The sequence below is a fragment of the Chinchilla lanigera genome, unplaced genomic scaffold (genome assembly GCF_000276665.1).
Source record: "Chinchilla lanigera isolate Chin_1 unplaced genomic scaffold, ChiLan1.0 scaffold00066, whole genome shotgun sequence".
NCBI lineage: Eukaryota > Metazoa > Chordata > Mammalia > Rodentia > Chinchillidae > Chinchilla > Chinchilla lanigera.
In genome coordinates, this window is record NW_004955467.1 from 8666113 (window position 1) to 8732749 (window position 66637).

General features: G+C 46.4%; 3 protein-coding genes and 7 non-coding genes across 16 annotated transcripts in view; 9 read left to right on the top strand and 1 right to left on the bottom strand.

Annotated features, from left to right (window-relative positions):
• Positions 1–6956: 6956 nt before the first annotated feature.
• Positions 6957–34618, top strand: Ctc1 (CTS telomere maintenance complex component 1). Of its 3 annotated transcripts, none has more exons than XM_005399422.2 (23): positions 6961–7180; positions 12474–12637; positions 16604–16838; positions 16971–17182; positions 18302–18458; positions 23283–23567; positions 23667–23795; positions 24589–24821; positions 24946–25123; positions 25203–25403; positions 26975–27101; positions 27707–27821; positions 27927–28257; positions 28346–28432; positions 28658–28851; positions 31682–31770; positions 31860–32034; positions 32539–32616; positions 33038–33194; positions 33285–33349; positions 33561–33726; positions 33823–33949; positions 34100–34618. In XM_005399422.2, the coding sequence occupies exons 1-23, from the start codon at positions 7016–7018 to the stop codon at positions 34237–34239; spliced, it is 3810 nt and encodes a 1269-aa protein (XP_005399479.1). In that variant the 5' UTR covers positions 6961–7015; the 3' UTR covers positions 34240–34618. The 3 variants fall into 3 exon arrangements, with proteins under 3 accessions (XP_005399482.1, XP_005399479.1, XP_005399480.1); XM_005399423.2 differs by having other exon boundaries at positions 27930–28257; XM_005399425.2 differs by lacking the exons at positions 33285–33349; positions 33823–33949; positions 34100–34618 and having other exon boundaries at positions 6957–7180; positions 33561–33687.
• A 675-nt stretch (positions 34619–35293) lies between these two features.
• Trnai-aau lies at positions 35294–35367 on the top strand. The gene has a single exon. It is a non-coding gene; the product is annotated as a tRNA-Ile (tRNA).
• A 328-nt stretch (positions 35368–35695) lies between these two features.
• On the top strand, positions 35696–35777 carry Trnas-aga. Its single transcript has one exon. It is a non-coding gene; the product is annotated as a tRNA-Ser (tRNA).
• A 284-nt stretch (positions 35778–36061) lies between these two features.
• On the top strand, positions 36062–36135 carry Trnat-agu. Its single transcript has one exon. It is a non-coding gene; the product is annotated as a tRNA-Thr (tRNA).
• Positions 36136–41723: 5588 nt separating this feature from the next.
• On the top strand, positions 41724–41795 carry Trnap-cgg. The gene has a single exon. It is a non-coding gene; the product is annotated as a tRNA-Pro (tRNA).
• Positions 41796–42374: 579 nt separating this feature from the next.
• Trnad-guc lies at positions 42375–42446 on the top strand. The gene has a single exon. It is a non-coding gene; the product is annotated as a tRNA-Asp (tRNA).
• Positions 42447–43126: 680 nt separating this feature from the next.
• On the bottom strand, positions 43127–43198 carry Trnag-ucc. Its single transcript has one exon. It is a non-coding gene; the product is annotated as a tRNA-Gly (tRNA).
• A 619-nt stretch (positions 43199–43817) lies between these two features.
• On the top strand, positions 43818–43889 carry Trnaw-cca. Its single transcript has one exon. It is a non-coding gene; the product is annotated as a tRNA-Trp (tRNA).
• Positions 43890–49274: 5385 nt separating this feature from the next.
• Aurkb (aurora kinase B) lies at positions 49275–54777 on the top strand. 5 transcript variants are annotated; one of them, XM_005399427.2, is made up of 9 exons: positions 49275–49437; positions 49792–49863; positions 52000–52102; positions 52177–52228; positions 52382–52573; positions 52835–52973; positions 53073–53221; positions 54154–54328; positions 54476–54777. In XM_005399427.2, exons 1-9 carry the CDS (start codon positions 49348–49350, stop codon positions 54647–54649), a joined length of 1146 nt encoding a protein of 381 aa, XP_005399484.1. In that variant the 5' UTR covers positions 49275–49347; the 3' UTR covers positions 54650–54777. The 5 variants fall into 5 exon arrangements, with proteins under 5 accessions (XP_005399484.1, XP_005399483.2, XP_013377474.1 ...); XM_005399426.2 differs by having other exon boundaries at positions 49383–49477; positions 51938–52102; XM_013522020.1 differs by having other exon boundaries at positions 49401–49477.
• Positions 54778–64724: 9947 nt separating this feature from the next.
• Positions 64725–66637, top strand: part of LOC102007642 (skin secretory protein xP2-like) — a 3727-nt gene continuing 1814 nt past the window's right edge. Inside the window, exons 1-2 of the mRNA XM_005399752.1 lie at positions 64725–65048; positions 66402–66589. Coding sequence (XP_005399809.1) covers positions 64767–65048; positions 66402–66589 — 470 coding nt within the window. The 5' untranslated portion in view covers positions 64725–64766. The remainder of the gene's footprint in view (positions 65049–66401; positions 66590–66637) is intronic.

A 66637-nucleotide genomic window follows, 5' to 3' on the forward strand; every position in this document is an offset into this window, starting at 1 on the left:
CCTTCTTGGGGCGTGGAGCCTGAAACCCAGTGGTCACTGTTGCACACAGGGTATGGTTCGAGGGGCCTGTTGTTGTGACAGTTCTTATCACAATCCCGCCAAAAAGGGCCTGGTTTCCCAAAGCCATGGCCAATGGACTTAGTCACTGAGCTCTTCTTGCAGTCCTGGGAACCAGACTCAGAATTTCCTCCTCATAAGGCCAAAACCAAGGCAGCTGCTTTCTCCTGGTCTGATTTCTCCCTTCCGCCTCTTCCCAGTCTCAATTCTAAAATACCAAGGCAACTCTCGTGAGGGCAGCAAGTGAGCTATCTGGAGCAAAAGCCATCTTTTGTAGCTTTCTCCTAATGTTAAGGCAGATTGGGTAGTAAATTTGTCTTGAAGAATAATCTGCACATGCCCATAATCCCAGCACTTGGGAGGCTGAGGCAGGAGGGTTGCTGCAAGTTTGAGGCCAGTCTGGGTTGCAAAGGGAGTTTAGGGCCAGCCTGAACTTAGGCTGCTAGCTAGACCCTGCCTAAAAAAGAAAAAAAAAGAAGCAAAATCTGCCCTTCTACTGAATCAGAAGCCAGAGATGTATACTTTACCAAGGCCTCTTGTAAATGATTTAAGAAGGCAAAGGATTTCTTATCATTTTCCTGGCTAACAGTTGACAATTTAGAATAACCCAAAGAGTTAGTTCACATCCTTCTTAGGTCTTCAAGGATACAACTGTGAAAATGTTTCCTGTTCTAATCTCCTGCTTGGCTGGTGGGGCAGTAGAGATCTCACATAGGGACTGCCTGGGCTCCAGCAGTAGTTGGTTATTCCCTTTGTTGTCTCTCTTCTGGCCTTTTAAAATGAACAAAATGCTGGGCGTGGTGGTGCACACCTATAATTCCAGTACTCAGGAGGTTGACGCAGGAGGATCATTTTGAGTTCAAGGCCAGCCGGGGCTACACAGTGGTTCAAGGTGAGCCTGAACTACACAGTGAGACCCTGTCTCAAAAAATAAAAATAAAATGAACAAAATGATATTTATCTCCAAATGTAATCCTAGCCTGTAATGCTGCTATTTCTCACCAGAAGTAAAGTTTAAGAGCAACATTACAACTTTCCAAAAACAAACACCAAAAAAATTTTTTTTTAAAAAACACCCCACCAAAAAAAACCCAAACCAAAACAAACAAGGTGAGGCATGGTGGCATAGGCCTATAATCCCAGTACTAGGGAGGCTGAGGCAGGAGGATTGCCTTGAGTTTGAGGCCAGCCTGAGCTACAAAGTAAGTTCAAGGCCAGCCTGAACTGCATAGTGAAACGCTGTCTCAAAAAGACAAAAAACAAAACAGAGCAAAACAAAATTACTTATTTCCAGTCCAGTTCATAAATCTGAGTACATCCCCTAAAAAGTCAATGTACTTATCAGGATTATTTGAAAACTTTCCAGATCTTGTTTGATCTGTTTGAGGTAAGTGAGAGCAAAAGACACTTGGACGTGGACAGAGCCAAATCCTCCACCTGCCTGGGGTGAGGGATATTGCCCTCGAGGAGCTTCAGCAAAATCAGATAGAGGTGGATGTAGAGGTTTCAGTTAGAGTTGTCTTAAAACCTCACCCTCAGTACGAAGGACAGCATCAGATTGCTCCTTAAACACTAGAGGCGTCTGGTTTCCAGTGGCTTTCATCTACGCTTTCAACACAAGTCAGGATTAGCTCCTAATGCAAAGAAAGTCTGAACATAAATTACTCCTGACCATTTTCCCTCTCTCTTACAACTCCAGCTGTAAAATAGTACTATAATCAATACTTGCCTCCATATTCCACTTTTCCTCCATGGGAGGCAGGCCATGTGCAGGCGCAGAAAAAGATTAAACAGAGCTTCCTTAGAATCTGAGGGTCAAACAATTTCCAGGGTTTAAGAATACACTCCAAGCCAGGTGTGGTGGCACATGCCTGTAACCCCAGCACTAGGGAGGCTGAGGCAGGAGGATCGTTTCAAGTTCGAGACCAGCCTGGGCTACAAAGTGAGCCTAAGTTCAGCCTGAACTGCACAGCAAGACCCTGTCTCAAAAAGACAACTGCCCCCCTCCCACATACCAAAACCTGACCCATACACCAGAGACTGCAAGCTACAAACCAACTAGAAGTTTAAAGAAAAAATCCCAAAGAGCTATCTATAAGAAAACAAAACATCTGTAACTGCCAAATAAGTCAAGAAAGGAATATAATATTGTGCTTACAAAAATCAAAATGTTCCATCAAAGAAACTCAAATACAAAGACATGACAATCTTTCCATGCTCTCAATTTAAATCCATTATTATTTTAACCAAAAAAAAAGACAAAGCATTGCCAATCGACAAACAAAGTTTGATAATTGCTGATTACCTAAATGAGTCACAATCCAGAATCCCATCAAAATATTTCAGGGGTGCCATGAAGCAAAAGCAAACTCTTACTGCTTTCCAAAGATCTCAGTGGACCATCTAGTTGGTTTTGGTTTTTTTTTGTCTTTTTTTTGGTTTGTTTGCTTGTTTGTTTTGAGACAGGGTCTCACTGTGCTGTTTAGGCTGGCCTTGAGTTCACTTTGTAGCCCAGGCTGGTCTCGAACTTGAAACGATCCTCCTGCCTCAGCCTCCCGAGTGCTGGGATTACAAGCGTGTGCCACCAGGGCTGGCACACGTTCTAGTCTGTAATGGGGAAAAAATAACTCTCAATCTGCTAGAGTTAGATATGCTGAATGAATTCCAATGGACAAAGGAGGTTAAGATTAGGAAAGGTTTGCTAAGAGAAAGCTCCTAAGAGACAGGAGTCCTAATGGGGTTACCACAGAGGCTACATCTACCAGAATGTTTTACAGAGCAAAATCACAAGGCAAGTACAATATGGGTCAAACTACAATCAACCAATAGAATTACAAGACTATCCATTAGCTAATGTGGATCCAATAGGGAAGTAAAGGTATATGGCTAGCAACATAAACTTTAGCTTATCTATAACTTTCAACCTACAAAGAACAAAAGCATTTTTGAAAAGAACCAGGGCCAGGGAGATACCTCAGTAGCATAAGCACCTGCTTGGCAAGTGCAAGGTCCTGAGTTCAATTTCTGGTACCAAAAATAAAAAGAGAGAGAGAGAGAGAGAAGCGGCAGGCAGACAGGAAGAGCTGGGAGGATGGGTCCAGATGTTCTGGTCACCCACTTAGGTGTCTGATGGTTATTGGACTCACTGGAAGGTATTGTTAATTACAGTATAATCTCAAGTTACCCTATACCTCTTAGGGAGGCATGTAGCCCTGGCCATTGCAGCTCCATTTTTTTTGTTGTTTGTTTTTTTGAGACAGAGTCTCACTATGCTATGTAGCCCAAGCTGGCTTTGAATTCATGGCAATACTCCTGCTTCAACCTCCCGAGTGCTGGGATTTCAGGAATGTGCCACCATGCCCAGTGACATTCCCATTTTGAGGCCTGGGCTTCTTTGGATGTGTCCCCAAGTACACTTTTGATGCGATCTTATCTTCTGCACTGACTCCCTCCATCCCTGTCTGACTGTCCATTAATTTCTAATTTAGCTGCCTATAATAATAATCCATGAACATATAGTTGTATTAAGACCTATCAGAGGGGGCTTAGGATATAGCTCAGTGGCACAAGCAACTGCCCGGCAAGCACAGGGTCCTGAGTTTGATTCTCAGTACCAAAAAAAAGACCTATCAGAAAACAGAAAAATGTACAGTGCTGGAGGTCTAGGGCCTGTGTGCGCAACTTCTTGTTGGCTTGAAGGGACAAAAGGAGGAAATGGTGTTAGCAGCCCGGAAAGCAGGGAAAGTCATCCTACACGACAAATGGAGCCACTGTCACAAGTACAGTGTTGATAGAAGGGAAATAATTCTTGGGTTCTTTTTTTTCCTTCTCCTCTCTTGTCCCAGGGCAAGCCTTTCCCCTTTTCGTTTCAAGGTACAAATTGTCTTTGTCTCCTTTTTTTTTGGTTTTAGTTTTTCTCCGGTACTGGGAACCGAACTCACGACCTTGCGCTTGCCAGGCAGGCGCTTTGCCGCTGAGCTAAATCCCCAGCCCTGTCTTTGTCTCCTTTGTTTGCGTAGCCTGAACCTGGAAGGCAAGGAACCTAGAGTAAAGCACAGAGCAAGCACACAATACCCAGGCCAACAAATCTGTGCTGTTTTTTTGTTTTTGTTTTTGTTTTTGGTACTAGGAATCGAACTCACAACCTTGTGCTTGCTAGGCAGGTGCTGTGCAGCTGAGCTATATCCCCAGCCCCAAATCTGTGGGGTTTTTTTGTGTGACTTTTGGGACTGAGCACATTGGGCAGGTGTTTTAGCACTGAGTAATATACCCAGCCCCTAGTGGTCTTTCAAAAAACAAGAGTAGGTATCACAAATTTTTACACTAAAAAAGTCCTTATCCTATTCCTCCCTCCATTTTATTTTCATTTCCTTCCCAAGGATCTGTTGGGTTCTTGCTGTACCTTGGGAAGGAATGGCGGCGAGAATGAGGAAAAAATAGACAAGAGACAAAAAGCTCGGATCGGGTGGAGGTTCTCTTTCTCCTGAGCTAAGGGGAACTGCCCAAGGACAGGAGAGTGTTTATTTTATACGTGAAGAGGCTGATTAATTTCAGCCTTGCTGCCTAGCAACCAGTTAACAAGCTACAAAGTCTTATTTACATGCTTCCAGGAGCTCCCGTGTTCTCTAGCTGGCTTCCTCCTGCACATGTAATTACTGTCCAGCTTCAGCCACTCCCAACACCCAGGACAGGGCTAAGCCTGCTACAGTAAGGCAGATGAGGCTCCTAGGGGGCAAAATTTAAGGGCCTCCTTAAGTTTGTGCCCAAATGCCCCACTTGCCTCACTCTAATTTTAAACCTGGCCCAGACATAATGGTTTTTTAGGGGGGCATTGATTGATCTTTTGATTGATCTTAGTTTGACTTGAAGTGGTCTGAGCTCTAGTTATTGATATAAAAACTAGACAGAGTCTCCTTGGCAACCCACTTTCTGGTCTCCCCTCAGTTGATAGCTATTTCTCTCTTAATAAACATTGCTTCTGCCACCAGACATGATGGTGCACAACTGTAATCCCCACAGGATCGCGGAGATTTCGAGGACATCCTGGAGTACAAAGTGAGTTTAAGGGCAGCCTGAACTGCATATTAAACCTTGTCTCAGAAAAGGACAAAAATGGAAGCAAAAACTCCTCCCATCTTCTTCCTTTTGTTTTCTCTTTGTTTTTTGTTTTGTTTTGTTTTTGTACTGGGAATCTAACTCACGAGCTGGTACTTGCCAAGCAGGTACTGAACTACATCCCCACCCCTGTTTTTTGTTTTTTTGAGACAGGTTTGCACCATGCGGTTCAGGCTGGCCCAGAACTCACTATGTAGCCCAGGCTGGCCTGTAACTCACAGAGATCCTCCTGCCGCAGCCTCCAGAGTGCTAGGATTACAGGTGTGCACCCCCACACCCTGATTCGTCTACCTCCTTTGTCCTTAAATTCATTCGTTGACTTCAGGAGACATAGACCAAGAGTATGTCATTACTTCAGGAGAGCACAGGATTACATTAATTGATTCCCAAGTTTCTATCAAGTTACTCAACAATAAGCACTATTCTAGGCATCAGAATACAAAAACAAATAATAGAACAAGATTCTGACTTCTAGGAGCTCTTGACTTCATAGTGGAGTGGGAGAAGAGTTAAATAATGACATCAGTGAGTTAAGTACATAACACAAGTATGAAAGAGGTGTTCTGGCTGCATTTAGGAGGAAGCACTTCTTTGGTTGGCAAATTCAGGGAGATTAAAAGATGCTTAGGGGTTATCAACCAGGCGGGCTTTTTGAACTTATAGCTCTCCCATCCCTTCCTCGTTAATCTCAACATCGCTTAAGGAGGAGACTGGCTTCCTCTCCTGAACTGCCGCCTAAGGAGGAAGGCATGTGGACTGCTGGCAGCCATGCTGTATCGCTGGCCTCTTTGAAGTACAACTGAGTCTATGCATTTTGAAGATATTTGAAGGTCATTGAACAAATGTTTTACAAAAACTTGTCAGAAGATGACTGAAGAAAATGGATATGACCACCATTCCATGAAACAAGCCTACAGGTAGCTTGAGATGACTGTTTGGGTCCTTGGCTGTAGTGTTTAAAGATACTTCATTGCCTCCTGTGGTGAGCAACGTTTTAGAAAGAAAAATGAACTGCTCAGGAAAACATTAACAGACAGGTGCCGGGGAGGAGGGCCCCCGGTGCCTGGCACGCGCCAGCCCTCAGGCCAGCCACCGCCCGTGCAATTGAGAACTATCATGGCACAGAGAAGCAATGACACAATTGGCTCACCGCACACGGGCTGCGGAGGCCCGCCCGCGGACGTGCGTGAATCATTGCGACATGCAGAAACCCCTGGGAATATATGCCACACAACGGGTCACTCTTGCCCCTGCCATTGAGAAACAGAAAGGTCCAGAGTCAGCGGAGGAGCAGCTGCTGAACAAGGACTCAAAGAACATGAGAATACAGCCTAAGCCGGAAGAGTCAAAGATCTAGTGGACCAGGGTCATGAGAACCATACGCAAGCTGTAAACCAGGAGGACCTTGTGCAATACCTGGGGAGATATGATTATTCAATTGGTCATTAACGTATAGATCTATTTATTTTCTTTAGAAGCCACTTTGAAGATACCAAAATATAGTACAACAATTATTGATAATCTACCTCTTTTGTCTGTAACTCACTATTATTTGTCTGTTTGTTTCCGGAGAAACTATCTTGTAGATAACAATATGTAAAACAGTAACCATTTATAATTTCCTACCACTTTGTCTGTAATTTGGTAAGCCCCCCTAATATTATGTTATCCTTCTTTTACTCTTTAAAATAAAAAATTAAAAAAAAAATGAACAGAAGCAAATGATGAAAGTTACTATTTTATTTGATGTTGAACAAAATCACAAATTATATAGAAAAATATAGACTGATATATTAATTGTTGAAAATAGTTTTCTTAAAAGAAAAAAAAAAGAAAGACAGACATGTTTCGGAAATCCGTTGCCGTGCAAACGCTGCGCAGAACAGCGACGCGCCCTGATGACGTCACTGACAGTCCCTCCCGTGAGCACTCGCGGCGTCCGTTCGCGCGGTTCCCGGGGGCGGGGCTTTGGCTCATCATGACGGATTGCCGGGTTCAGACTCTCCCTGTGAGTGCTGATCTCCGTCCCTTAGGCACGGTGTTTGTCCAAAACTTTCTTTCTTCTCGCGTTTCTTTCACCTGTCTCTGGCCTTTGGACCTCGTTGGGCGCGGCCGGGAGAGGGGGAGATGAGACGGTTTGCTCCTTCCTCTGTTAGTGGTTCTGCGAATATTTTATTACTTTATTTGCGTAGCGCCCGCTTGTGAGTCTTAAACATCTCTCCTTACACTGTCTAGGATTCAGACCCTGTGGGTCCTGGAGAAGACTCCGGACGCAGCTGTGGTGGAAAAAGAAAAATTTCAGAGTTCTGAAATGCGTGTAGGAGTTAGCAAAGCAGAAAAGCACTAAAAAAAAAGTTTACAAGGTGGAAGCAGATACAAATTGAAAAGAGTGGAGCAAGGGTTTGGGAAAACTCAGGAAGTTAAATTGGATGGTGGTGGAGGCGCCAGAGCCGAGTCTTCTAAGATTTGTTGAGCAGCAACTTTATTGGGAGCTGTTGGTGGGTGTTGGTGATGGATGAGATTTGGGTTTTAGTTTAGTCAAGTAGCAGTGTGAAGATTTGGAAAACTATTGATTAAAATGCAGTGAGACCGGTTCTGGCCTTGGCAACAGTTTTGCGATTCCAGAGGTGAAAATAGAATAAAAATACAGTGTTACAGAATCTGAAGGTCTGGATATTGTGCAAGAAAAGGAAGGAGCTGAAGAGTATAACTAGGTTCAATGTAAAACAACTATTTGAGAGTGTTGTGTGCTAAGTTAAAGAGGGTTAGAAGAAGAGATGATGTGACAAGGTCATTGTTAGGCTTGTGCTGCCTATAGACTGGCCAGGTGGAGACTCTGGTAGGTAGATGGACAGGACCAAAGCTCAGGAGGGAGGACTCAAATTTAGTTTAAAGATGTGGGAACAATCATCAGTTGGTGGCTGTTTAAAGCCAGGCCGTGTCTGGGCTGATCATTCACTTGTAATCCCAAACTACTGGGGAGGCTGAGGCAGGAGAATCACAAGTTCAAGGCCAACCTGGACATTTTAGCACTGTCTCAGACCAGAGTAAAAAGGGGTGGGGATGTAGTTTAGTGATACAGCACTTGCCCAATATGGACAAGGCCCTGGTTGAATTCCCAGTACTTGCAAAACTCAAGAAGTTAAATTAGATGGTGAAAAAGAAAAAAAGCCACCCAACAGATGAAGTATTTGAGGGAAAGGTGTATAGTTTTTTATTTTTTTAATCTAGACTGGCCTTGAACTCTCAGCAGTCTTCCTGCCTCAACTTGCACCACCATGCCTGGCTAATGTGTAGTGTTACACTGGTAATGGAACTCAGGACCTCACATTTGCCAAGCAGGCGCTGCACTGCTGAACTATATCCCGAGCCCCAGTGTGTATTTTATTCTTAAACTTCAGCTTACACTGTTCATAATCAATCTAGAGATCTTATTAAAATGCAGACCTGCTTCATTCCAATTCAGCAGATGAAATCCATAGTTTACTTCATTTGTTTGGATTTGGTTTTCTTTTTGTTTGTGTATTTATTGATTTATTTATTGTCTTTTTGAGACAGGGTTTCACTATGCATTTTAGGCTGGCCTTAAATTCACTTTGTAGCCAAAGGTGGCTTCTTGAACTTACAGTGATCTTCCTGCTTCAGCCTCCTGAGTGCTGGGGTTACAGGCATGAGCTACCACATCTGTCTGGTTTTCTGTCTGTTTGTGTTTTGTTTTTTTGGGAGTACTGGGAATTGAACCCAGGGCCTTTACACTGAGCTATATCCTTAGTTGTTTTTAAAAATAATTTAGAGACAGGGTCTCTCTAAACTGCCCTAACTGGGGTTGAACTTGCCATCTACCTGCTTTAGCCTCCCAGAGAGCTGTGATTACAGGGATACATGTGTTACCAGGCCTGGCTTGGATTTGTCTTTTTAAAAAACTTAATTTCACCGGGCATGATGATGCACGCCTGTAATCCCAACACTCAGGAGGCTGAGGCAGGAGGATTGTTGCGAGTTTGAGACCAGCCTGGGCTACAAAGTAAGGTCAAAGCCAGCCTGAACTGCATAGCAAGACCCTGTCTCAAAAAGACAAAAATAAAATAAAATTAAAAACTTAATTTCATTTTGAAACAGTGGTATTTGAGAAGCCATGGTATTTGGTGTGCTAAACAACAGACAAGTCATCAGAGGTATATGAACCACTAAAAAAGAAGAATGAGGCTGGGCATAGGGGCACATATCTTTTATCCCAGCTGCTTGTGAGGCTGAGGCTAGAGAATCATAAGTTCAAGCCCAGACTGGGGAATTTAGCAAGACTTTATCTCAACATAAAAAAAAAAAAAAATAGAAAGGGCTAGGCCTATAGAGTGACTCAGGTTCAATCTCTAGTACTGGAAAAAAAAATTGAGAAGACAAAAAGTAAAAGTCTAGGCTTTGAGTATGTTGGTAGCGCAGCTTGAAGTGATGACCTGGTCTGGGGGCCAAAACTGAATGAAAGAAGAATATTTGACAGAGGTAGGGTGAAGGTGTACATCAGTGATAAGACTGCACAAGGATCCTGAAGTCATCTAGAATTTGAACACTCTTTTCTGAGACAGGATCTTGCCATGTTGTTCAGGCTGACCTCGAACTCACTGTGAGCCAAGGCTGACCTCAAACTTGTGGCCATTCTTCTGCCTCAGCCTCCTTTGTGGTGGGATTATAGGTGAGCACCACCATGCCCAGCTTTGAAGATAGATTTTTCATGCTGTTTTCTTCTCTTTCTTTTTGTCTTTTTGAGACAGGGTCTCGCTATGCAGTTCTGGCTGGTCTTGAGCTCATTTTGTAGCCCAAGCTGGTCTCGAATTTGCAACAATTCTCCTACCTCAGCCTCCCAAGAGTGTTGAGATTACAGGAGTGCCCTGCCTCAGCTCCCAATTGCTGAAATTACAGGTGTTTGCTACCACACCCTGCTCATGCTGTTTTCAAGCTGCTAAAGATTTGCTGAGCGTGAAAGATTGACCAGAGGGACAAAGCTGCATTCCTAATGATTTAGAAATACCATTGAGTAGGATAAAGGTCTCGCTCCTAAACTCTTTTGAGATGTTATTTATTTATTTTTGTTTTGGTACTGGGAATTGAACTCAGGATCTTGGCACTTGCCAGGCCTGCTCTTGTGCCACTGAGCTATATTCCTGCCCTCTCTTGAGATTTTTATTTTTATTTTTATTTTTGGTACTAGGAATTGAACTCAGGACCTTGCACTTGCCAGGCAGGCTCTTGTGCCACTGAGCTATATTCCTGCCCTCTCTTGAGATTTTTATTTTTATTTTTATTTTTGGTACTAGGAATTGAACTCAGGACCTTGCACTTGCCAGGCAGGTGAGAGCTTTAAAGTAAAGCTGCCTACATTGGGAAGATGCCAAGCTGATCCTCTTCCCTAAAGCTGTATATAATGGCAACCAGAATCTGTGTCAAACATGCAAAAGTAGTTCATTCCCTTCTCAGAAAGCACACATTTTAGGCCAGGTATGGCGGTGCACGTCTGTAGTCCCAGCCCTCAGGCTGAGGCAGAAAGATTGCTGTGAGTTTGAGGCCAGCCTGGGCTACATAGTAAGTTCAAGACCAGTTTGAACTACACAGCGAGACCCTGTATAAAAAAATAAAAACAAAAACAACTCACATCTTAATCTGAGTGGTGACATAAGCCTGTAATTCCAGCTACTTGAGAGACTGAGATAGGATTGCAAGTTTGAGCCCAGCCCAGGCAATTTAGCAAGAACCTATCTCGAAAAGAATTGGGAATGTAGCTCACTGGGATTTATATCTTGCATATGTTTAGTTTGTGGAAACTCAAATGTATATACCTGAAAAAAGGGAAGTGATTTAAAATCATATGTCTATGTCCTTTTTATGTCCTATTAGGCACACTTATTTAAATAAGCATATTACAGAACAATACTATGACCTATTTTTTATGAGCAAGATAAAGTACAGTGCTGGGTGTGGTGGCGCAAGCCCGTAATCCCAGCACTTGGTGTGAGTTTGAGACCATCTTGGATTACAAAGTGAGGTCAAGGCCAGCCTGAACTGCGTAGTGAGACTCTGTCTCAAAAAGACAAAAAAAAAGAGATAAAGTACAGTATTTTTCAAAGGGTGGGGCTGGGGATATAGCTCTGGGCCAGGGATATAGCTCAGTGGCACAAGCGCCTGCCTGCAAGTGCAAGGTCCTAAATTCGATTGCTGGTACCAAAAAAAAAGAGGAAAGGGTGATCTTACCTCTTCTTGCTTTTCAACTTGCTGTTTGTAGACGCAGACCTCATGTAAGATGGTATGGCACTAAACATGGTGATAGTCGTTCTTTTTTGTTTGTTTGTTCTGAACAAAGGTCTCCCCTTGTAGTCCAGTCTGGCCTCAAACTTGAGAGCCTCCTGAGGGCTGGGGTTACAGGTGTGTGATGCTGTACCTGGCTGTAGTCATTACTCCTAATAGAGGAGAGTGCAGGGTGCTGTGGGAACACCTGGCGGTCTGCCTGAGATGGTCAGAACAGGGTCCAGAGAGGAATGTGTGTTCCAGGTGAGCACTTCAAGGGTTACTATAGGTTTCTTAGAAAAGGAAGGAAGACCAAAGCTGGATTGCCACTTCAAGTAACTGTGGCTAGACTAAGACTTATTTTTGTTGTGCTGTATCTAAGTAGTAGAAACAGTATCTAAGGTAATGTAAGGATAGTATCTAAGGTAATGTTCATGCCAGGCAAGTGCTCTTTTACAGAGCTACATCCTTGCTCTAAACTAAGGACTTCTGAAGGAAGATATATCATGTACAGGTACAAATTCCCTGTGAGCGGGGCTGGGGATTTAGCTCAGCGGCAAAAGCGCCTGCCTGGCAAGCGCAAGGTTGTGAGTTCGGTTCCCGGTACTAGAGAAAAACCAAAAACCAAAAAAAAAAAAAAAATTCCCTGTGAGCAATGTTATCACTACATGTATCTAAAATGTAACAATAAAATAAAAATTAAAAAAAATAAACTAAGGATTTCTGCTGTACGTGGTGGATAGGCCTGCAATCTAAGCACTTGAGAGCTGAGGCAGGAGGATCATTGCAAGTTTGAGGCCAGCCTGGGCTACATGATGAGGCCCTGTCTTTAAAAAAAAAAAAAACCACATTTAAAAAAAATCAACTAAGGACTTTGAAGGCTTCTTCAAATTCTAAACACTTTTGCTCTTGATCTTTATTTTATATGCTCTCTGGATTTTTTTTTTCCTATTTTTTATTCCCAAAAGTTTCTTTGGTGGACAGGATAGTCCTGAAGATGTTTTCACTAGATTTACTTTCCTTAGGAACAAGCCTGGCTTGAGGCTGCCCACACCTTCATCCAAGAGGCCATTTGTCCAACTGACCAGGAGCCTAATGTTCATCTGACTCAGCTGGTGATTGACTGTGTGAAGAGGATTTGGTGTTCCCAGGAGACGAACCACGGTTTTACACTTCCCATCAGCTACAGGTAAGGAAGGTGAGGGTTGGCAGGGAGATTGAATTTCAGATTGAGAAGGAAGAATCTGTACTTTAAAAATGGAAGGGATTCCCACCCGCTGGTGAGTGTTAAAGCTACATGGTAAGACCTGATGACACACTAGAACTGCCTGGGCCTTGTACTGTACTGTATTCCTCTTGAAATCAGTGAAACAGCCCAACACTGGGGAGAAATTGCTACAAGTAGAATCCAAATTGCATAGCACAGGTACAGTAGGGCAAAAGAAAGAAAGAAATTGTCAGGGTAAATGTTAGGAAGAAAGGCCGACAGACACATAAGTGTGGACCTGCATAATCACAGAAATCACTGTGAAAAAGAAAAGGTAGCTCGAGATCCATGAAACTAGAAGAGACAGTATCTGGAGACACTGTTTGAGATATCCCTTGATGCTAAAAGCACAGAAAAATCCATCTTCACTTTTTTAAAGAATGAGCTGGATTGTAGTCAACTCTCATTCAGAATAAGTATCAGAAGAAAATAAGTAGCTCAGCATGCCTATAGACAAAGTACTGGAGAGACATGACTACAAGACAGAAGAAAACAATACATTTTTTTTTTTTGGTACTGGGAATTGAACTCAGGACCTTGCGCTTACCAGGCAGGCGCTTGAAAACAATACTTCAAAACACAGTTACGATAAGAAATTAATAGTAATTTATTGTGCTATCAAGAACCTTAAAAACTAGAGTGTGGAACAATAACAAAAAACAGAACTGAAAAGAACAGTTAATGCGTAAATTTTTTTGATCAATTTTGCATGGTTATCTCTGGTAATCTGAGCAACTTATTTGAAGACAACAATATGCAATATAACAACCGCTGATGAATTCCTACCATCTTGTTTAGGGAAGTCCTGTATCGTTTCTAATTTTTTTTTATTAGTATTATTATTTTTTATTCTCTTTGTTTGATCAGTCTTGCATTTTTACATCTGGTAATCTCAGCAACTTTGTTGAAGATAACAATATGTAATGTAACAACCATTGTTAACTTCCTGTCTTGTTCTGAAATTCTGTATCGTTTTTACTGTTTTTATGTTGTTTTGCTTTTGTCTTTGTTGTTGTTTTTTTCTCTTTAAAAAAAAAAAAAAAACAAGCAAAAGGAAAAAAAAACAGAAAACAGGGAAGTGAGAAGAGTGAGTGGAGGACGAAGTGGTCTAAACACATCCCCTTCTGCCAAATTTTCCCTGCAGCTCTTCTTTTCCTAGACTGGATTAAGTCAAGTGTAAAGGAAAGGAGAGGAAGAAAGGAAGTAGGGAAGAAAGAAAATTTGGAAAAAGAGTTCTCAAGGTGGGGGAAGAATCTAGTATTATCTTCATTTTGTATATTAGGAACGTAAGATTCAGAGAGATTGGGTGGGTGTTTTGGCACATGCCTATAATGCCAACATTCAGGAAGCTGAGGCAGGAGGATTGCTGTGAATTTGAGGTCAGCCTGAGCCACACAGGGAGTCCAAGGCCAGCCTGAACTATATAGTGAGACTGTATCTCACGAAAACAAAACAAAAGATTCAGAAAGATTCAAGACTTTACCAAGTGTAGATTGTTTTTTTGTTTCCTTTTGTTTTTTCAGTACTGGGAATTGAACCTGGACCTTGTATATGCTATGGAAGCACTCTAGTGCTGAGCTACATCCCTAAGTCTGTCTGTATTTATTAATTTTATTTTGTTTTAATTTTTATTTATTGTTATCATTTTTATTATTTTTATTTTTTGAGACAAGTTCTCACTATAGTTCAGCAAGGCCTTGAATTCACTTTATAGCATATGTATAGCATATGTTGGCCTCAAATTCCTGGTGATTTTCCTGTCTCAGCCTCCTGTGTGCTGGCATTATAGATGTGCACTACTACACTTGGCTTTTTTTTTTTTTTTTAGTTTTGAGATGGTCTTGCTAAGTTACCCAGGTTACCTCAAACTTATGATCCTTCTGAGTAGGTAAGATTTCAGGTGTCTTCCACTGCAGCCCAGCTGGATTATTGTTTTTAAGACCTTAAGTGAGCTCAAGACCAGTCTGAACTGCATAGCAAGACCCTGTCTCAAAAAGACCAAAAAAAAAAAAAAAAAAAAAAAAGACCTCAAGCTGGCATAGTGGTACATGCCTATAATCATAGTGGTCTGGTAGGTTGAGGCAGGAGGGTCACAAGTTCAAGCCCAGCCTAGGCATCTTATCAGACCCTGTTTTAAAAAGAAAAAAATAAAGACCTGGAGATGTAGCTCAATGTGAAGGCCCTGGGTTTGATCTCAGGTACCTCAAAATTTAAAAAGAAAACAAAGACCAGACTTTAAGGTTTTCTGAGTGTATTTTTGGAGGATTCTTAGCACATTATCATTTCATATACTATACCATACTAGGCAATGTTAGTGAAGCACCAGAAGAACAGAGTTTGCTTCATGGCCAAATAAGTTTGAGAGACTTTCAATATAACCTCTAGGAGATTTAGAGGATTCATTAACTTATTCAAGGCTCAGAAAATTTATACCAAAGGAAACCTATTTCTTCTTTATAGCAGTAACCACTGTCTTTAAGTATGGGATATATTATTCCCACAATATCTATATCTTACTATGGATCCATCTATCCTTCAGCAGTCTGCAATAGATTATCTTATATAAATGATACATTATCTTATATATCCTCTGTAATTTGCTTGCCTGTATTTAACATTTTTTTTTGTTGTTTGTTTGTTTTGTCTTTTTGAGACAGGGTCTTGCTATGCAGTTCAGGCTGACCTTGAGCTCACTTTGTAGCCCAGGCTGATCTCGAACTTGCAATAATTCTCCACCTGCCTCAGCCTCCTGAATGCTGGGATTATAGGTGTGAGCCACCACGCCCGGCTTCTTTTGGGTTTTTTTGTTAGTGTTTTTTTGTGTGTGTGTGCTTAACATTATACTTCATATTGAAGTACGTAGTTCTAGCTTATTTTTTAAACTGCTTTATTTTATATATGTATATATATATATATATACATATATAAAATAAAAAGTTACTTTTTGCTTATGCTTTTTTTTTTTTGGTACTGGGAATCAAACTCAAGACCACATGCTTGCCATGCAGGCGCTGTGCCTCTGAGCTATATCCCCAGCCCTGTTTATGCTTTTTAAGACAAAAGGTAAAAATCTGTTTACGTTTGCTTAATTCGTCATTGCCCAAACTAACTTCTGCTAGGATGTTTTTTCCCTGGCACCCTTAACCTGTTCATAGGATTTGGAAACACATTCTACAGGCTGACTCCCTGTGTCAGTCAGTAGAGGCAAAGGAATCTTGGTGAGAGGACATTACTTGTACTCTGTTATTCAAAACATTATTTTCATTATTCTGTATAATTTTATCATTCATGAGGTTAAACCAGTGGTTCTTCAAACACTGGTTTGCCAGAATGCAAATCAACACACTGCTTCCTCTATTGAGAGAGGCTGTGTTGTATTGTAGGGTCACATTGAAAAAGTCTTGTGTTTGAAAATGATTTAGTTTAGAGCCAGGCGTGGTTGTGCATGCCTCAGGAGGCTGAGGCAGGAAGATCGCTGCAAATTTGAGGCCAGCCTTACACAGTGAGTCCAAGGCCAACCAGAACTGCATAATGAGACCCTGTCTCAAAAGAAAGAAAGAAAGAAAGAAAGAAAGAAAGAAAGAAAGAAAGAAAAGAAAGAAAGTAAGTGCAAAGGACAGAGGATGGCTCAGTGTTAGAGTGCCCCTGGGTTTGATCCCTATTACCCGCCCTGCCCCCCACTATCATTTGGCAGGGACTTTTTGCTTTTCCCTCAGTAATATGCGGCCTCTAGACCCAGACCTCATGCTCATTGTTAGGCCCTCCCCTGCAGCTCTTTTCTCTTCATCACGCACATCTCTTAGGTCATGTTCCCCTTCATGAACTGTGGGACCGTGTCCTCCTAGGCTTGGACTGGCTTTGTAAACCTCTGTTCTCCCCACTCTCCAGCTTTGTCTCAGTCCAGAAACTCAGGAGCCGCCATCATCCATGCTGTAGCCACCTGTCCTGGAGCGGTAGTGCTTATGAGACTTGGGCCCAAGAGGCTGGGCGCAATGGGAACCCTCTGCCTCAGGAGCAGCTGTTACTTTTAGGGACACTAACAGACCTGTCACAGGACTTGGAACAAGAGAGCAGGGATGGAAGCCTCTTTGTGAGAGATAACACTGGAGTCCTGGGCTGTGAGGTAAGTAGGGAGGACCAAGTCAGATGCTTCAGATTCTAACAGGAGTGGTGTCTAAAGAGCAAGGCAGCTAGGATTCTAGGGGGCAGGTGGGATTCAAGGACTCAGTTAACCCATCTTCTTGGTTTTTTCCAGCTCTTAGGTTTGGACCTTTCTTGGCTGGGCCATCTCTTCTTGTTCCCCAGCTGGAGTTACCTTCCTCCTGCTAAGTGGAATTCCTCAGGGGAAGGGCACTTGGAGCTCTGGGATGCCCCTGTGCCAGTGTTTCCTTTGACCATCAGTCCCAACCCTCTCACACCTATCCCTGTCCTGTACCCAGAGATTGCATCCCGGGTGCTCAGACACAGGTAACTGCTGCCTCTCTCAGGGAGGTGGGTGCACCATGAAACATGGAGATGATGTGGTTCAGTGGAGGGAAGAAAGTTTTTGTTTTTGTTTTTGTCTTCTTGTCTCGCTATGCAGTTCAGGCTGGCCTTGAGCTCACTTTGTAGCCCAGACTGGCCTTCAACTCTCAATGATCCTCCTGCCTCAGCCTCCCGAGTGCTGGGATTTCAGGCGTGGGCCACCACCACCATGCCCAGTTTTTAAGGTTTTGATAGTAATATAGATGGAATATTCTAAATTCCAGAGGGTTGCTAGGTATGGTGGCGCACACCCGTAATCCCAGCACTCGAGAGGCTGAGGCAGGAGGATTTCCTGGGCTACCCAGTGAGTTCAAGGCCAGCCTAAACTGCATAGTAAAACCCTGTCTCAAAAAAAAAAAAAAAAAAAAAAAAAGACAAATTCCAAAGGGTCCGTGGGACTTTGAACATCAAGAATGGTAAAAAGAGCTGGGCATAGAGGTGCACGCCTGTAATCACAGCACTCTGGGATGCTGAAGTACGAGGATCCCTGGGAGTTTGAAGCCAGCCTGGGCAACTTAGCATCTTAGAGAGATCCTGTCTCAAAATAAAAACTTAAAAAAGGCTAGAGCTGTGAGGATATAGCTCAATGTGTAGGTGTTAGGTTCAATCCCCAGTACCACATAAAAAGATTACTAAGAAGGGTTATGTTTTTTGGTTTTTTGAGACATGGTCTCCCTATACAGTTTCAGGCTGGCGTAGAACTCACAATGTAGCCCAGGCTGCCTTCACACTCGCAGGGATCCTCCTGCCTCAGCCTCATGAGTGCTGGGATTATATGCACCATTATATCCTGTGTAAGGGAAGTGTTCTTCAAAGGAAATGTTTTGTATCTAAGGGCAAAGAAGAGTTTGAAGGTTTTTAAAATGGTATCTGTGGGGGTCAAATATGGACACTTTCTATCACTACCACATTTATGTAAGGAAAGAAGAGTTGGAAGGGTTTTGGAACAACTTTGCCCTATGAACATTTTACCTATCAGGTTCTTCACATTGGAAGGGAAGACAGTTGTAGAGACAAAGGAAAGAAATAGAAATGACTTCTTCTCCTTCTCTCCCTTCTTAGAAGCAAGCTCAGAGTTGCGCAGTCAAATCTAGCCGGGAAGCTGGTCCGGTTGAGTCCTCTGGTTAGAAGTCAGCAGAAGACATACTTCGTCCTGTCTCTTGGTGAATCACCTGCCACTGTGGGCCAGGCTGTCAGCCAGGTGCCCATTATTGTTCAGGTAAGGGGCAAGGTCAGTTCAAGGGCATGCGGGTGTGGAAGCGGTGCTGAACTCCTGATGGGAAAGAGAACTTCTTAAGGAACTGCATAGGGAAAGAGGGCAGCTGAGAGCTATTTTCTGGAACAGTGCTGTGCAGAGGAAATTCCAGCAGTGTTGCTGTCTGTGTATGGAGTAGGGAATAGGCTTTTCTGCCATGCAGTTCATACAGTAGCATAGATAACCTTTGTATCCACTGTGACATTTTTGAAAACTGTCCGGATGACTTATTTTTCCTCTATGTTAGAAGGATGGGCAAACAAATTGTCTTAGTTCAAATAAGGCATTGAGTAAATGCATTAAAAACACAAATTTGGCACTTATTGTTGATTCTTTTTAGATCAGCTAGTTTTTTTTTTTTTTTTTTTTTTTTTTTTTTTTTCTCGGGTACCGGGAACCGAACTCACGACCTTGCGCTTGCCAGGCAGGCGCTTTTGCTGCTGAGCTAAATCCCCAGGCTCCTAGATCAGCTAGTACTTTTTGTTTTTTGAGACAGGTCTGGCCATGTAGCTCAGACTGGCCTTGAACTTACTATGTAGCTGAGGATGCCTTAACTTGGAGCAATCCTCCTACCTCATCCTCCTGGGTTTTGAGATTATAGGCATGCACCACCATGCCTGGCTCTAGGTACAATTTTTAAAGCATTAATTTTTTTGTTTTGTTTTGTTTTTTTCTGGTACTGGGAATCGAACTCTCAACCTCACACTTGGCAGGCAGGCGCTGTGCCGCTGAGCTAAATCCCCAGCCCCTAAAGCATTAATATTTGTACTAGGGCAAATCATTGCTTCATGACATACATAATCATCTAAATAATATTTCAAAAGCATACAGAAAATTGCATGAAAGGTTCTTTAACATGTTTCTCAGAAAAGGAAACAGGACAAGGTGTTTAGCTTAGTTAACAAACTGCTTGCCTACAGCTGGGTGTGGTGTTGCATGCCAGTAATCCTAGCACTCAGGAGGCTGAGGCAGCAGGATTGCCCTGAGTTCTAGACCAGCCTGGCCTCCATAGTGAGTTTGAGGCCAGCCTGAATTACATAGTGAATCCCTGTCTCAAAAAACAAAAAGCGCTTGCCTAGCTTGTGTGAAGTTAGGGGTTCAATCTCTAGAATCACCAAGAAAGATAGAGACAAAAAGGAAGGAAGGAAGGAAGGAAGGAAGGAAGGAAGGAAGGAAGGAAGGAAGGAAGGAAGGAGAAAAAAAAAGGAAGGAGACTTAGATTTAGTAGCAAAGTTAGAATTCTTACATATGTGAATGTGATGAGCTTAAGTATCAGTGAATAGAGTGTAAAGAAATTAAACATGCTTTTTAAAAAGAAGCTGCCTAAATTTCTGACCTTGACTTTTTCTCCTGGGTCAAGGAGGATCTTGGTGAGGAAGGTATTGGGTATTAAACTCAGGGCCCTTACCCTGAAGTATATCACCAAGCCTTTTTTTATTTTTTATTTTGAGACAGAGTCTTGCTAAGTCACTGAATTGTGTACGCTGGACTTGAATTTATAATACTCCTGCCTCAACCTCCCAGATGCTGAGATAATAGGCATGAGGACCAAGCCAGGGTTACATTAGAATATTTTAAATCTCTCTTTTTTTTTTTAAGAATATATAAATCTCTTAAGGATCATTAGAAAATTTCATGAAGGACAGAATTGGCTCTTTCTTGCTATATATCAAGATAGACATCTCTGAAGTATACCTGCATTTTTATAGATGATGCCTTTGGATAGTTTGTAAGCTTAGTGTATGTAGATCCTAGCTGGGTGTGGTGGCGCATGCTTATAATCCCAGCACGTGGGAGGCTGAGGCAGCCTGAACTGCATGTGAGACCCTGTCTCAAAAAGACCAAAAAAAAAAAAAGTATGTAGATCCTATATGGCGTGGATTAATGAAACAACTAAAGAATAATACAAGGCAGTATGTAAGTTCTAAGATGGGTGGTGTAATTTGTAATTGCTATAGCAGGCCAGTTAGAGTTTATGGTGTTGGGGGAGGCTGTATAAGGTGCTGTAAACTTGGTTTGGGTCTTGAAGGATAGGTAGGCTTCAAATTGCTAGAAGAGAGGAGAGGATGTTCTGGACCGAGATTCAGCCTTTATTGATTGAATATGTGCTATGGACTGGGCACCTTGGTCAGTTAGAAGTTGAATAAGATGATGGCTCTTGTCCTTTGGCAGCTCGCTCTTGGTGGTTTTTTTGAGACAGGGTCTCACTATGCAGTCCAGGTTGGCCTTGAACTCACTTATGTAGCTTAGGCTGATCTCGACCTCACAATGATCCTCCTGCCTCAGCCTCCCTAGTGCTGGGATTACAGGCATGTGCCGCCACGCCCGGCCTTTGGCAGCTCTTAATCGATGAGTATAGCAACGGTGGCTGCATAGGATTGTAAGTTATAAGTACAGTGGCAGATAGGTACACATGCATAAGGCTGTCTGAGGGGCAGAGGTGGCCTCTGGAATAAACTGAGGGTTCAGGGTGAGGGTGCTTTTGGTTTTTTTTGTGGATTTTTTGGGGGTTGGTATTGAACCCAGTGCCTTACGTGTGCATGTTTTATCGCTGAGCTACACCCACAGCAGCAAAGCACCCCCATGCTCTTGGTATGTATACGGGCTGCTGAAGAGGCATGTTGGAGACTTTTTGTTGCTCTAGATAACCCTGTGAATCTTTTCTATAGCCTAAGAGCTGAGGTGATCTCTCCAGTGAAGGACTGGAGGTTGAAAAGGAGAGGGAAGGTTCAGGGTAGCCACTGTACCAGTCAGTAGGGGATAAGAGATTGCCAGGTAGCAACAGAGGCCTGTGTTTGGCTCTGGGATGGCATGGATCTGTCTTCCTGGAGTGCGGTTTCTACCTTAGAGAGGAATGGAGACAGATGTATAATGTGGTACTGGGACACTCAAGGGTGAAGGGTAGAGAGGGCTGGATTGAGGGGCTAAGCATTCAGATCCTGGTGTCAGACAGGGAAAGGGAAGGACCTCAGCATGTGAAGAAAGGCGAAGGGGCTGAGATACTGGGGGTCCTCCTGAGAGCTGAAGGAGCACAGAGGGGGAGCTGGGGAGTGGAACCTCCCACAATCCTTCATTTGTTTGCTCAGTCAGACCATTGTTAATGACTTGTTTTGACCTGTACGGTAAGTTTTAAGTAAGGGCTCAGCAATACCTTATGATGACTTGTGCTATCCAAGGGCTAACTGGTGGGACTTAGCTGGTTTCAGAGTAGAAACAGAGGTCTGGAAAGTTGAGCACAGATAACTGAAGTTTGAGTTTCTTGAGCTGTAGTGTGGGTATTTTGTTGTTGTTATTCTGGGGCTTAAACCCAGGGCCTGGTTCATACCAGGACCCTTTCCATTACTAAGCAATACTCCGGCTCCTGTCAGGTGCTTTCGAAGCCCCTGAGAGAGGCAGCCGTGCATCTTATGCCTGTGGGAGGAGCATGCTTTAGAAGATTGTTGTGTTTATGAACCGTCTTACCCATGAACATTTTTCTTCAGGCTTAATTTCTTCAGCGATTGTCCTACTGTCTCCTCCCAGTCCAGGTGATGCCTTCTTGGCCCTTCTGGGCTTCTTCCCTTGTCTTGGTTCTGCCATTTCGTTTCCTGAAACTTCCAGCAACACCCCTCCTCTCCATCATTGCAGGTTTTCTCCTGGTCCCCAAACCATGCCTGGCTTAGTCTGAATTCCGAGGACTATTATGTTGTTGCCTTCTCCTTGAATTGTCCTTCCTGTCCTCCCTCTTGGACAAACCAGATACAGGTTGAGCAACCCTAATCAGAAATTCAAAGTGCTCCAAAATCTGAAAGTGTTCAAGGGCTCTCATGATGTCACAATGGAAAATTCCACAGCTGACCTTGTGTAATGGGTCAAAGTTAAAATGCAGGCGCACTAAAAATAAAATTACCTTCATAGCCACATTGTGGTAGTGCATGCCTGTGATTGTGATCCCCCATAATCCCAGTGCACGTGCATGCATTTGTACCCCAGCATATTGATGACATAGGTGAATGTTGTTTGTATGCTGTGGAGTAGGAGATGGGAAATGTTTTTTTTTTTTTGTCCTTTTGAGACAGGGTCTTGCTTTGCAGTTCAGGCTGGCCTGAAAGTCATTTTGTAGCCTAGGCTGGTCTCGACTGGCAATGATCCTCCTGCCTCAGCCTCCCAAGTGCTGGGATTACAGGCATGTGGGAAATGTTAAAAAAGGCATAATTTGGGGCTGGGGATTTAGCTCAGTGGCAAAAGCGCCTGCCTGAAAGCGCAAGGTCGTGAGTTCGGTTCCTGGTACCAGAAAAAAAAAAAAAAAAACCAAAAAAAAAAAAAGGCATAATTTTCTCAATGGAATAATTGTGTGTATGTATATATGTGTATTTTGTTATTTTTATTTTGTTTTGTTTCTTTTTGAGACATGGTCTCGCTATATAGTTCAGGCTGTCTTTAAACTCACTGTGTAGCCCAGGCTGGCCTCAAATTTGTGGCGATCCTCCTGCTTCAAACTTCCAGTGCTGGGATTATAGGCGTGCACCACCACGTCCGGCAGAATATTAGTATATTTTAAAGGAAATTTTAGGAATGATTTATATCTTGAGGAAGGGATTAAGAAGTATTTGACATCTCCAGTGAGAAAGGAGAAATCCTGAAAATGTGTGGTTTACGATTTCATTGGGAAGCATAGAGATGAGGAGACAGGGAAAACTCATGAGGTGCAGGTCTTGAGGTCACACTGTGACGAGAAGGAGCTCTGGCAGAGGGCAGCGTTGTAGGGCGCATCTCATGCATTGTATTGTCTGCCTCCATGTATGGTAGATCCCTGCCCAGCTGGTGTGGCACCGAGCCCTTCAGCCTGGTGAGGACTATGTGCTGACAGAACTTCGAGTATCCAGGGTCTATGGTCACCGTTACCGTGTTTGGACGACCACTCCCTCCTCCCATCTGATGCTGCTAAACGCAGAATGCGTGCAGGAGCTAGAGCTGGAGTTAGAAGGACCCATTTTGGAGGATGAACCCAAACCAGCCCCCATGCCCAGCAGCTCTCAAGAGAGGAAGGGGCAAAAAGGTCCTTTCCGGAATTCCAGACTCTTACATTATAAGGTGAGCCTTAGGAAGAGATCCTAGAGCTTGTGGGGCAGGAAGTGGGGATCTCCAAGAAGGAAAGAGGTGGGTGACACACTGGACCTCTGGCCTCTGCAGGGAACAGTCACTGGCGTGTTGAATGAGCCCGCTGGCCTCTATGAGTTGGACGGGCAGCTGGAACTCTGCCTTGCGTACCAGCAGTTCCATGGCCTCAGGCGGGTGGTGCGACCTGGGGTCTCTCTGGAGGTATGTAAGAAGTCAGGCCGGTGACCAGGGATCCCCTCAGCGGTTCGCTTACTTCATTGGCTGCTCTTTCGTTATGCTAGGTGGGAACCTCCTCGGAGAAATACAAAATAATAAGTGATATGTTGGACAGAATGCTTTTCTTTTCTTTTCTTTTTCTTTTGATGGTATTGGGAATTACACTCAGGACTTTTGTCCTGCGATACATCCCCAGCTGTTTTTTATTTTGAGACAGGTCTCACTAAATCACTAAGTTTCCCACACTGGGCTTGAACTTGAAATCCTGCCTTAGCTTCCCAGAGTGCCAGGATTACAGGCATGTGCCGCACCCCCGGCTCGGAGTGCTCTTCATGCAGATGGTTTGGACAAGAGCTTGCAAAGGAGAACAGCAGTCTTGCTGATGCCCTGGAGGACACCTGGGCACAGGGGACACAGTGTGTGAGGAGGGGTTGAGGATAAAGCGTCTTCACAGAAGGCCCTCCTGAGTTGGGGAGGAGTCGGCTGAAGCTCTGATGTAGGCCAAGAGGATCTGAGGCAGCCTGCTGAGAGGGCAGAGGGCCCCTATCCAGCCAGGAGCCACCAGGTCCTCAGAAAGACCGACTGGCGAGAGTGGGAGATGACACTGATCCCAGGGAGTGGGTTGTGTTGGAGTGAGGCGTGAAGTCTGGAAGGGAGCAGCAGCCAGCGCAGGGAAAGCTGTGTGCCTTTGTCCTGGGACGTGAGCAGTGGGAACAGTCTGGGGTCACTGAAGTGGGGCTTTATCTCTGTTTTCATCCTTTTTGTCATCTTCCTGCAGCTCCTGGATGTTCACCTTCTCCAGTCAGTGGGTGGAGGGACAACAAGGCCAGTGCTGGCGCCCTGCCTCCGTGGTGCCGTTCTGCTTCGGGCCTTTTCTTGTCAGAAGCCTGGGACTCAGTTGTCCCACCAAGTTTATGGGGCCTCCTTGTATGAACAGCTGATATGGAAACGTCAGTTAGGACTTCCCCTCTACCTGTGGGCCAGCAGGGCCCTGGTGGAGTTGGCCTGCAAGTGAGGAGCATGGGGGTCTGGGCTAGGGAGGTGGTGTGTGTAGAACGGTTTCTGTGTACGGGAAGCAAGATCTTGGAAGGGACAGGACTTAGGGGAAGTAACTGTGCTGTTTGTCTTGGCCAAGGCTATGTCCCCATGTGCTGAGACACCACCAGTTCCTGCAGCATTCCTCTCCTGAGAGCCCCAGCCTGGGACTGCAGCTCCTGGCTTCTGCCCTGGATGACCTTGCTCCACCAAGCAGCACGGTTCGGAATATACACAGTGAGATCCTGGAAGAGCCGCATCACTGTCCCCTCCAGAAAGTACGAGATGCAAGGGAAGGTGGGTGGCAGAACTGATGTATTAGAGGACACAACCTCATTCCTTCTCTTTCCTAGACAGTTTGCTCGGCTGCAGACTCCCTGCTCTTTCTCCACTCTGGCCACGCTGGCAGCAGAAGGGAAGCAGAAGGCTTGGGCCTCCTTTGACCCAAAGGCCCTTCTGCCCCTCCCAGAGGCTGCCTACCTGCCCAGCAGCCAGCTCAACCGGCGCCTGGCCTGGTCCTGGTTCTGTTTGCAACCCTCTGCTTTCCGCCCGGCCCAGGTAAGCGGCTCTGGGAGGCTGGGGGCTTCCTTTTCTTGCCAGCCTCATTTCATTACTCTAGTCCAGGTAACTGTCATTTTTTTTTTGGTCATTTTAACTATACCAACTGCCTTCTATTTTTTTTTTTTTCTGGTACCAGGAATTGAACTCATAACCTTGCACTTGCCAGGCAGGCACTTTGCCTCTGAGCTAAATCCCCAGCCCTTTTTAAATTTTTTGAGACAGGGTCTCACTATGTAGTGCACCCTGGCCTCAAACTCATGGTGATCCTCCTGCCTCAGTCTCCTGAGCTGGGATTACAGGCGTGCACCACCATGCCCAGCTATACCAGCATTCTGACTAGAGTGCCCCATCTATTTTTGGTCCCCACCACTTCATTTTCCCTGCAGCAACTAGAAAGAGTGCAGTAAAAATGTAACTTGGATTATAGAATTCTCTTATTTAAACTTTTTCATTGTTCAAACACTTCTGTCTCAGTGCCTACATAATAAAACCAAATTCCTCATTATAGCCTATGAGCTCCTGCGTGCTCTCTTACCTCTAGCTCCAATCTTGCACTGTATTTCTTGCTACTAAATGTGCAAATGTTTTTGTATTTTTCCCGTCCGTCTAAGAGCAGGCGCTCTGTAGTCAGAGCCACATCTTTTTTGTTCGCTTTGTGTGCTCACATTTGACACAGTGCCTGGCACTGATGCTCATTATTAATATTTGGAGCATTATTAATATTTTGGAGCTATACTTTCAGGGATCTTTGTTTTTACTTTACAGAGATAAAAAATTTCAAAAAAACCCATTAAAAATGATAGAGAATTTCGCAACAAGATGATAGGAAGTCAATGATTGTTATATTACATGTTGTTATCTTCAAAGTAATTGCTCAGATTACCAGATACAGGCATGCAAAATTGATCAAAAAAAGAGGAGGGATCATTTCTATAGCATGTTACTGGCGAAGCTTCTCTGATAGTGGAGAGTACTGGACACCGCGAGGAGGAGGCACAGGGCTCCTTCCTGAGCGCGGAGCTGGCTCCTGGTACTGCTTCGCTGCAGCTGCCACCTGCCACTCATGATCGTTCTTGCTTTCTCCTTAGGGGGAGCAAGAGAGGGGGAATGCAGTCTGCGTGGCTTCTGTTTAAAAAAAAAACAAAAAAAAAAAATTGAAGCTGGATGTGGTGGTGCTCGTCTGTAATCCTGGCACTCTGGAAGCCTGAGGCAGGATTGTATGTTCAAGCCTAGACTGGGCAATTTAACAACTTAGTGAGACCCTGTTCAAAATAGAAAAAAAAAAAAAACAAAAAACTGGGGCTGTAGCTTTGTGTGAAAGTCCTGAGTTCAATCCCCAGTACCAGGAAACTAAGTAAATATTGTATGCTGGTCTTCTTCTTATAAGATTTGTGTTTTGTTTTGTTTTGTTTTGTTTTGTTTTGTTTTGTTTTGTTTTGTTTTGTGACGGCCTTGCTTTGTAGTTCAGAGTGGCCTTGCACTCATTATGTAACACAGGGTATCCTTGAATGTGTGGTCTTCCTACTTGAATTATAGGCGTGTGCCACCATGCCTGATTCTTCCTACAGGTTTTACTTGGGGTCCTGGTGGCTTCGTCTCGTAAAGGTTATCTGCAACTTAGGGACCAAAGTGCTTCTCTGCCCTGCCTGCTCCTGGCCAAGGACTCTCAGCCTGTCACTGACCCAAGGCTCATAGGTATGGAGTTCAGAGGCAGAAAGGTGGTGCTTGTAGGGTAGAGATTTTACAATTGGGTGTGAGGCAATGACCAGCAAGAAACATCTGCTGAGGTTTACTAGAGATGGTAAAGTGACACATGTTGATGAACGAGTTTAAGGAGAAGTTTGGGAAACTGGTGTGTCAGGTAGAGAGAAAGAGCCAGGTGACCCTTAACCAGAGCTACAGTTCCTAACAGCACCCGCCCCCCGACTCCTAACATGCATACCAGGATGACAACTCCATTTCTCACATTCTGCATTTGGAAGGACAGTTGTCGTATTTGGTTTACTAGGATTTGTAGACAGGAAAACCCTAGAGAGGGGAATTACTGAGAATTAGGAAGAGGCATTTTAAGGATTTGTGAAAAAGCACAATCCAATCCTTTTAGCCTCGGAGGCCAGGGCCAGAATTGTACATGGAGGTGGAATGGTTCCTCCGTGGCAGTATTGCCCCCTGGGAGGTTAATGGTCAAGTGTGGAGGGAATCAGCTCTGGCCTTGGATGGGCAGTGAAACCTGCAGGGTATTGTGCCTTACTGCTTACTCTGTAGTTTTCTTGCCAAAACAGAGAACTTTCTTCCTCTAGGCTGCCTGGTTCGGGTGGAGAGGTTCCAGTTGGTCATAGAGAGGAATGTCAAGAGCAGCTTTCCTTCCTGGAAGGAGCTGGGCATGGGAGACTTCATCCAGAAGCAGCAAGCTAGGTCAGCTTCTTAGGGTGGTACTGTCCTCCTGAATTCAAGTGGGAGAGTGCTGGGACCCAAAACACAATGCTTGCATCACCAAGAGATCTGTTCCTGTCTTCCCAGCAGAGTTTATGTCCAGTTCTTTCTTGCTGACGCCTTGATCCTGCCTGTGCCCAGATCTGCACTTCTTTCAGCCAGTGCCTCAGCATCTCCTCAGACAGAGCTTACCTCCTTGGAGGGGCCCCGTGTAGGACAGAGCCGGCTGTTCTTGCTGTCCCACAAGGAGACCCTCATGAAGCTGAATTTTTGTGCCTCCCCAAGGGCCAGCATAGAGGTGCTCAAACCCACCTTCAGTTTCCAGGTGTCAGGGATCTGGCTTGGGGGCACCCAGAGGAAGGAGGGGACTGAATGGGGCCCACCCGAGCCCCTGAAAGATGTGAACAAGGATCAGAAGGTAAAGCCGGGCTCCTGGCACCTAGGGCCTGGCCTCCCATGCCCAAGCTCTGAGCTGGGACCCAGCTCCCTGCTGTCCTTCCTTACAGGTTCTCCTCCTCTTCCTTGGCTCTTCCGTCCGCTGGTTTGCATTCCTGCACCCAGGGCAAGTGTACCGACTTGTCGCCCCTCCCTCTGTGAGTGCCGCAGCTCATCCTCCCCTTTCCCTGAAAGCTGTGTTGGGTTGGAGTCTGGGAAGGCATGCCAGTGCTGGTCCCTCCAGGTCTCCTACAGAGGCTGGGTCTGTCTGTGTTGTGATCTCTTTCTTCACCAGGCTGTAGAAAGAGCAATAGTGGAGGATTTTGTGATGCTTCCTCTGGCCCGGCATACTCAGAGGCCGTTGTCTTCCCATTTTCTGGTAGACACCAACATTGTTTGAAGCAGAGGGTTCATCCTGCACGTCTCAGCGTCCTCTGGAGTTGGCTGCCTGTGGGTCCTGCCTCGCTGTCCAGGATGAGTGGACCCTGGAACTTGAGAGCTCCCAGGATGTGCCAGAAGTGCCCGGCCTACACAGGGCACTGCCTGAGTCTTCCCTGCCCAACCTGCTCAGTGGAAAGTAAGTGTCTACCAGCCCCTCCAGTTCATTTGGCCACACTGTCTCTTCTGTACAGGTTGGATTTGGTGAGTAGTCCGTGCTGCTACGGTGTGTGTGCCCCTGACCGCCCTTTCTGTGTTGCCCAGGCTGACCTCAAATTCCTGGGCTGAGACAGTGCTTCTGCCTCATTCTCTCTAGGGGCTGGTGCTGTGGGCTCGTACCATTGCACCTGAGCAAGATGTTTCTTTAACGTCATCCAGCTGTAGAGGAATGCAGTGATCCCTCACCTATCACGGGAGTTACGTTCCCAAGACCCCCAAGATAGGTGAAAACCTGCAAAGTAGAGGCATTGTATCTAATTATTCATATAAATTTTAAGGCTTTATAAGCCCTTCCCACAGTCCTATAAATATTTCCCACTCTCTTATTAACCTTTCCCACACTCTTACACATATTTCATACGCTCTTTTTTTTTTGTCTTTTTGAGACAGGGTCTTGCTCTGCGGTTCAGGCTGGCCTTGAGCTCACTTTGTAGCCCAGGCTGGTCTCGAACTCACAAGGATCATCCTACCTCAGCCTCCCGAGTGCTGGGATTACAGGCGTGCACCACCACGCCTGGACTGACATTTCATATGCTCTTAAACACTTTCTACACTCTTAAACCTATGTAATTTTATTTACTTATTTATTTATTTGTCTTTTTGAGACAGGGTCTTGCTATGCAATTCAGGCTGGCCTTGAGCTCACTTTGTAGCCTATGCTGGACTCGAACTTGCAATGATCCTCCTGCCTCAGCCTCCTGAGTTCTGGGCTTACAGGCATGTGCCACCATGTCCAGCTAAACCTATGTAGTTTTAACAACATGTAAAATTCCATGTGGGTACTCGATGTGAAGTGGACAAGGAGAGACGCTGAATGTATGGGCACAGTGTGGGAGAGCAAACACAGATGTTATAGTCGTCCTTTCTGAGCCAGTCAGCACCCAGGATACAGAACGCAATGCTGGGGTTGGTTGCCTTCCATTCCATCAACCAATAATGTGCTGTGTACAATCTCACATTGGCAAACTTGCACAAGTGGTAGTGGCATACTGCATTTCCATTGTGTACAGTACAGTATTCTAATGAATACATACTGTATTTTACTTCAATTTAATATCCTTTTAATATGTTTGAATTAACATTTTTATGTTTTTTATATTGTTTTAAATTTTTTAGGCAAAAATAATTAAAATCATAAATATTATATAAATACCTATATACCACAGAATCACACAATATAGCAAAAACTCTGTGATACAGAATTAGATTTTTTTTTTAAGAAAACCTGTGATACAGTGAAGCCACAATAAGTGAACCTCAATATAGTGAGGGATGACTGTAATGTTAGTGTAAAAAGGAAGCTGTGATTCATATTATTCCCCTAGCCCATGACTGTTTGCAAATGGCTACAAGGGAGCATTCTCACACTTGAGGAAAAGCTTTAACAATGAAAGAAAATAGGAAAAACAAGAAAATATAGGGAAAAAAGCTGAGAATATAGAGAAGGGCCTTGGTTTAGTACAAGTGGCTGGATGATGGCTGTAGGAGCAATATTCCCACACGTAAGCTTTTTGAGCTGGATGCAGTGGCACATGCCTGTAATCCCAGCACTTGGGAAGCTGAGGCAGGAAGATCACTGCAAGTTTGAGGACAGCCTGGGCTACATAGTGAGTTCAAGGCCATCCTGAAGTATGTAGTGAGACCTTGTCTCAAGTAAAAGAGGGGCTGGGGATTTAACTTAGCAGCACAGCGCCTGCCTGTCAAGCACGAGGTCGATTCCCAGTACCGGAAAAAAACAAAAAAACAAAAAAACAAAAAAAAAAAAAGTGGGGGGAAGAGCTGAGGATATAGTTAAGTGGCATAAGCGCTTGCCTGGCAAGCCTGAGGTCATAAGTTCAATTCCCAGTACCATAAAAAAAAAATCAAAATCGCTTCTAGGCCTTTTGGCTAAGATCAAGTGTAGTATCTGTTCTTATCAAAGAAAAGAAAAGAAGCAAATGTTTCTGCTGTACTTATAATCCTAGCATTCAGGAGGCTGAGGCAGGAGGATTGGGAGTTCCAGGTAAGTCTGAGCTACATAGTGGGACACTATCCAAAAAACAATATTTCCGAAGACCTGTATCTTGAGTGGATGAGGGGCTGAGCTCAAGTCATAAACTAAGTCTCTTGATAGAGACTGTAGGTACAAATGCAAGTATAGACTGAAGGGAAATACTCTGGTAAGGCCTCTGCTTCCAAAGTGGCATAGATTTCATTATTTTTTGTTTTCAAATTGTACAGGTTTTGAATATTCTGCTTCAGGCGTGAAATTCATGTTCTGTTACTCTTAGTGAGCAGTTTGGCGGAACCCAAGGTTTTCCAGGATTTTTTTTGTTGTTTCTTTTTTCGTTTTTGTTTTTGTCTTTTTGAGACAGGGTTTCACTATGCAGTTCAGGCTGTCCTTGAACTCACTTTGTAGCCCAGGCTGGTCTTGAACTCAGAGCTATCCTCCTGCCTCAGCCTCCCAAGTACTAGGATTACAGGTGTGCGCCACAATGCCTAGCTTCTTGTTTTTTGAGACAGGGTCTTGCTGTGTAGTTCAGGTTGGTCTTAAATTCACTATGTACCCCAGGCTGGCCTCAAACTCTTGGTCAGTCCTCCTGCCTCAGCCTCCCAAGTGCTAGGATTACAGGTGTGCACCACCATGTCCAGTTTCAAGACCTTACATGTGTCATTGTAGCAGATACTATAGCTCCTGTTTCCATCCTCAGCCTTATCCTCACCATTCTTATGTTCTTATGCCCGGTTTCCCTGTGTATTCCACTTTTCAGTTTCACCGATTCCTTAGTGTCTTTCTCAGCTGAGATTTTGTCACGGACAGTGTGTGAGCCACTTCTGGGCCGTTCCTGGACAAAGCCTGGTAATGACCTCTCCTTTGGGGTGGGTGTGATATAAGGGATGGGACTGTGTGGTCTTGACAGATCCCACTGGCCACCTCCCCTCCTACAGGGAACACTCGGGCCCCGAGAAGGTGTGTGAAGCTAACTGTAGCGCTAGAGCCTGCTAAATGTGAATTCCCCCCGCACTTGGACATATATATGGAAGAACCACACTTGCCGGCCCCACTAGGGCTCCTTCCAGGAGCCCAAGTCCACTTCAGCCAACTGGAGAAGAGGGTTTCCAGGTGAAGATCCATGTCACGTGGCCGTGCCGCCTTTCCCTGCTGACAGGCCGCTCTCGAGTGCTCACCCTCCCCCGACTGTGCTGCAGTGGCACCTCTTCGCTTGCTCTCTTCTTTTTCTTTTCTTTTTTTTTTTTTTTTTTGCACCATTGAGTGAAGCAGGGGCCTTCACACTGAGCTACCTACCCAGCCCTTTTTTATTTTGAGACAGGATCTCACTAAATTGCTAAATTGCCCAGGCTGAGCTCACACTTGCAGTCCTCCTATTTCAGCCTCCGAGAATATTGGGATTACATCACACCTGCTTCTTTGCTTGCTTTTAATATGTTAACTTCCACATGTGCCCTCTACCCTGCTGAAACGTTGCAGACCAGTCCTTCCCTCGGCCCGAGGCCTGTCCTTAGAGTGCGGGGTAGCCAACCCCGTCAAGCCTGATCTCTTGCGCACGGCTGCTAGCCTAGTCTGACTGCTTTCTCTTCCTCACTACTGTTCTTCGCCCGCTCACAGGTCCCACAATGTTTACTGTTGTTTCCAGTCATCCACTTACGTGCAGGTCCTGAGTTTTCCCCCGGAAACCACAGTCAGGTCAGTGTCCAGTCCCCGATCCCTAAACTTCAGGGCCTCACACCCATGTCTCACTCACTCACGTCCTCGGCTCTGGGGCTTTTGCCATAACTAGAGGCTTCTCCAATCCCAGAAGAGTGTGTTGGTCAGGATTTCCTCTGCTCTAAATAAAAATTACCCAATACCTATCATTTCACCCAGAAATATTTAATGTTCTAGGCTTTTGAATGGTTTTCAGTCTAAAAAGCAAATATCTCTTGGTTAGCATCCTGGCATTAATGTCCGAGAGGTAACTGATGATTATTTGCTAAATTGCTCAGGCTGGTCTTCAGTCTGTGCTCATCCTGCCTTAGCCTCCCAAGCCACTGGGAACACATGAGTGTGCCAGTGCCCCGGCCCTCTGCTTATTTCTTAACCACTGCCTCTCTCGGTCTCTCCCTAGTGTTCCCCTGCCCCGCATCTACCTGGCTGAGCTTCTGCGAGGTGGACGAGCCCCTGGACAGGCTCCATTTCGGGCCACTGTGTCTTGCCATGTGGTTTCTGTCTTCAGCCTTCAGCTCCTGTGGGTGTGTGCTCACTGTAGCGGTGTCTGTCCCCAGGTAGGAACAGGGCCAGGCGGAGCTGGGTGTGGCGTGCCAGAGGGGTGTGATGGAACCCATCAGACTTTGCAGCCACCTTTTTCATCCCAGGGAAGGTGCACTCGTCAGGGTCCCGCCTGCCCCACTCAGACGTCAGTAAGCCAGGCCAGCATCAGGTGGGCACCCATCCACTGTCTCCCTCCTCCTTAGACAGGCTTCATTTGTCTGTGTTAGCACAGTTCCTGGCTCCTTGGAATTGCTTAATAAAATGCTTTTTGAATGATCGAGGGTTAAGTGACTGGAATGCTGGGAGGGAAGCATGTTGGGTTCAGGGGAGTGGCAACCTGGGCTTGCTGTGGGAAGTTTTGCCTCCTTTCTCTTTCCTAGGCTTCTGGTAGAGGATGGGACTGCTGAAGCCGTGGTGACCTGTAAGAATCAGCATGTGGGAGAAGCACTCGGGCTGTGTCCCAGTGAGTGGACCTCCCTCCTAGAGCTGGCCCGAGGGCCAGGGAGAGTAGCCTTGCAGTTTACATGGCCTGGAGCCCAGCTGGAGGTGAGGTGTGACCAAGAGGGGGGCTCAATTACCCAGGTTCCAGGGTTTGACAAATTTGGGAGCCTGGGTTCTGATTAATTCCGTTTCCCTTTCTAGTCTTCAGCCAAGATGAGTGAGCCCTTGACACTCTTCCTCAGGACACTCTGTACTGGCCCCTCTGTCCTCCGTCCTATTGTGCTTGCGTTTGAGCTTGAAAGGAAGCCCTGTAATATTGCCCCATTAGGTAAGTGTAGGTCATAGATGGGAGGGGTGTCTGGGAGGAGGTGAGATGAGGGATTGATAGGGAATTTCTGAACTTGGGGAGGAGAATGATGAGTGTGATGAGGACTAAAAACTACATTTGTGGGGCATGTGTTTCCTCTTCCTATTCCAGAACCTCCACGGCTCCAGCGGTTCCAGTGTGGAGAGCTCCCTCTCCTGACAAGGGTGAATCCCAGGCTCCGACTGACCTGCCTTTCTATCCAGGAGCCAGGGCACCCCTGCTCCCTGGGGGCCTTTGCCGCCTCCTGTTGACCTGAACTGCAAAGATGGCCTGGAAGTTTTTCCTGCCTTCCTGGCAACCTTGAGGCCTGGGTTCCTGCTCCATCTTCTTGTTGTGGCACCTCTCTTTCTGTTGCTGAACCTGGACCCCATATCTTTTGGTTGGCAAACTGCTCCCCTACTGTAATGTATTCTGCTGCCGGGCTTCCTGGAGCTGGTGTGGGAACAACAAATCATGGCAGTTGATACTTCCTCTGATTGGGGTCAAGTCACCTACACTCACAGGTGGCAATAAGCAGCTGGATTCGGCCTTTGTGCCAGTCACCAGCAGACCCAAAACCTTGCCCCTCTTGCCGGTGCCGGTCACAGGCGCTTTGGCTCCAATAAACCTCTCTGAGGCGGTTTCTCTGTACGCTCCTCTCTGGGCACCACAGTTCCCGGCCCTGGGCTAGTCACCATCGTTTCAGCCGTGTGTTTACCTCTGTGCCAAAAGTGCAGAGCGGTTTGGGGAAGAGCTGCTGGCCCAGCAGAGGAATGAGCCAGTCAGGCCCCCCGGGGAGTAAGCTGAGTCAGAGAAGAAAATAAGGCCGTGGTGGTCGCCGTCGGCAGAGCTAGTCCAGGGATGAAGTGTAAGAGCCGAGCGGTGGCAAGGAGGAAGCGGGTGTGAGAGCGCCGGCGCTGGGAGGAGGGTGGGAGCACGCCGGTCTGCTGGGGTGGGACCCCAGTGGAAAGGTCGGCGCCGGGTTCCCCGGGCCGGCACTGAGGCAGAGCCTCAGATGTCAGTAGACCAGGCCAGCAGCAGACAGGCACACCAGGCCGCCTGGATCACAACGCACAGAAACAGGGCAGAGGGAGGTGCCGCTCTCTGTGTTTGTGTTTCTTTCCTGAGAGCTACTCACTAGATGGAGCCGTAGAGCCAAGTCACACCTCTCAAAGCCGCTTAGAAAGCGTTTCTTCTCTTTCGGATCGGTTTCATTTTGTGTTTGGAAGCAGCTGCCTTACACCAGCTTTGGCTTTTTGAGTGTGTGAGCGTCCTGTAGGAATGAATACTTTATCTAGAGAGAAGAGAAACTTCGCTCCTGTGGCTGGCCGGTTAGCTCAGTTGGTTAGAGCGTGGTGCTAATAACGCCAAGGTCGCGGGTTCGATCCCCGTACGGGCCACAGGTCTTTATTTTATGTGATTCCTGCTCTAGGAAAGTTTTTTTTTCCTCCGGAGCGTTCTGATTACAGAATATTACATACACTTCTCCAAACCTCACTTGCTGGCGCTCCCCAAGGCATCAAAGCACCGCCTCGACTTTCCTTTCCCGGCTATTGCTGGTCGCTGGTGGAAGAATGGGGAAGAGCAGGAAAGAGTTCTAGAAAGGCGGGGTACAAACTAAAGGTCGCTTCCGACTTTTGGCGTAGCGCTTACAGGCTGGCGAATGAAAGGGGTCATGGGGAAAGGGACCTTAGAATGATATGGGATAAAAGCCACACAGAGATACGTGTAGTCGTGGCCGAGTGGTTAAGGCGATGGACTAGAAATCCATTGGGGTCTCCCCGCGCAGGTTCGAATCCTGCCGACTACGTGGTATTTTTCTTCTCCGATGTATGCCCTATAATACCATTCTTCAAGACAAGAGGCAGCCCCATCGCCCTATGCCCAATCCCCTTGTCTCAGAACTCTAGAATCCCGACTTTATCAACCGTGTATATCAATCTAATTGTGAAAGTTTTATTTCCTTCAACGGTAGGAAATTTCAGGGTTACAGGGTTAGCAGGCTGATGCAAAACCCACTTAATTTATTTTAGATACCGGGTTTCAAGTCCTATTTTCCTGTAGGGCTGTCTAGAAAAAAGGTCATACAGCATTGGCGCCGTGGCTTAGTTGGTTAAAGCGCCTGTCTAGTAAACAGGAGATCCTGGGTTCGAATCCCAGCGGTGCCTTTATTCATTCCAGACTAGGACCTTGTTCTGTTTTGTTGCAAAATCGAATACCCTCAGGATCGATGGTTTTTGTATGAGGGTGCGCAAGGAGGTTAGTTCCGCTCAGAACTCGTAGGTGTCCCACTGAGAAAGGCTGCCAGTCCATGAGAGATCAGAGCACAAGTCCTGCTCAGGCCTGCACTGTCCTTTGCTTAGCAGATGCCAAGCCCGCTGGCGCTGGACCGCCTAACCCGGCAGCCACCTACCTACCGGGCTACCGGCGCTCAGAGCTTGCTTCCTCAACCCCTCGACGTTTCCTATAAGCAGAGCCGCTTGAGGGGGGCTTCGTTATGTCTTTTGGCTTAGGGCCCCTAATTTTATATTTTCTACGTGTAATACAAAGCATGAATATTTACGTTTTAAAATTTGGTGCGGCTTCTAGGTGCAGTCTAGAACCAGGCCTTTCACGCGCGGTTACCTCCTCGCCTCTCCAGGAGCGGGCAGGCAGGGAGGAGTCAGCAAGACTCCTCCACGGGGCTGACACTCTCAGGTTTCTTGCAAGAGGGCGCCGAAGAGCTGGGACCAGGTGGACAAAAGGTAGCAGAGCGCTGGGCCTACGGGGTCTCCCGGGAGCCTAGTGTGGACCCGCTGCACTCGCCCCCCGCAGCACTGATGCCAAGCTGACCAAGGAGGAAGTGACCGCTGGAGAGACGGCGAAAAATACGACCCCTGGGCTGTTGGCAGTGCCTAAATCTCACTGGAAGATAGTAGACAGCCTTCCTTACCCCAGCCCAGCTGTGTGACATCTGAGTAAAAACTTGAAGGAACTGATCTCTTCAGGTCAAGCAAGGGCTGACCCTTCTGCATGAGCAAACGAATAATGCAGATCCCTTCTCCGGGCTCCTGGAAAGACACAATCACAACACACCCGCGCTAAGGGCTGAACGGGGTGCTGTGAGGACGTGGGGAAGACAGGGCATCTCATCCGGTGGGAGACTGGAAAGTGGTCAGGGGAGGCTTTCTGGAGCAGGCTAGCCAAATCTGAAAAACCAAGCAGAAATTTGCTGTGTGTTCTATTAAACCCCTGCTGTGTAACAGACAGTGTTGTGGGCGCAGGGAATACAGCAGTGAACAAAGATTTGAAAGGCCTGCCCTGCTGGAGTTCATCAGGAGAGGAGGATGGTGACGCAATAAACACAACCAAAATGTTTAAATTCTGTAACTATACTAGATCAAGGATATACTTACGCTAGATAGATGCGGTTGGTTGTAGAAATGTCAACAACTTGCACCACAGTATTTTGGGACAAGAGGAACTTAATATTTATTGGGGGAGGGTTTGAGACAGGATCTTGCTCTGCAGTTCAGGTCGACCCTGAACTCCTTATATAGCCCAGGCTGGCCTCGAACTCACAGCGATCCTGCCTCAGCCTCTGAGTGCTGGGTTTACAAGTGTTTCCCACCATGCCCAGTCACCAGATGAACTTAAGACATTTAGGAATTTTTTTTTTAAAAAAAAACCTCAGTAACTGACAGTATGTGGAATCCAAAGAGAAAAAAATCTTAAGGCATTTGGTGCACAGCAAAAGAAACCACCAACGGAGTGAGATGACCCACAGGAAGAGAAAAAATTTTGCCAGCTGTTCCTCAGACAAAGGACTAACATCTAGAATACATACCCCACCCCCCCAAAAAAACAAAAAAACCCCGCCCCCCTGCATTTAAAAATTTGATTTAAAAATGGGCATCTAAGATGAATAGATAATTCTCAGATGAAGAAGTACAAACAACAAATAGATATATGAAAAAAGTGCTCGACGCCATTGGTCATTCGAGAAATGCAAATTGAAACAACACTGATATTCCATCTCACTCCAGGAAGAATGGCTGTCATCAAGAAATCAATCAATAACAAGCGCTGGAAAAAAAAACAAAAAAACAACGCTGGCCAGGCTATGGGAAAAATGAACTCTCCTCTTGCTGTGGGAATGTGAACTGGTATAACCATTGTGGAAATCAATATGGAGATTCCAAAAAAAACTAGGATTTGACCCAGCTGTTCTCTTCCTAGTATTATAGGCAGCTGAGTTAGATAGAAATATTATAGGCAGACAGGGCCAGGCCCTTGAAGGAGCCAACATGAAAGCCAAGATATGGATTTGCTGTGGGCCAGACCTCAAGACAAAAGATTAAACAAATGCACGCACATACCTCCCTAGGGATGGACATCAGGGATTGATATTCTAAATAGGTAGCAATCACCTTGAAAAGCCCCTGTTCTGTATTCATGCCCGCTTGGTACATGACTTGCTTCCCCATTTGATCCTGATTTAATCAGTTTTACCCAGACAATTCTTATAGGCTGACCAGTTTTGTCCCACGGCATGCCCACCTTGCGATTTCCCATTTTTCCCCTACCTTGGACCCACCTCACCTCGTGGTTTTGCTCTATAAAAGTTCCTAGAAAAGACAGAGTCACCTGTGGTGGGGCACGCCTGTAATCCCAGCACTTGGGAGTGTGAGGCAGGGGGATCCTTGCGAGTTGGAGACCAGCCTGGGTTACACAGTGAGCTCAAGTTCAGCCTGAACTGCATAGGGGAGACCGTCTCAAAAAGACAAAAAAAAAAAAAAAAAAAGGACAGAGTCTTGGGCAACCCGCTTGGTCCCCCTTCTGTCTCTCTCGGACAGAAGCTTTCTTTCCCTCAATAAATACACTTTGCTCTTAACCTCCGTTGTTTCTAAAATTCATTCTTCGATTTTAGAGAACATGAACTCATTTCAGATATGGTTCAGGTTGGGAGTTTGTATTTTGCTGTACCAATACCACAGTGATATATGCATACCCATGCTTATAGCAGCAAAATTTATGATAGTTAAATCTTGAAAACAGCCCATATGCCCATCAACAGATGAATGAGTAAGAATTTTTTTTTTTTTTTTTTTTTTTTTTTTTTTTTTTTTTTGTCTTTTTGATTCAGAGTTTTGCTATGCAGTTCAGGCCGGCCCTGAACTCAGCGATCTTCCTGCCTCAGCCTCCAGAGTGCTGGCTTTACAGATATGTGCCACTGATATAGGAAAATAAAAACTCCCAACCTGAATGATGTATGGGACAAGTTCGTGTTCTCTAAAATTGAAGAATGAATTTTAGGAAGGACGGAGGTTAAGAGCAGAATATATTTATTGAGGGAAAGAAAGCTTCTGTCCAAGAGAGGGACAAAAGGGAGCCCTGAGTGGGTTACCCCAAGACTGTCTTTTCTAGGGAGTTTTATAGAACAAAACCACGAGGTGAGGTGGGTCCAAGGTAGGGGAAAAATGGACAAAACTATGGTCAGCCAATAAGAATTGTTCAGGTAAAATTGATTAACTTGGGATCAAATGGGGACGCAAGTCACGCACCAAGCGGGCATGAACACAGGTCAAGGGCTTTTCCTGTAAGGGGTTGGGTCAAGGACTCTTCAAGGTGATTGCTACCTATTTAGAATATCAATCCCTGATGTCCATCCCTAGGGAGGTATGTAGATGCATTTGTTTAGTCCTTTGTCTTGAAGTCTGGCCCACAGCAAATACATATCTTTCATATTGGCTCTGTTGAGGGCCTGGTCCTGTCTGACTACCTATAATATTTCTATCTAACTCAGCCGCCTATAACACCACCACATCTGGCAGAAAATGTATTTATATACAATGGAGTACTACTACTCTCCCACAAAGAAGGATAAACTTGAGTCATTTGTAGGAAATGGATGCACCTTGAGACTGTAATCTTAAGGGAAATAAATCAGACACACAAATTTAAATATTGCACTATTTCTCTTGTATAAGAAACCTAAAGGGTGAACAAGGAGCATAAAGTAGGACAGATACTAGGAAGTAGGAGGAGCATGCTCAAATGGGAAGGGGAACACGGGTGGGGCAGAGGAACGGAAAAGGGAAAAAAAGAGAAAAGAAGGGAAAAACTGGAAGCAAAGCTTTTGTAAATGGGGAGGGGATGAAGAGTTGTAGGCAAAGGAGGGGAAAGGGAAAAAAAAGAATCAGGGTATATTAGAGAGAAGTACAGATTCCCTATGATGAATGTAATCAATATGTATGACAAATATGTGCTCATAAAAAAGCTAAAAATTGAAATGAAAAGAACGCATTGAAATCTTCCCTATTATGGTATCCATCTGAAAGACGTGATCCTGGTGGGAAACCAGGTTCTCCTCTGTCCCCACTGCTTGACTGGGAACATCTGAGATGAGAGAGAAAGAACTCACTGGGTCCTCCCTATTACAGTATCTGTGGTCTGGGCATTAGGAAGGGCCTGGTCCTACAAACTACGTGACTCATGTGCTTACTGCCCTATGGATCAAGACGGTTCATTCAGCCCAGGACAGGGCCCCTGCCAGGCAGAGGCCTCCTGGAAAGACTTCCTGGGGCAGGTTACAAGTTGAGAACATCAGTTTTTTTCCCCCAGAAAACAGAATAGCAGGGAACATTTCCCAGTTGGTTTTGTTTTGTTTTGTTTGAGATGGGGTCTCACTATGAAGTTCAGCTGGCCTTAAACTCGCTATGTAGCCCAGGCCAACTTCGCAGGAGGCTGGGATTACAGGTGTGCACCCACCATACCCAGCTCCACCAAATCTTTCGGGACTTTTGGATGTACAAGTATGATGGGTATTCTCAGAGCTTTAGAGATCCACTGTGAAGCTCAAGGGGCACCCGAAGGCCTGAAGCCTAGGCCTACTGGCCTAGGACTACACTCACACGACCAGATGGCCAGCCCCTTACCTTCTGAGGTTCTTAGGCAGCATGTAGGAAGGTCTCTTGGGCCATCCTAGAGGGAACTGGGGAGCTGAGGGAGACCTGAGGTAGGAGTAACCTGATCCTCACAGGCTGGAAGCCGGGCACCAGTGTCCACAGGGGTGTCAGGGGTCAGGGACCATCCTGGTGGGGCCGGCCTGGCGCCCCAACCTACTCTGCAGGAGAAGCTGGACCCCTCCTCCACCCTACCAGCCACTCTTCTCAGCAACATCTCTTCCCCGGGTTTTTTTTTTTTGGCCACAGAAATGATCATCTTTGTCTTTCATCTGGGCACGGTCAAACCGTGTGGGGAAACCATAGGCTATTGATGCCCCTGAGAGTCACCCCAGTGAAATAGCCAGATGCAGGGACGGTCAGAGGGGTCGTGTTAGGGATTTCAGGACGCTTTAAGTGTCCCCAGGCCTTCTTGAAATCAGGAATTCACAGCTTGTTTCAGAGCTCTTCACCGCAGGGCTGGGTGCGCGGGCTGAGAGCGGGAAAGGCGGAGCAGACTCCAGGCTGAGCGATTGCTCGGAGTCCTCACCACGGGAAACAGAAATCTGCCAACTCAAGGCAGTCCAGAAAGGTGTCCCTGGGGATGGACTCGGACCATCCGGTCCCACTTCCTCGACGCTGTTTCCTGGGTGGAGTCTCTGTAGAGTTAGCAGTCCAGAGACGCCTAGACACAGGCCCCAGAGTACAGTATGCAGCTGTGGGGAGGGTGGTCGCTGAAGGGCTCCAGGAAGTTTCTACCATTCGTGGTGTGCTTAGGAACACAGCAAATATCGTACGACCTCTAAGAGCATCCGCGGCGGTTGCCACACGTCGGCTCGTTGGTCTAGGGGTATGATTCTCGCTTCGGGTGCGAGAGGTCCCGGGTTCAAATCCCGGACGAGCCCCACGTTTCTTTTTAGCTGACCCTGAGTCCAAAGAGTGTGTTACAGTGGGACTGGAGGCTGAACCTGATAAAGATTAGTGTCAGCTACATTCAGTGAGATCTTTTGTTCTGAATGGACGCCCCTGGCGGAAAGAAGCTCGGTGAGCAGTCTCGCCCCGCATGCTGGAGAGAACGGAGGCGCGATCAGTCTTCGGCAAGACTCCCGCTCTGATCCCCGCCTCCGTAGTCGGGCCCTCGCCTTCGCCACCAGCGTCTAGTTTCGGTTTGATCGATGTCCGTCAACCTCCAGCTGGGGATGACAGGTGGTGGAAGCGGGTGGGAGCTATTTGAGCCGTGCCTGGACAGTAAAGGACTGCGAACTCGGGGCTCTGCACCGCTGTACGCCGTCTGTTTCCTACTCGTTTCTGCCTTTCTGGGAAAGCGCGTTCAGTTACTGTCTAAAATGTGCATAGGTTCCTGGATAGCATTTCTCGGTGGTTGGAAAGAAAGTCTTCAAGCAGCCCACACTCGGCAAGCCCAGCACCAGCTATGGTGCGTCTCAGCCTGATCTAGGATTCAGGGAAGAGCGCTGCCAGTTGGTTCCTCGTTAGTATAGTGGTGAGTATCCCCGCCTGTCACGCGGGAGACCGGGGTTCGATTCCCCGACGGGGAGAACTAGTGCTTTAATGTTTTCTTCTGGGTTGATATAAATTCATCAAATCCCACTTTTTTGCTGATCACCAGACTGGACCTTGAGAAACAGAACCGAGGGGAGATTGTGTTGTCGCTGGAGATCATAGTGTAAGTTTCCAGTTTATATCTTACAAGTAAGTTGCCGCTTAAGCGTGAGGTTACATTACCCATTATTCTCTAATTGAAGTGTTCGTGGACGATAAATTAGAATACAGATTAAAAAAAAAAGAAAACACAGATGAACCAAGGACAAAAAACAGCCCACGTGATTGGCGCTCAGCCTCGACCCCCTGCGCTGGTTCCCGTCCTAACAGCGCGGGCGTTTCCACTGGCAGCGTGCAGCTTCCGGGTCGTGACATTCCCGCCCCCGGGCCCCGCGACGAAGCTGGGTTTGGGGCTTTACTTCGTCTTCTCGTGTCCGTGGATTTGCACCGCTATCAGCAAAGCCTCCGCCGTCCTGGGCGCAGATTGCCGCGGGGAACCTCGGTCAGGAGCAGGGGGTGGCTTGGGAAGGGGTACCCGGGACTCAGGAGGAGCACGAAGCCGATCCCCTTGGAGCTATGGGCTCCCCATGACAACCTTCAACCCACCAGGCTGGGGTCCAGAAACAAGCGGGAAAAGTACAATAAAATACTTGAAAAAACGAAACTACCGATAGTCTGCGTTGGCCGGGAATCGAACCCGGGTCAACTGCTTGGAAGGCAGCTATGCTCACCACTATACCACCAACGCAGGTGAGGAACTGGCCTTCCTACTTTATTCAAGACAGATGCGACACTCTCTGAATCCGAATGTGGAGGAGTTCAGGCGGCAGTCACCAGCTCAGAAGGCTGAGCAGGAGCCTCTACTGTGGTCGTTTGTGAGGTGCGGACGTTAGAGCAGGACCAGGGTCCTGCCACCGCTGGAAACACCGCTCACCCCGCCCGACAGTGCCAGACTACCCGCAACCCAGGGATGAGGAACCAAGCTGCAGAGACGAAATCAACCGATTTTCTGAGTCACCAGCCGAGCTGAGAATAAATGTAAGATTTATGCAGGAGACAAGGACAACAGTGACATCGAGATGACATCCTCCCCCAAAAGTCCAAGACACAGAAATCGCTTCTGTCGAGTGAGCCGACAAGGTTAAAGAACTGGGCTTTAAGTCAAATGTACCTACGCACAATTTGCATCTTTTCATAGTTTACCAAGATCATGGGTTTAATTCCCGTGCGCGTGCGTGCAAGCTCGCCCGCCCGCCTCTCCGGAAGCTTCGAGCAGGACTCCAGGGGCGGGGCCTGAGGGAAAGCTCCGCCCCTCACTGCTGACGAGGTATCTGTTCACGAAATCCGCCAAAGGGTGCAGTCGGAAAGGCCTCGTGGCGCAACGGTAGCGCGTCTGACTCCAGATCAGAAGGTTGCGTGTTCAAATCACGTCGGGGTCAAAGGTTTTCTTTCTCTCTTTTTTTTTTTTTTTTGTAAAGTATATTGGGTGGAAAAAGAAGTCTGAGTCTTCTTTTTAAGGGGATTTTTTTCGTGAGTCTTCTATTACTTGGAAAAAATAAGAATTGTATTGTTTCTGTGATTCCTCCTCCACACAAGGCATTTGAACGTCTCCTAAAATCCTAGGGCACTTTTATTTCATTTTGCTGTCTCCATCAAATCGACCAGTTAAAACATTAACACCTTTAATCTCAGATAGTTTGGCTAGGCTGCCATAACAAAAATTGTTAATAAACAATCAGCAATTCTTGTTCAGAAAATGTATCTATGGCACTATATATTCCATATTAGAAAGAATGTAAAATGTAGTAATAATTATTTTTAAAGCAATAACTGTCACTTATAATCATTATCCTAAAATACTTTTCTCTGGCAATTTATTTATGTTCCTCAATGGTATAACAGAAATACAATTCTAAAATCCTAAATTATAATTTTAATGACCACCTAAATTTTTTGATAGTTTTGTAAATTATTAAACAATTCTTCTAAGGATAGACATTCTGGTCTTCTGATAATCTGCATTTTTTTCTTACTATGTAAACTGTTTAAAATGTTGCCAAGAACATCGTTTGTGCATCTCTTTTGTCCTTATTAAATTAGATCTATGACATAAATTCCTGAAGCTTTGGTTCCCAGCTGAAGTTCTCCTTTGCTGTACTTTTTACTTTACTGTCGTACGAGAAGCTGTGTGACTCCTTCAAAAACAAGCCATCCTTGTTTCTTTTTTATTTTTTCATTACTTTTTTCCAGTGCTGGCTTCTTATATTCAGAATTATTAGAGTCTAAATTATTTTAAGTGTATTTAGTTGTCCCTGATTAACTTGCCGCGGGGTGCAAAGGTGTTAAATACAATCATTGCCTTTGACCGGGTTTCTCAGCAGCCACTAGAAGCCTGGAAGCACGGGCATTTTCGCTGCTTCCGCTACATGGAAAAAAAATACTAAGAAATCTAGGCTGTCCTTCACCTACTCCCTCCCCCCAGCGCACTCAGAGAGGCCTTGTCTTTCCCAGTGGAAACGTCCTCCCTTGACATCTTTCCCCTACTCGATACTGGCAGCTGTCAGTGTGGCAGGCTGAGGTGGCTGGCCAGGGGCTGGGGTTGTCCTGCCTCTGTCCACGCAGTAGCTGCCCAGCAGGGGTGAGCCCACCTCATCTCCCCGACTTCGTGTGTCCCTGTGTCTCTCGCACCAAGACGGAGGCAGACAGTGGACGGCCCTGGTCTCCAAGCTGCACTCGCAGGAACTGCAGATCTGTTGATGACTCAGTAGGGCCACACAGCCTAGGAGCTCTGGTCGCCCAAGCCAGAGCACCCTGCTGACACTCCTTATTTTAATAAGAAGATGCAAAATGACGCTTTTCTGTCCTTTGGTCCACATTTCCTAGTGCGCATGCACACACACACACACACACACACACACACACATGTATTAATAACAAAATAAGGGAACACTCCTTGGTCTCCAAAGTAGCTGGGACCACAGGTGTGGGGCCTCCTTCTCCCCATGTCCTTGCATGGCCTTGCCGCTGCACTGGGCTCCGGTATCTCCGGCTCCTCGCCTAAGCACATTAGCTTCACCGGATTAGGCCCCAACCCTTGTGGGGCTTGTTTAACCTTCACTGAGTGAGGCTCTGTCTCAAAGTCCAGACACTCTGGGGCCTAGGGCTTGCACCTGGGAATTCTGCAAGGACTCAGTTCCGTCCATGGAAACAACAGAGGAAAGGTGGAGAACCAATGTACCCAGGCCTAATTCTTCAAATTGTACCCTGGAGTTTCACCTGTATGGCTCTTATTTCACTGAAAGAAAAATTATAGTCCATGCTTGCAGGGATCATTTATACAGTTTGTTGCTACAGAAGTTTGTCGGAACTTGTGGAGCACTGCGAAGCAGGGCGGAGGGGGGCAGTGTTTCTTCTTAAGTATGAAGCAAAGCGCCAATGGTGTCACTTAGCTGCAACTGCCTTTTGCCACTAATGACCATTCCTTCCCTTGGGGAGGGTGAGAGAGAACACGATGTGTGTTGGGGAGTTAGACAGAATCAAAAATAACAAGACCAGGGCAGGCGTGATGGCACATGCCTGTAATAACAGTATTGAGGAGGCGAGGCAGGAGGATTGTCAAGAGTGTGAGGCCAGTCTGGGCTACATACTGAGTTCAAGGCCAGCCTAAACTACATAGTGAGACCCTGTTTGAAAAAACAAAACAAGGGGCTGGGGATTTAGCTCAGTGGCAAAGCGCCTGCCTGGCAAGTGCAAGGTCCTGAGTTCGGTTCCTGGTACTGGAGGAAAAAAAACAAAACAAAAAAAAAAAATCACACACAAAACAAAACAAATAACAAGACCTGTTAAGGTTTGACTAATGCAATAGCATGTATACAGGTAATTTTTAAAAGAACATTCGATAGTTAAGATATTTCATGTAATGTAACACTCCCAAGTCCTAGACATACAATAAATTATATGTGTGTTTGGGTTTTGTTTTTTTTGTGTGTGGTGCTGGAGACTGAATCTAGTAGCATTAGCATTGAGCTATATCCTCAGCCCTTTTTATTTTTTTGTTTTGAGATAGGGTTACCCTAAGTCACTAAGTTGCCCAGGCTGGGCTCTAACCTGCAATTGTCCTGCCTCAGCCTCCTAGACTGCTGGGATTATAGTCATACACCATTACACCTGGAAAATTTTGTGTGTTCTTTTCCCCCTTTATTTTTTTTAAAAAGCAACTGCACAATTTTTATGTTAAAATATATGTAACGTAAAATTTATCATTTACCCAGCAATGATATGCTTCAATGAGAGGCTGGTTAAGCAGATCTCTGGATGGAATAGGAATGCCTTATCCAGTCCTCTTACTTCACTCAGTGGCAGCATTTCATGAACCTGAAAGAAGACAACTTAGTAGAGAAATATGGGGGTATTGACCAGACCTCCCCGCTGGCAAGGACCTTGAAGACTCTTCGGAGTCTACCATTTCTGGAAGGGGCTTTTGGTTGATGACAAAAATTCTTGTCTTCAGATTTCCTTATTGGGGGGTTGGGGATGTAGCTCAGTGGTGCAGCGCCTGCCTGGCAAGTGAGAGGCCCTGAGTCCGATTCCCAGTACCCCCCCGCCAAATTTTTCTTATTGGGATATTCCATCATCAGAAACAAAAGGAGCCAAGTGTTGTGGTGTACATCTATAATCCCAGCTACCTGGGAGGCTGAGGCAGGAGGATCCCACGTTTGAGCTCAACCTGGGCAACTCAGTGAGACTGTCTCAGATAAAGAGAAATGGGGACAGAGCTCAGAGCTAGAACATCTGCATAGCATACACAAAGGCCTAGGTTAAATCTTGAGCAGTGCCAAAAGAAAAAACCAAAAAGTTGAGGAGAGTGGAGAGAAAGAAAGAAGATACTGTGGCACAGTGCCACATACTTATAGTCCAGCTACTCAGAAGGCTGAGGAAGGAAGAAGATCACTTGAGCCCAGGAATTCAAGGCCAGCCTGGGCATCATAGACAGACCCCTGTGTCTAAATGAATAGATAAAATAGAACTACATCTGTACCTCCCAAACATTTAGTAAATCTAGTAACTCTGACCTTTAGAACACGAGAGAGTTATGTCCCTTCCCAGTCCTGTGAACAACCAGCCCTTTACAGAACAGTGACAATCCTTCATGGCCACCTCTCACTGTTACTTGGCCAGTAGAAGCCACACCTAATGTGGCCCAAGAGATGAAAGTCAAACCAAGAGTAAAGAAAGCTGGGTGAGGCAGTGGCGCACCCTTTAATCCTAGCATTTGCAGCAGGAGGATCGCTATGAGTTCGAGGCCAGCCCAGGCTACACAGTGAGTTTAAGACCAGCCTGAACTACAGAGGAGACCCTGTCTCAAAAAGAAAGAAAGAAAAAGAACAGAACAGGAAAAGGGCTAAGGATATAGCGCAGCGGCACAAGTGCCTGCCTGGCAAGTGCAAACTCCTGAGTTTGATTCCCAGTCCCAAACAAAAAGCCATCAACTAAAACAAAACAAACAAGAGCACAAAATGGAAAAAAGTAAAGAGAAACAAAACAAAACAACCAGTGAAGGGCACAATGAGGCTGGGGATGCCCTCAGTACAGAGGCCCTACGTTCTGTCTCTAGTACTTTCAAGAACAAAAGAACTTTGAAGAACAAAATAGTAGTCACACAAGAATAAAGTATACTTACAAGAGTGGATTTTGAGTATGCCTGATCCAGGAGAACAGAACATAATTTTGAACAGAGCTGTATTTATTGCTCCTGGTATAGATAGTGGCATTCAAAAGTGTGGTCCACATTGGCCCAGGACAGTGTAAAATTTGAGAGTAAGTATATAAAAATTCTTATAGCATTTGTCAGAGCACTCATATATATGACTATTAGAAAAATATGGCCTTGTAAGTTTTGTTTATTTGTTTCGATTTAATTTTCCAAGGAATATATTTGCATTGCTTTGTTTTTGTAATACTGGGGATTCAAACCAGGGCCTTCACACTAAGCTACATCCACAGCACTTTTTAAAATTTCATTTTGAGACAATCTCCCTGAGTTACCCACGCTGGGCTCAAACTTTTGCAGTTCTCCTGCCTCGGTTTCCCAGGGTGCATTAACACAACCAGCTTGTATTGTATTTTTAAAAAGTATTAATTTGTAGTAGATCGAAAATATTCACGATTTCGTTAAATTATTCGAGAACGAGAGTAGAGAACAGTTTGTTCACTAAGCTGGGCAGGCATGTGAGAGATGTGATAGATTTTTGTTTTTGTTCTTTGAAAGCTGCAAATGCCAATCGTATACTAGCCCATCAAGTATTTCTGAAAAGTCAAAAATCTTTTGATATAAGGTGCAGGTGGGAATTTAAAGACTAGGAATATCGTACTGGATGTCTTAAGTGTATTCCATTCATACATTCTATTCCTGACATGTTAGAAAGATCATGATTTAAAGTATATGCGAGGTAAACAATAAACAAAAAATAAAAAATATGTGAGAGGGTGTGCGCAGGTTTTACGCAAATGCCATGCCGTTTTATACGAGGGACTTGAGCACCCACGGATTTTGGTATGCGTGGAGTTCTGGAGCGAGTCCCTCCAAGACAGCGAAAAGACGGTTCCATTTAGGGAGACTTTATTAAGGACAGCATTTAAATTCTGACGAGAAAGAGGCAGCTTAACAAACGGCTTTCGCACAACTGCTCTCCATCTGGCAGAAAACAAATATAAACCCTAGTTCATACATGCATAAGGATAAACTCTGGCCATACTAACGTTTCTAAAAAGAAAACATTGACTGGAAACTTTGGGAAACTTTACCAAGCCGGAACCGAGCGTGCGGCCGTTCACATCCTGCTCTTCTATTGGGTCTCCGGGATGACGTCGAGCGCAGCCAGCCAATGAAGATTGGCCATGGGCGGTGCGTTCAGCCAATGGGACCAGGGCGGGAGATTTGAAAGTGTCTCGGCAGGGACGGGATCGGGCAAATTCGGCTGCTTGCAGGTGAGCAGGAGCGGGGCAGTAGCTGGGCCGCGGGCTCCAGGTGAGCTGATCTCCATTCGCGGGTGGTCAGGCAAGTCGGGGGTCCGTTTGGCTGGTCCGCGCGCACCCCACCGGTGTGCTGCGCGTTCAAGGGTGGAGGGAGGGTGTCCTAGGAGTGGGTGGTTCAGGTAGTAGGGCGGGGGCGGGGGGGTGAGACCAGCTCCCGGCGGCTCCCAGACAGAGGCCGAAGGGCTGGCCTGCTCCCTTTCGCCCGCTCAGGAAAGCGCTTCCGGTTAGATCGGTCCGACCTCTCTTTCCCTCTTGGCCTCTTTTGTTTTTCTCTCCTTCTCACAACGCTTTCCCTTCTCCGCCCAGCTCTCCTCCCCTTTCTCTCTGAGGATGGCCCAGAAGGAGAACGCCTACCCCTGGCCCTATGGCCGGCAGCCGGTAAGGCCCTTCCCACTTGCCCCGCCTCTTCTAGGAAAGGCAGTTCTTCCCCTCGTGCTCTTACCTGGGGGCCCCAGTTTGCTACAGAGCCCTGTGTGGTCCTGTGCAGTCATATCCTGTCAGATGATACCAATTAGTTTTGTTTTGTTTTGTTGTCTTTTTGGGACATGGTCTCTGGCCTATGCATTTCAGGCTGGCCTTGAGCTCACCTTGTAGCCCAGGCTGATCTTGAACTGGCAAGGATCCTCCTGCCTCAGCCTTCCCAGTGCTGGGACTACAGGCACGCACCACCACACCTGGCCGATGCTACCAATGTGAACAGTGACTTCCAGCTGTGGAGAACATCGGCAGGGCTGAGCCTATTTGTCACATACAAATGATATAATGGCCTGAGCAGGGTCTGGCCTTCAGGCCATGATTCCCAACTCTTACCCTGAGAAGATAAACTTGGCAGGAAATAGACTCTGGATGAATGTAGATAAAGTTACTGCTGAAAAGGTCCAGGACAAATCTGAATTAATCATTTGGAATTTAGTTTTGGTGCAGGGGGTCAAGCCTAAGGCCTCTGCATGCTAAGTAAGTGCTCTGCCACACGGCTACACTCCCAGCCCTAGAATTTATTTTAATAACTGGTGTAATATTTCCCAGTTATAAAAACACCTTCCGTTGAATAGTCTACCCTCTGATTTGAAATAATGCTTTTATTTTTATTTATGTATTTTTTTCAGACCAGGTCTTTGTAGTTCAGGCTGGCCTTGAACTCACAGGCCAGGCTGGCCTCCAACTCATTGTAACTCTCTTGCCTCAGCCTCCCAAGTGCTGGGATTGCAGGTGTGTGCCACCACACCCAGCAATGCCAATGCCTTTATTATATATACATATATTAGAATCCTCCATATGTTTTCTAGACTGTATTTTTTTTTTTTTTTTTTTGTCTTCTTGAGACAGGATCTCACTATGCAGTTCAGGCCAGTCTTGAACTCACTTTGTAACCCAGACTGGTCTCAAATTTGCAATGATCCTCCTGCCTCAGCCTCCCGAGTGCTGGGATTACAGGGGTGCACCAGCACACCTGGCCGGACTATATTTTGTTTAGTTTGGTGTCAATCTCCAAATCCCAGGGAAAAGGTGTTCAGAGGGCCTGGGGCTTTCTTCTCTTAGCTGAAGAAAGGGACCCTGCACAGACCGCTCCCCTGGGAGTGGGTAGGCACCCCCGGGAGTCCCTTGGTTTTCTTGCCTATTCAGCTCCCTCCGTCATGGAGCGCTGAGTGAGGCTGGCAAGGGGAATCTGAATGAGGACCCAGCGTCACTTTTACCTCGGTCACTCCTGAAAAGAATCGAGCCTCTTAACCCTGAGAAGATGAAAGTGAACAAGTAGCCCAAGGCCATCAGAGTAGCCCTGGGTATCCCTAAAGTCTTTGGCTGCCAAGTGTTAAATATTGGTGTTTGACTGCTGAGGGTGGTGGAGCATGCCTGTAATCCCAGCACCCGGGAGGCTGAGGCAGGAGGATCGTTGCAAGTTTGAGACCAGCCTGGGCTACAAAGTGAGCTCAAGGCCAGCCTGAACTGCATAGCAAGACCCTGTCTCAAAAAGACAAAAAAAATAAATAAAAATAAATAAATAAATAAATAAATAAACATTGGCATTTGCTTTGACATTTAAGGCTGCAAATCCCTGTTGGCCTAGTGGCAAGGATTTGGCACTTTCAAGGCCTTAAGGACATTAACCAAGCCTTTGACGGCCTGAGCTTTTTAGGGGACTTTGAGAATGCCACTGTGCTAACCTCTTCGAATTGTGAGTGTGCGCTGCCCCCTGGCGTGAGGGGCTGGGTGAATGAGTGTGGTGATAGGGACAGAGCGGTAAGGCTTGAGCAGCTGCGTGCCTGGGAAGGTAGTGTGGGCCCAAAGCAGAGGTGAAGTGTGACGTGTGACATGTAGCGCCAAGTCCTTTGTCCTTAGTAATCCTTACTGAGCAGAAGCTTGGGGGTGGGGAGTCAAACTGTGGCTTATCAGTATTTTTCTTGAAATGGAGGGTGGATGGCTCTTTACCAAGCTGCTGAAATGCTGCTTGCAGCACATTCCACCCTGGTCACCAGGACAAAGGCACCCTCAGAGCCACCTCCTGCTTCTTCGCAGTCTCAGTCAGGCCTGAACACCCTGCCCCAGAGAGTTCTGTGGAAGGAGCCCACCACCCCGTCCGCACTTGTCCTCATGAACCGCTCCAACGGCCAGCCCGCAGGTACCTGGGTTGAGAACAGGGCTGACGGGAGGGCACGAGTGTGGAGGACCTCAGCTTACCTGTGCTTTCCTTAGCTGTCCCTGGCCAGAAGGTCGTGGAGAACAGCAATGGGGCGCCGAACTTCACGTAAGTGCCCAAGCCTGGGGCTGGAGAGCAGGTGCGGGAAGGGTGAAGAAAGAGGAAATCTGGGAGGCCAAGCCTACGGTCAGGAGAGCAGGGTGAAAGCAGATACCTGAGAGGACTGACCAGCCAGCACTAAGCTGCCCCCTTCCTCCTCAGGCGGCCGCTCACGATCGATGACTTTGAAATTGGGCGTCCCCTGGGCAAAGGCAAATTTGGAAATGTGTACTTGGCTCGGGAGAAGAAAAGCCATTTCATCGTGGCACTCAAGGTCCTCTTCAAGTCTCAGATCGAGAAGGAGGGCGTGGAGCACCAGCTGCGGAGGGAGATTGAGATCCAGGCCCACCTGCAGTACGTGCGTCGCCTCCAAACCTGAGCCCCTCTCTGCCCTCCTCTTCAGCTCGGTGTACCCGGATACCCAGGCTGCTGTCCGCACAGCTGGGGCCCGTGCAGCCCCTGCCTCTCAGTCCCTGCCAGCTGACCTCTACTCCCCCTTACGACTCCCAGCCCTGGTCTACTTCTGACCCCAGTTCATCCCATCGGGTCCTGTCATCTTCCCTGGCTTCCTAATGTGAGGATGTTGCCTGAGGCATCCTCTGTCTCTTCCCACAGGCATCCCAACATCCTGAGGCTCTACAACTATTTCTATGACCGGCGGCGGATCTACTTGATTCTAGAGTATGCCCCCCGAGGGGAGCTCTACAAGGAGCTGCAGAAGAGTCGCACCTTCGACGAGCAGCGGACAGCCACGGTCGGGGCGGCTGGGCACTCAGGGTACCACCGGGAGGGCTGGAAGCTGGGGCCACACTGCTTGTAGTGGCGGCCTGATTACCTGGTATTGGTCCTCCAGATCATGGAGGAGCTGGCGGATGCTTTGATGTACTGCCACGGGAAGAAGGTGATTCACAGAGACATAAAGCCCGAGAATCTGCTCCTAGGGCTCCAGGGGGAGCTGAAGATCGCTGACTTCGGCTGGTCTGTGCATGCTCCCTCCCTGAGGTACAGTGGGCCAGGAAGCCAGTCCTGTGCAAGGCTATCCAGGTCAACACAAAACCCCTCCGAATCTGGGTCTCCAGAGACATTGGGGTTTAATCCCAGTACTCTGGAGGTGAGGCAGGAGGGTTGCTGTGAGTTTGAGGCCAGCCTGGGCTACATAGTGAGTTCAAAGCCAGCCTAAACTACACAGAGAGATCCTAACTCCAAACAAAAACAAAAACAAAACCACCAAAAATAAATAAATAGGGGCTGGGAATATAGCTCAGCAGCATAGCGCCTCCCTGGCAAGCGCAGGATCCTGAGTTTGATTCCTGGTACCAAAAAATAAATAAATAAATTTTAAAAATAAATAAATAGTTCTAAAATGTCCAAATACATCTATAATCTCAGCACTTAGGAGGCTGAGGCAGGAGGATCAGCAGGAGTTTGAGACCAGCCTGGGCCATGTAGTGAGTTCAAGGCCAGTCTGGACTATACAGAGAGACTCTGTCTCAAAAAAACAAAACCCCCTGCCCCCAAAAAATTCTAAGACGAACATTACCCTTCCATATGACTTTTTTTTTTCCTTTTCCCTTTTTCCCCCCAGTATCAAGGATTGAATGCAGGGGCTCCCACATACTAGGCAAGTGCTGTACCACTGAGCCACAGGCTCAGCTCTTTAAAATCATTTTACCGGGGCTCTTGCTGAGTTGCCAGGCTGGCCTCCTAACCTGTGATCCTCTCACAGCCCGAGATTCCGAGTGTATACCTGTGCCCCTAGTTTATCAATCGTCCTATCGAGATGCCCGGGATAGCATGCAGGCCACCCTGGGACTTGGGTTTATGTCCTCACCCCTCCCTGTCTCTGAGGTTGGAACGCCCCCATGCCCGCTATCAGGCAGCAGGGAAGAGAAGGCCGTCCCCGGGGCCTCTGCCCACTCGCTTCATCTCCCCAGGAGGAAGACAATGTGCGGCACCTTGGACTACCTCCCCCCAGAGATGATCGAGGGGCGCACGCACAACGAGAAGGTGGATCTGTGGTGTATCGGGGTGCTCTGCTATGAGCTGCTGGTGGGCAACCCCCCTTTCGAGAGTGCCTCACACAACGAGACTTACCGGCGCATCGTCAAGGTGAGAGGCCCTGCGGGTCTTGAGCAGCTGTAGAGGCGGGGCCGGGGTGGCCAGAGTGGGTTACAGAGCCCGCGTGAGCCCGTGAGCACAATGGATGCTCCGGGAAAACAACACAGACGCAGCCCCGCTTCTTCTCTACACCCGCAGGTGGACCTCAAGTTCCCCGTTTCTGTGCCCGCGGGGGCCCAGGACCTCATCTCCAAGCTGCTCAAGCACAACCCCTCCGATCGGCTCCCCCTGGCCCAGGTCGCAGCCCACCCTTGGGTCCGGGCCCACTCCCGCAGGATGCTGCCTCCGTCCGCCCTGCAGTCTGCCCCCTGAGGGTCTGCGCGGCTTACTGAGCTGCGTCTGCTCGTGTGTCTGGTTGTGCAGGCGGAAAGGAGGGCTCTGGCTATTCCCTTATCTGTCTTCTGCCTCCTTTTTATTTAATAAACCTGTAGCTTTTTGTACTGGTGAGTGCAGAGGTTTCTAGGGGAGGCTTTGCTGGGGAGGACTCCTCCTTTACAGAACAGAGGGGTAGCTGCCTCACCCCCCTCATCCCACCCCACCTGCAGCGTTGAGGCCACTTCCTCAGCTCCCAACTACTTTCTCCGCTCCCTCTTTTCTCCCTTCCCACTCTTTTCTTTCTCTGCTCTGACTTGCAGAGTCTGGGGTGCTGGAAGGCCTTAGCTCCCCACTGTGTTTTTTGTTTATTTGTGTTTTTGAGACAGGATCTCACTGAGTAGCCCAAACTGGCCTACAGGTTGCAGCGATCCTCCTGCCTCAGCCTCCCAAGTGCTGGGTTTACAAGCACTACTTTGTCCTACTTCCGCATTGTTACGCTTGATTTCTAGCCATCTCTGCCTGCCTTCTCTGGGCTTCTAGTACTTTCCTCTCCTTGCTCATTGCTTGGCCCTTGCCAACCTAGAAGCAGCTGAGCATGGCTATATTAGCCACGGAAAACTGCATTGGAAAAATCACCTAACACAAAGCCTATTTTATACTAAGTGTTCGGTATCTTGTAATTTATTGAATACTGTACTGAATGCAAAAACTGGGGTTTTTTTGAGGGGTGAGTAAACTTTTTCACCATTATAAAGTCAATAAATCAGGCTGGGGATTTAGCTCAGCGGCACAGCGCCTGCCTGGCATGCGCAAGGTCGTGAGTTCGGTTCCCGGTACCGGAGAAAAACCAAAAAAAAAAAAAAAGTGAATAAATCAGAAGTCAAATAATTGTAAGTCAGGACTGGAAATGTAGCTCTGTGTAGAGCATTTCTCGAGCCTGTGCAAATTCTTTGCTTAAATCCTGAGTGCTGCAGAGACAATCATCCTAAATCATGGACTTAATATTTTTTAAGTCACGTGTATCCAATGCTTTGGCACTAAAGTACATCCCAGCCATCTGAGACAGGCTCCTGCTAAGTCAATAAGTTGCCCAGGCTGAGCTCAGACATGGAATCCTGGGCCAGGTTTATTTTTATTTGTTTATTTTCTTTGTCTTTTTGAGACAAGGTCTCGCTATGCAGTTTAGGCTGGCCTTGAGCTCACTTTGGAGCCCAGGCTGGCCTCGAACTCACAATGATCCTCCTACCTCAGCCTCCTGAGTGCTGGGAATAAGGGCATGCGCCACCACACCCGGCCTGGGCAGGGTTTATAGCTCAACAGCACAGCGCTTGCCTGGCAAGTGGGAGGTCCTGAGTTTGATTCCTGGTACCAAACAAAACAAAGAAACCATGGAATCCTTCTGCCTCAGCCTCCCAGACTGCTGGGGTTATAGGTGTGCACGTCATGCCCAACTACAGTGCTGCTAAAGTTTTCAGTTTTAGCCTTACCTATTGTTCCTCTGTAAAGCTTAAGGACTTTAGGACTGGAGTTGTAATTCAGTTGTAGACAGAATACAAGGCCTGGGGTTTGATTTCTAGTGCTGCAGAAAAAGGGTTTTACTCATCCCACTGCCACCAAACGCATGTACATTTTCTGTCCCCCCATCCTCTGATGCAGTTGCATCATAATTTTGGCTAGATTTATTCATTTAATAATTTACTCAATACCTTCTACAGGCTCTGTGCTAAAGGATAGTGGTGAAGGAATTTTTAAAATCTGCACCCAGAGAGCTTCTTTGTATAGAGAACAGATGGTTGGTGTTTCTGGCATATCTGTGAGACTCTGGCATCCACTGCCTTCCTATCTTACACCGCCCTGGACATCCCTGAAGTCAGTTGTCTCAGTGCATTTGCTCAGCCCCCTACGTATCGCTGATCCATCTCCAAATTCTCCCGTCTAAGCACCTAAGCTGTAAATGTCTATCCCAACATAACTTCCTTGTACCACGTGTGGTATATTTCGCTATTGTTCAGGTCTCAGTATTCTCTAATGAGCACTACTCTTTCCTCTGATTGAGGAATATATGTTTCACAGGTGTTTTAAAAATGCCAGCAGGGGGCTGGGGATTTAGCTCAGCGGCAAAAGCGCCTGCCTGGCAAGCGCAAGGTCGTGAGTTCGGTTCCCGGTACCGGAGAAAAACCAAAAAAAAAAAAAAAAGTGTTGGTACATACTTGTAATTCTAGCACTTGGGAGGCTGAGGCAGGAGGATCTCTTAGAGATCAAGGCCAGTCAGGGATACATAGTGAGATCCTGTCTCAAAAAAAAAAAGATGAGGGTTGGGGAATTAGCTCAGCGGCACAGCGCCTGCCTGGCAAGCACAAGGTCGTGAGTTTGATTCCCGGTACCCGGGGGGGAAAAAAAAAAGATGAAAGTTCTGAACGTGAGCCTCTCTGCCTCATGTGTTCCCTGTACCTCTCTTCCACCTTTACCCCAAGCCTCATAGTCAGATGTCCTGCACTCACCAGCTCTTCCTGTTGTACCCTAGGCCCCACTTTCCTTGGGCTTGGTTTTGAGCCCTATATTGTCTCCTTAAATTTTAAAAATTTATTCAAATTAAATGAGTTAATTCTCTTATAAATGATATGAATGGGTAAAGTGTCACTTTTCCAATTATATCAGCAAGTGATATCAATCAGGCCTCTGTGTTTACATTCATACCTATATACTTCTAGAAAACGGCATATTTTTACCATGTGGGGATTTGCTTTATATAAATGGTATTGCACTCCATATGCCTTTTGTCTTATTTTGAGACAGGGTTTTGCTATGTAGCTCATGGTGATCCTCCTGCCTCAGCCTCCTCAGTGGTTGTCACTTGTTTTTGCCCTATTTACCTTAGAAGGCTCTTAGAAACTGCTACAGAATAATCCTCCCTGGGTGTGGTGCTGCGTAACTATAATTGCTCTACTGGAGAGGCTGAGGCTGGCCTGAGTCCAAGACCAACCCCGGGTTGCGTAGTGAGTTTGAGCCCTGTCTCACTCGAGCCAATGAAAAGCTCTTCTATGGAGGGACACAGAGATCCTTCCCAATGCTTAGCACTGTGGTCCAGTGTCTTTCACACGAATGCCGTGTCCCTGCATCAGGACTTTTGTAGGCTGTAGCTAGAAAAAGATAGGAGTGCTGGGTTGTGGGGTGCAGCCAGGTTAACGTCCTGGAGATGCTACCAGTCGCTGTCCAAGGTTGGGGACGGGTCCCCAAAGATGGAGATGCCACCTCCTCCTATGCCTCTGTGTTCCATCCTGCAAGCCTCTCTGGTGTTGGCATCTACTTCTCAAGGCACCAGAGCACCCCAAGGTCCTCATCCGGTCACTCTTCCTTGTACTACTCAGAAATGGCAGGATCCACTGTGGAAATCAATGTGGAGATTCCTCAAAGAACTAGGACTAGAGGTTCCATTTGACCCAGTTGTTCCCCTTCTAAGTATCTTCCCAAAAGACTGAAAAGCATTGTACCCAGTGGCATATGCACAGCTATGTTTATAGCAGCAGTTTGTAAGAGCCAAATCTTGGACACAACCCAAATGCCCATCAACCAACAAATGGATAAAGAAGATGTGATTCTTTTACACAATGGAGTACTTCTCAGCCATAAAGAAGGATAAGTTTGAGACATTTCTAGCTCAATGGATGCATCTTGAGACCATACTCTTAAGTGAAATAAATTGGACACACAGGTGTAAATACCACATTATTTCTCTGGTGTGAGAAACTGAGAGTCAACAAGGGCCAAAATGTATAATAGAAATTGTAAAGTAGGGAGAAAATGTTCAAATGGGAAGGGGAACTAAGGAGGGGGAAGGGGGAAGGAAAGAAGGGAAAAGAAAAAATAGGAAAAGGAGGGAAAATAGAAACAGCTTTTGTAAATGAGGGGAAGAGGGGTTGTAGGGAGGGTAGGGGAATAGGAAAGTAAGAATAAAAATATTGGGTCCTGGGATGTAGCTGAGTGGCATAGTGCCTGCCTGGCAAGTACAAGGTCCTGAGTTTGATTCTGGAACAAAACAAAAAAGAGTGAAGACATTCCATGTACAGGTACAAACTCCCTATGGTGAATGTGATCATCATATATACCTCAAATGTACCAATAAACTTAATTAATTTTTTTAAAAATAAAGAGATAAACAAATGAAAAAAACAAAATACACACATGTGCGCGTGCATGGGAATGGCAGGATCCAACGGGGATCTTTTTTATTCCAACCCCCAGCCCTCCTAGTCTCCTGTTCATGTTTTTTTGTTTGTTTATTTTTGTCTTTGAGATAGGATTTCACTATGCAGTTCAGGCTGGCCTTGAACTCACAGTGATCCTCCTGCCTCAGCCTCCCGAGTGCTGGGATTACACGTGGGTGCCACCACACCCAGCTAGATTGTGATTGCTTGACAAAATCTAAAACAAATCAGAAAATTGTATGCAGTAGATAAGCCCTCAATATGGCAATTTTGCCCTCAGGAGAAAAATGTAAAAGTGGTTAGGGGGGAAAAAGAGAAATAGAAAAAGAAGAAGAGATTATATGCAAGGCTAGAGGACAAAGGAAGATTGCACAAATTTAGGAAACGTGAAGAAGACAGGAGGAAAATAAAGATGGAAGAAATAAAAACAAGGGGCTGGGGATTTAGCTCAGCAGCACAGCGCTTGCCTGGCAAGTGCAAGGTCGTGAGTTTGATTCCCTGTACCAGAAGAAAACACACACACACACACACAAAAAAAAGAAATAAAAACAAGAAGAGAACAGAACAACAAAACTAGAAACTGTGTTCACAGTCATAAAAACAAGAACAAACAATGAAGAAAAACGAAAACAAATAAAAATCACTTAGAAAAGAGAGACAAAATAAGACAAAAGTGTCCAATTTAAGGTGTGTCTCTGCTGTCACTGGTAGACAATGTGGGCAGACTGAGTCTAGATCTGGGTTGTAGACTTATGGCATGGTAGTGGATAATCCCAGCGAGCCTGCACATTTATTTCCACTGAATTTCAGGCTGGTTTCTGGCTGTGAGGCTAGGACCAGACCAGCCTGCAGCAGTGTGTGTACCTCCTGTGGGTTTGAACACAACTGGGAGCTAGCAGTTGTTCTGAGCTCAGTTGGCACCTCTGCAAGTTGCCTCCTGGCCTAAATCTAAATAACTCACCAGCCAGTTGCATTCTGCTATGTCCACTGCTCCATTCCACAGGTGGAGGCCTCTGGGGTCACCAGTAGTCACCGTGTGTCTGCACATTCAAGTCACCTCTCCCACACAGTGAGTCTGGGCTCAGGGAGAAAGCTCTGCCTGCCACCTCCTTCTTTGTTGAAATTTCTTTCTTACTCTCCCTGTGGGCTTCCTCACAGTGCTATATTTCAGTGTTTGGACACCAAATCTTGGAGAGTTGTTTTTTTCTTCTCTGCTGCTCACCAATACACCATCTTCCCAAAAGTGTTCCCTAATACACATCTCTACGGGACAAAATTGTGGTTCTCAAAGGTTAGGTAGAAATTTCCAAGAGACAACTCATAAACATTATCCATAACAACACAAAAAATGATGAATTAGGTTTCATCCAATTTAAGAATGTCCCTGCAAAGAGCTTGTTACAAGAATGAAATGACAAGTCACAGATTGGGATAAAATACTTGGAAGTCACACGTCTGAGAAACACTTCTTTCTATGCCATAAAAGATGTAGGAACCACAACAATGAGCAACTTTTTAAAAGATTAGACACATGTATAAGAACAGTCACAGCAGCTTCACTTCTAAGGGTAAACCCCGGAAACAGAAGAAAGGTCCATCACAGGCAATGGGATTTGAAAAGATACTTCAGCATGGAATACATTCAGACTTCGAACAAGGACATACATTTTTCTGACTATAATCAGTTATCAGCTAAGTGAAAATTCGTTCCACAGTGAGATACTACTGTTTGTTTGTTTGTTTCTTTCTTTCTTTATTGTCTTTTTGAGACAGGGTTTTGCTATATAATTCAGCCTGGCCTTGAACTCACTTTGTAGCACAGGCTGACCTAGAACTCCCAGTGATTCTCCTGCCTCAGCCTCCCAAGTGCTGGGATTACAGGCATGTGTCCCCATAGCCAGCCTACTGTTTATCTTTTGAAGAGCATTTTGGGAGCAGACTTTATCTTTTAAAGTTGAAACACAACCCTATCGGTGAGGAAGTGTAGGAATGAGAACCCTTCTGCTTTGTTAATGATACATTCACTTCCTTAAGCATTTTGGCAGTTTGTTTAAGAGTAAAACGTCTATCTTAGGATTCTGCCCACCCAATCCTCCTATCTCATAAAGAGACATACAAGAAGGGGCTGGGGAATTAGCCCAGCGACATAGTGCCTGCCTGATGAACGCAAGGCTGTGAGTTTAATTCCCGGTACCAGAAAAAAAAAAAAACAAACAAAAAAGAGAGACATATAAGAATATTCTCAACAATTTTGTTTTCCATAAATGAAAACTAGAAGCTAAATATCAAAAAAACAGCTGAACGAATAAACAAACAATGGGTTGCCACCCATACAATGGGATTCGACTCAGCAAACATAGAAACAGACTATAGGTTAATCTCAAAATAATGGTGCTCGGTGAAAGAAGCAAGAGGTCACACTGCATGCTCATTATATACATTTGTAAGCAATGACAACTCCTGAGCGACAGAAGGCAGGTAAACCCTTGCCTCTCAGATACAAGAGATAAAACTCTGGTCTCTCAGAGTTTCTGTGGACCACGAATCCAGGAGGCTCTGCTGAGGCCTTGAACATTATATATCTAGGAAGGCCGGGCTGCATGCTCAGTGCAAGCGCTGCTGTGGCAGAATCTGCTCTCAGGCTCTGGTGCATGCATGCAGGCAGGATCCGTCAGGACACAAGCCGGATGTCTCCTCTGCCTGCTACCCTTTCTCTCTCAGACTCATCAGTCTCTCCTCAGGGAAGCTGTAGACACAGCTTAGGTAAAATTTAACCAAATTCCTCTGATTCTTCAAAATAATACAATATTGATGACATGAATGAAAAGGCACAAAGAGAAAGAAACACATAGCACCATTATGGATGGAGGAATTCATGGTATACTGTCCATGCCACCCCAGCAACCAGCGGTTCCAGTGCCATTCCTGTCAAAACATCAATGACTTTTTCCTAGAAAGAGAAAAATCCATATGAAAATTCATATGAGACTAGGAAGAGCCACCCCATAGCTATGAAAAGAAGATCCCAGGTAGAGGTATCCAAATACCCGATGTCAAGGTATATTGTCACGTGACACCGATCAAAACAGTCTCGTACTGCAACAAGAGCAGGCCGGTAGGTTAAAACAAACAGCCCAGTTAACAACCAAAGTATACAGCTATGAGAGCGTCTGTTTTTCTTGCTCTGTCTTTTCTCTTTGGTCAGGGTCTCCCTGTGTAGTTATGGTTGGAGTTGAGCTCAGAGTGTATTGCAGACGTGTATGGAATTCCCAGCGAACCTGCTGCTTTGGCCTTCTGAGAGCAGGCATTCAAGGCATTTGTCACCATTCCTCGCTCAGTCAATGAGGTTTCTTTTCTTTTCTTTTTCTCTTGTCTTGTCTTGTCTCTTTGAGACAGGATCTTGCTATACAGATCAGACTGACTTTGAGCTCACTCTGTAGGCTAGGCTGGTCTCAACCTCACAACAATCCTCCTGCCTCAGCCTGTTGAGTGCTGGGATTACAAGGGTGCACCATGATGCCCGGCTTGCATCTACTCTTTCACTGACTGTGAAACACAAACCACAGTAATGTTACAAGCACTTGTCTGCCAGGCATTTGACTTCAAAAAATGATCAAATTCCATGACCGACGAGGAGAAGGACGAGGTGCTTCAAAGGATACAAAGTCTCAGGTGCTTCAAAGGATACAAAGTCTCAGGCACAACGGAGAAGGAAGTTTGAGTGATTCCCTGAACGGGATGGTAATCCCATTACCTAAGAAGTGAATCTGTCAAAACTGCTCAACAATGGAATCTTTAATAATACTCACTGTGAAAGAAACTGTAATTTACTAAAGTGGTAGATACGTTAACTAGATTGAATCTACAAAGTATCTAAAGATCAAAACATTTTAGTCCACGAATACGCTGTCAATTACTAAATAAGGATATTTGAAACTTCTACTCTGGGACGCTGAAGAAGAAGGATCTCAAGCTTACACTCAGCCTGGAAAACTCAGTGAATTAGTTAGACCTTGTCTCAAAATTTTAAAAAAAAACTTAAAGTGCATGTATATCTAAAATGCACCAAAACTCTGAAAAAACAGCTGCATGGGAACATAGCTCATTAAGGAATCCCTCAGATCACTGTGCACAGTGTATTAACCATTGTAATTCTGTAATTATTCTGCTATAAAACATTCAATCTTTTCATAGAAGAAGAGCACCTTTTACATTCTCCTTATTCACATATACTTGATTTGTACTAGAATAAAACAAGAAAGTGTTTTCCAAAAATGAAATCTCATGTTCAAATGCTGGCACTAAACACAAATTTAGGTACAAAAAGAATGATCGATGTCTCTTCATACTAAAATCTCCAGATCCTGAGAGGATGTATTCAGTGGCATATTTGCAGCTATCTCAGGTAAAATGTTACCAAAAAAAAAAAAAAAAAACCAAACCTCGAAACGATGCAAATAGCTGGCAGTGGACCAATGTGTACGTGATGGTAAACGCTATGTCAGGTGTGTTGGCGAAAGTACATTTGCAAGAAAAACTCACCAAGCTTTGATTCCTGAAATTATAGGTGAGTTTTTTCTTTCCTTTTTGAATTCTCTCCAAAACAAAACGACGTGGGTTGATGTAATTTTCTTCTATTTTCTCATGCTCATTATACAAAATCAAACCAGAACACTGAAAATACCAGGAAAGGGATTCAAAGCCCTCACCAAAATGTAGCACACCAAAGCAAAACAGAAACAAAAGCAACCCCCAACTCTGCCTTAAACAAGGGCTTCAAAAGATATTTTAATAATCTCTAAGTCAGCCACACACCAGCAATATCGTGCAGCAGTGTGGCTTGCAAGTGCTTTTCCCTTGGAATAAAAGTCTATCTACATACAGACACATGCATGAGAGCGGTCACGGCATCTTCGCTTTTAAGATTCCACCGCGGAAGCAGAAGCCGTGTCCATCAGCAGATGGGAGCATGAACAAGTCGGGGTTCAGCCGCACAATGGCGTGCAACGGCTCCCCCAGCAAAGCACAGGTGGAGCCCAGCACGGGCATACTGCTTGAAGAACACCCAGCAAAGAGCACTGCTGCTGAACGGCTTCAGCTCCATCAGCTCTCGAAAAGAAAAACTGTGCAGCCAGGACACGGCGTACAGGGACTGCTTGGGAGGGGAGGACAGGAAGTGCTAGCAGAGGCCGCCAGAAAGTTTCCCAGGGAAGTGTGTCCTTGGTCAGCATGCGGTGATGATCCCCACGGCCCTGCAAAGACCTCACCTTGCATTCCCCACCTGCTGTCCCTCCTCACAGGATGTCACAGAACCAAGTACTACAGTGTGTGACTGAGTTCAGTAACTTTGTGTGAATAATTAAACATTTTGTGCACCTGAAACTAAAAACTTGCTATGAGTCCTCTTCTGGATAGACAGAGCTTCTAAGATGAAACTTTTAGATTCTTTAAGGAAAATCATCCTGGGCATTATGGGCGGTATTTCCATATACCGCCTTGGAATTGAAATACAACTGAAATCGGCCCAGGAAAGAAAATCCTCCTAAAATAGGACAGATCTCCAAGTGATGACCCTGAATTGGACCAATCGGGTGGAAAGGTGCTCTTGGCTCTGTACCTGCCACAACTGAAGCATCTACATAGTTGTTATATAAACAATTCCAAGTGCAACGAAGTCTAAAATCACAGGCAGCTTTTCTAGCTTTTCACTTGCTGTTTCTAAGGAACACACAGCCTTCTTCCACTATGAAGAAAGGGACCCAAGTCTTCCTCTCAGAGGGGAGGCTCAGCTATGGACCCCAACACCCGACCTCACTTCCTTGGCCACAGGTCCAAACAGAACTTAGAACTCTGGTCACCAGCCACAACTGCCATCCCAGGCACTTGGCTGGAGACAGCGTGCAGCCAACATGCTCTGCTGCTTTCCCAGGCCTCGAAGCCCCAGCCTCAGGACCCCGCGTGGAAAAGCCACTTGGGAACGAGGGAGAGGATGGTTCGCTCGGCCCAGATTCTTCAGCACCCGCGCCAGGAACCGCCCAACTGTCATGGGCAGCACAGGGCAGGGCTCGGCAGCTCCGGCCCCCAGGCACCCAGAGACAAGAGGGAGCGCAGGACAGGTGTCCCTAGGCTCGGCCACCAGCCACTCGGAGCCACTGAGTCCGGGACAGGCCCATTTAGGCCTGGCCACCACTGTGAGTCCCCTGCACCACTCCCACCCTAGGTCATGAGTGTGAGAGGGACTTGGGGATAAGTTCATGGGAAGGTTCTCCTGGACAGGGCCAGGCGCCAGGAGGCTGTGAGCTGGAGCGCCGCTCACATTCCCGCCCAGGACAGGGCTGGCTTGGAGAAGAAGGACAGTGCCCAGTGTTTGTCCACAGACTCCAGAGTCACCTCCTATCTACCTGGGTAGAAGCCTGTGACAGACCTGTTTGTCTTTGGGGAACACACGGCTGTCTGTGTTAAAAACAGTGCAACCTGTGGTCACCCAGAGCCTCGTGCTTCCTGCCGGCTGCTAAGCACGGCCCCAAAGGACATGAGCCTGGAGCTGCTCACTGGGCACCTGTGTGCCATGTCCCGGCACCAGGCACTGGGACCCACAATACCAACAGGTGCCTGCTCAGGGGCAGGGTGTGTGAGCAGAGGGGACTCTGTCCCCAGGCAGACAGGAGGACACAGGGGGCCTTTGGGGCCAGATGACACCTTCACGACCCCCCTCCAGGGCTTGGTACCTGCTCGCCCATGGTCCTGTTCCCACATAAATCTGGTGCCCAGGTCCAGGACAGTCACATCCCTCTGCTCAGCCTCTGCCTTGCCACATGCAAGGCCACTGCCCGCAGGTCGGTGGGAGCAGGGCAAAGGGCACACAGACACGAAGTCACTGCATTTCCTGCCAGGGGTCCATTCTGCCATTGCACCTCATTGTCAGTCCCGGCCCAGGACCCCTGTGCCGTTAGCTGGCTGTCGCTCTACCCTGTCCCCAGCTCTTACACACCATCGCATCGCCAGAGCCGTGCTCACCCCACAAGTCAGGCCCACGCTGCTCTGTCCATCTCTCGAGCACGTGTTGTCTCACAGAATTTTTCCAGGCACTGCATTCCTGTTTTGGGACCACGCTGGGCTGAATGAATTCCAGAAGGGAAGCAGTGAACACAGCCATTCAGCCCTCCAGGGCTATGGACGATGAACTCGATTCCTTCCTGGGGACTTTTCTTCAGAAACCTGGGGAACATTCTGTGTGGGCTCATAAATAGAGCTCATCACCCAGGAAGGGCCTCTGTCTTCTCATCTCTATCATGGGAAGCTGGCTCAGGAGTCATGGAGTTGTACAGGCAGCCTCTCCTCTTCTAACAAACTGCTCCGATGATGCCAGCGTTCTGAAGTGCCCCTTGCAAAATGTCACTTTTCTTCTGGGGCCGTCGTAGGCCATCTCTGGCACGAGCCTCTGTGGAGCATCTGGAGTGTGGGCCTCCCTTCAGCCTCCTCCTTTCCCCTGAAAAGGCAGGGCTGGGACACCAAATCCACGTCTCGCCATTGTCTTCCCACAGACGGGAAATCAGTCGACCAAGAGCCTGGCAGAGGTCTGCACAGAGAGCTCGGTGCAGGCAGGGCCACCCCGCACCCTGACGGAGCCCCTGGAGCCGGCCTTCCTGGACAGCGGCCCCAGCCCTGGCCCCTCCTTCCTGGACTCCTCAAGGGCCGACACGTCCACCCCACAGGCCCTGCTGGTGGGAAGGTGAGTTTTGTTCTCAGCAGCGCTGTCAGCGGGACTTGGCCACCTCTG

Bases quoted from the DNA above. Each gene is read 5' to 3' on its own strand.
- Ctc1 (XM_005399422.2), top strand. From the start codon at position 7,016: ATGTTTCGGAAATCCGTTGCCGTGCAAACGCTGCGCAGAACAGCGACG. The intron at 17,183-18,301 runs GTAACTGCTGCC...CTCCCTTCTTAG, and splicing joins TCCCGGGTGCTCAGACACAG to AAGCAAGCTCAGAGTTGCGC. The intron at 23,568-23,666 runs GTGAGCCTTAGG...TGGCCTCTGCAG, and splicing joins CCAGACTCTTACATTATAAG to GGAACAGTCACTGGCGTGTT.
- Aurkb (XM_005399427.2), top strand. From the start codon at position 49,348: ATGGGCGGTGCGTTCAGCCAATGGGACCAGGGCGGGAGATTTGAAAGT. The intron at 53,222-54,153 runs GTACAGTGGGCC...TCATCTCCCCAG, and splicing joins GTGCATGCTCCCTCCCTGAG to GAGGAAGACAATGTGCGGCA. The intron at 54,329-54,475 runs GTGAGAGGCCCT...CTACACCCGCAG, and splicing joins CTTACCGGCGCATCGTCAAG to GTGGACCTCAAGTTCCCCGT.